General features: G+C 34.0%; 1 long non-coding RNA gene across 1 annotated transcript; it reads left to right on the top strand.

Moving 5' to 3' along the window:
• Positions 1-24,805: 24,805 nt before the first annotated feature.
• Positions 24,806-37,829, top strand: LOC124899320. The gene is made up of 2 exons (XR_007056712.1): positions 24,806-26,668; positions 37,455-37,829. It is a non-coding gene; the product is annotated as an uncharacterized LOC124899320 (long non-coding RNA).
• Positions 37,830-72,089: the final 34,260 nt, after the last annotated feature.

Raw genomic sequence — 72,089 nt, 5'->3', positions numbered from 1 at the left:
AATACACCTCTTTTTCCTATTATCAAATTAATTATACGCTAATATAATTCATCAATTTTTGTTAAGAATACCACTAAAACATTTCTATTTATTCTAATTATCACTATCTAAGTTACTCATTCAATTATAACATTTTTAATATATATATATATATATATATATATATATATATATATATATATAAACAATGTGAAAGGCCTTATAAATGTTATTTGAATTTTTTGTCCTTCATTAGAAGTTTTTACTTTAGTCAAAATCGTCTTTTCATTATTTTTTTCCTAATATTTAAGAGTTGAAAATTGATTAAATATATTTATGGTAAAATCTATTTTTATTAGAAGTCATCAGAATTAATGACAACTAATATATTTTCCATTAGTTCAATAATTCTAAATCAACTAAATTTGATTTTAAGAACATTTGAAAAATTCAGAAATAAATATAAAAGTATTAGAATAAGAAAAATTAAAGTGTCAATTTTTAAAATTTTTTAAGTATTTTAAGAATGTAATCAATGATTTTATTAAGATTTAACATTAAAAACAATAAAAGATTTTAAATATAGAAAAAAAAGAAAATAATCATATCACAGATGTGGTTCAAATTGATGAGTCTCTCTTAATCTCTGGCAGCAAGAAAAAGAGGTATTGATCACAAATGCAAAAGTTATGATCCATCAACTACTTGGAACTTCAGGTGGCAAATATGTGTGTGTGTGTTTACATTAATTTATTAAAGTCTGAAGGATTTTTGAAAAGTAATTTGAACTTTTTACACTTGATTAAAATTCCCGCAATATATAAAATGATTTAACTTTAAGCATCAAACATTACACGTGTGAGGTACATGCGGTTAGACTAATATATATATATATATATACATTTTTTTGGTTATGTGTTGAAAACTAATGTAATTTAATAGTATGAAAAGAAAAAAAGTTTTAAAGCATTTATTGTGGGATCAAACAATTGATATCATTGCTATTGTTTTTTCTTCAAATCTATTACTCCATATGGTTATTTATTAAATACTCAATTTTTACATATTTAATTTAGTGAGAAACTTCTCTCACTACAATGAAAAAAATCACAAAATAATTATATGTATCTTATTGGGGACTCCTTGGATAACTAAATTTCATTTTCATTTTTATTTTAATAATGCATTGTTTACAGCTAAAGAAACAAATAAAAATTATGCTTAAATTTTCTTTGAAATATGAATTTATTTGTTATTATTTAGTGAGGGAAATCCCTTGCTATAACAAATTTAATATTAGCTTATTTGTTATTATTTAGCAAGGAAAATTCCTTGCTATAACAAATTTAATATTAACTTTTTATTATCATCATATTTTAGTGAGGGATGTCCCTCTTTGCCTTTATGTAAAAAAACAAAATTAAAATATTTATTTGCATGAGGGACAGCGTCGCAAAGTCCCTTACAATAACAACATACAGTTTGTCCCTCGCTAATCTTGGTAGCTAATAGCCAAGTGTTTAGTAGTGTGGAACATTGCTTGCTAGCTGCACATTAATGCAAGCAGGGAGAGCCATTTCAAATGCCTAAATATTTTTTATGTGCCATCACGGTCCAGTCCCTTCCAATGCTGTTATCCACACCCTTGATTTTGTTCGTTGATTCATCACCAGTAGCATGCCTTTTACTGATGGAATTTTCAACTTCTGAATTCTTATCCATTGATTTCTTAGAGACATTCAAGCACGAATACTGCCCAAAATATTCACTTCTCGCCACAACATCGTGAATTTGCTCCATATCTGACTGTAACATCTCACCGATCATCAAATTTGGCGGTTTTAAAGATGTATTATGATCTTGTTCATCAATGTGTTGTTCAACAATTAAGTTCCTCACCTGTAGTCCATATTTAGATTGATGAAGAGGCTAAGACCTTAGAATTCTCTTGAGATTGAACCATCAACTCCCGTGCATCTACATCACCTATTTCTGTTTCAATATTCAATTTTTAAGATTTTTAGAATAATTTATGTATAGTTCATATAAAAATTACTTAGAACTTTTCTCAGAATTTTCGTGTATGAAGTCTGGATAAAATCAATATGAAATATCAATATCCCGCTCAAGGCTTACTTGTACATATTTTAGTATGTGAAATGTGCATAAAATATTGTACATATAATTAACTTACGTTTTTTTTATTTGTTACGCGTTTAAAATCTATATATAAATTTATGCATCTTTAATTTTTTTTTCCGTTTATACATGTTTGTATGTAAGAAATTTATATACTAACTGATGTAAATCATGAATATGAGATTGGTCACTGAATTTGCTATTACATTATAAAAATCATGGATATAAATAAACATGTTTTGTGTATGGATGGTGTCTAAAATATGCTAAATTTCACTAATTTAGGTGTATTTTATTTTCTGGGTTATGAATTTTGTATAAAAAATGATGTATTTTTCGACGCTGTTAGTTGCTTGGCAAGTTGTATTATTCGTTAATAAATACACATAGAAAGGTATAAAATATGATTTTCATAAAAGTTCAGATAACAATTTTGTATCAACTGTGTATGAAAACTTATTCATTGAATTTGTTATTTCCTACAAAAAAAATTTAAAAAATCAAGAATGAAAATATGAAATTCATGTTGACTAACGTATAAAAATATATGAAATTCACGTTGACTAACGTATAAAATTTGATTCACGGATAAAATTTATATTGCAAAAAAATAAGGAAAAAATAAATATTAGTGTTTGAAAAAATTAAGAATAAAATGTGGATTTCAACAATATGATCGAAGTGTATGCAATGAAAGCAATTTAAAGCAATTATTAATATCAAAGAAATTAAAGTATGAAAGAACTAAGAAACACATATGAGAGAAATTTATGAAAAGACAACATTATTAAACTTTTTGAAAGGATTAACTAATATAAAAAAATTATTTAAGGAAATGAAAGAAGGAGAAATTTAGGATTTCTTATAATCCTTTTATCGTATTTTTTTTTTATCTTTTTACTTTGTTAAGTGGAGGATTTGAGGGTATTACATAGCAAAAAAAAGTAAAAAACAGTAAGGAGAAAGTTAAGAATTTGTTATCAATCCTTTATTTAAGAAAATAGATGAGGGAGAAAGATAAATTCAAATATATATATATATATATATATATATATATATATATGTATGTATGTATATATAATAGAATTTTTTAAAATATTTTTTAAAAAACTGCTATAGCTTACAATTAAAAACTTAATTCAAAAAAAAAAAATAGCTACAGTTTACAATAAATAATTTTAAAAGTACATACAATATAATTTTATCATAAAATAATGGTAAATTGACACAATGTAACAATTTATGATCCAATTTGACATCAAATAACGATATTTAACATTTTTAGCCGAAATAAATAACCCATAAACTTTTTCTCTCTCTTTCTATGAATTGTTCTACAGTATATATGAATCATTTCCAGTTTTTTTGGAAAATCAAGTGATCTAAGAATCCAAAGGAAAAACGCACTAGTTTTTTGTTCCCCCATTAACATGCATGTATGCAGTATAGAAACAACTGCAGAAACGCGAAATGCTACCTTGGAAGGGATGCAACCCTTCAAGGAAATAACGCACTGTTTCGAGAAAAGGTATGATTGTTTGGATGGTTGTTGTTGTTCAGAAAAGACACACTATTTCAAATGGACAGTGTTAGGAATCAGGTAGAAATAAAGCAAACCACAAGAAGAAAGAAAATAAGAACACACAGATTTATGTGGAAACCCTTGTGAAAAAAACCATGGGCAGAGGCAGAGCCAGTATAATAAAAGGAGAGGAGTACAATGTGGAGAATGAGTATTTTTTGGATACCCAAAACAACCTACTAAATGAACTTATATAATATGTGCATACAAAAAAGTCCTAGGCCCAAAAAACATAAAGGTTTACGGGCCTATCGGCCCGATCTCTACGTTACCACCACAGACCCCATTGAAAATCACTAACATGGATCGCACCACGAAACTTTCTGGGCAGGATCAACAAAATTCGGGTCAAAAATCTAACAATCTCCACCTTGACACGAATTCTAATTTAGAACTCAAATCCATTTCAAGAAAAACTCTCTACTTCTTCCACAAAAGCCCCTAAGGGAATATCTTAACAGCTAACACTAACCTAAACCAAGCAATGCTCAAACTTGGAACTTGGTAGTGTCTTGGTCAACATATCAACCGGATTATCATGACTACTAATCTTGCTCACCATAATATCACCATGAGCAATAATTTCACGCATAAAATAATACCACACATCAATGTGCTTTGTCCTCTAGTGAAACATCTGATCTTTCATAAGGAAGATAGCTCTCTGACTATCGTAAAAGACCGTAGTAATCTGTAAGTCTTTGCTAAGTTCACCAAACAGACCTTTTAACCAAATAGCTTCTTTAAAAGCCTCTGTAATAGCTATATACTTTGCCTCAGCAGTTGACAAAGTAACCATAGTCTGTAAGGTATCTTTTCAACTAATAGCATAACAACCAATGGTGAAAACATAGCCTGTAAGGGATCTCTTTTTATCATGATCTCCTGTAAAATTAGAATCAACATACCTGATTACTCCATTTCTATTTTGCCCAAAATGCAAACAAACATCAGCAGATCCATATAAGTATCTGAAAATCCACTGAACTGCTTTCCAATATTCTTTTCTAGGATTTACCATGTATCTTCTAACTGCACTGGCGACATAAGATAAATCTGGTTGTGAACACACCATCGCATATATAAGAGACCCGACAGCACTAGAGTATGGAACTCGAGATGTGTAGTTACACTCATCATCTATTTTTGGAGATAAAGTGGCCGAGAGTTTGAAGTAAGCTGCCAATGGAGTACTTACAGGTTTGGCATTTTGCATATTGAACTTGTGAAACACTTTTTCAATTTATCCTTTCTGACTTCAGTATAACTTACAATTCTTTCTAGCTCTCAGAACCTCCATGCCAAGAATCTTCTTTGTTGCACTTAGATTCTTCATATCAAACTCCTTACTGATCTGGGTTTTAACTTTTATTATCTCTCTTATATCCTTTGCTGCAATCAACATATCATCAACATACAAGATAAGATACACAAATGAACCATCACTTACCTCCTTGAAGTATACACAACTATCATAGCTGTTCCTCTGAAACATATGAGAGGTCATAAAAGAGTCAAACCTCTTATACCACTGCTTGGGCGACTGCTTTAAACCATAAAGAGACTTTTTCAGCAAGCATACATAGTCAGCCTTTCCTAAGACTACAAAGCCATCTGGTTGTTACATATAGATATCCTCCTATAGTTCTCCATGTAAGAATGCAATTTTGACATCCAACTACTCAAGCTCAAGATTATGCATGGCCACAATACCAAGTAATGCTCGAATCAAACTATTATTTACAACTAGAGAAAACACATTTGTGAAGTCGATACTTGGAACCTGACTGTAACCTTTAGCAACTAGTCTTGCTTTGTACTTAGCATCTTCAACTCCCGATGGTCCTTCTTTATTTTTTAATACCCACTTGCAACGGACAACTTTCTTATCTTTAGGCAATCTCACTAGATCCCATGTGCTATTTTTATGAAGTGATTCCATCTTCTCCTGCATAGTAATTATCCATTGGCTGAAATTATCACAACTAACTACCTCTAATTAAGAAGAAGGATCTTCACTAGAATGAATACCTTCTGCTACACTCAATGCATAAGCAACCAAATTAGCTTCAACATACTTCTGAGGAGGTCTAATATCTCTTCTAGGCCTGTCTGTAGCAATAGAATATTGTGGCACCACTGGTGGTGAAGAATAAATAGTATTACTCTGTATCTTTAGGCTAGACTGAGAAGTAGGCACTGGTGTAGACTCTTCTCCAATCTGCAATTCAACATGGGTGCTTGACTTTTGCTGATTCATGTCACTAAGCTCATCTGGGGACGAAGCACTAGATTTGGAGAGAGCCTGAAGCATGGCAGTTTCATCAAACACAACATTCCTGCTAATTATAACCTTTCTGCTTTCTGGACACCAAAGCTTATAACCTTTAACACCAGGATTATAACCCATAAATAAGCACTTGACAGATCTAGGTTCCAACTTTTCATTATTAACACGAGAATACACAAGACATCTAAATATCCTCAAATCAGAATAACTAGTAGGTGTATAAGACCATACCTCTTGTGGAATCTTTTTATCAATCGTGACTGAGGGAGAGCATTTAATAAGAAGGCAAGCTGTGGAAGCAGCTTCAGCCCAAAAAAACTTGGGTAAACCAGCATTAGAGAGCATACAACGCACCTTCTCCATTATAGTCCTATTCATTCGTTTGGCCACACCATTGAACTGTCAAGTGCCTCACAATTCCTGACTTACACAAAATATTAAATTCATTAGAACAAAACTATAAACCATTATCGATCCGAAGGCATTTTACTTGCTTCTCTGTCTGCTTTTCAATCATAGTCTTCCACTCCTTGAAAGTAGGAAACACATCATTCTTTTTCTTCAAAAAGAACACCCAAGTTTTTTTGGAATAGTCATCAATAATAGTCAACAAGTAATAAGCATGTAATACCCCGCATGTTTCTAAGCTAGGAGACAAACCATTTTTACTACATATGAAATCTCCTATCCTGTGATTCATACTTGAGTACATGACTTACAATGAGTATCCTAGCGATAAGATAGCTTATGATACATTAAGCATGTTCATATGAGTCACTTAGGGTAATACAAGCTAAGAGTTTTTGAATCCATCAAGTTTTAGTGTTCGATTTTGTAAGGGTCATATTTAAACAAGTATAACTTGATGTTAATATGGTATTTATACATATTTCATCCCACAAAATTATATATAATCAAATTAGCTTTCCAACGATACCAATTTTGCCTTAATCCAATACCTGAGCGAAAACTTATGCCCATTTTTGTAAGAGACAGTAAGGGTATGCGATTGGTTAGGCGCCGCCCAACCAAACTTAGGAGATTTGTTAGGCGCCGCCCAACCTAGATTGTATGATTACTTGGGCGCCGCCCAACCAAACTTAGGAGATTTGTTAGGCGCCGCCCAACCTAGATTGTATGATTACTTGGGCGCCACCTAAGTCAGTTTCAAGTGCCAAAAACACTCCGTTATAAGTTATTTTGAGGGTAATTAAGTCTTTTAACACTCCTTACACGTCCCTAAGCTTAACCCTATGAAATATATAGCTCCTAATTACATTACAACCCTACTAACCTCTTAAGTTCATCATCCAAGAGCACTAAAAGAGATAAACAACTAGGGTTGCGTAATAAAGCTTGAAGATCCAATTTCAAGGGAATTCCTCCGTCAATCATCAAGAATCTTCCTTCTAAGGTATGTGTGAGTTGATTCATGGACTCCTTTCATCCATGAAGCTCAAGAACCATCTTCTAAATTATGTATTATGATGTTTATGTTGTTGATGGTTGATGATCATGTTTTTGGAGTTTGATGATGCCCAAGATGGGATTTTTACATGTTTATGTGAAGCTATGGTGGTATATGATGTACGAATATGTGAAATTTATGGTCGACTATTTGTAATATTGATGAATCCACCTATGCACAAGATGTGCATGTAAGGTGTTTGTGAAAAACCCTAAAGGAATAGAAATAGTGCTTTTATGACATAATAGGTTCTAAATGACTATTCCATGTTCTAAGTTTATGTTCAACGTGATTTCCATGCTATTGTCTTGAATTGAAGATGTTATATGAGATGCCCATGATATTGTTATGATATGGAATGACCACGATATTGAAACCATGCAGGTATATGTATGTTGTATGCGTTCCCATCCATGTGATAGATTGTTGAGAACCCTGTTTAGTATGAAATCCCTACTTATGATATTGTGAATTATGGACTCTACTCTTATGATTAAGTCAGTCTTGTGTGTCAGTTTCCTTCCATCGAGTCCTGGGGGTACTTGTACCCGAAAACTATAGCTGTGTGCCTAGAGCTGGTGTCATGTTTCAAAACATCCTCAGTCAAGCTATGTTCCATAAATTGCAGCTAGTTATGTGACTCAGGAAAGACTCAGAACTCTTATGAAAACTCAGTACTCAGTAAGATCGACAATCTCATAACTTAGCTAGATATCAGATGTTAGTAGTGTTCTATCAGTCTAAGGAACTCAGTAAACTCAGAATCAGTTCATTTTAGTTAGTCAGTTCAGCTCAGTTAATCTATTCAGTGTCTTTTAGTTGGGAGTTGGAACTAGCACCGAGAGAGTATGGGGATGGCGATTTCCCTATCAGAGAGGCAGAACTGTTAGCAGAAATCCCTATAGTCCAGAACTGCGTAGCCAGAGCAGGATAGAAGTCACCTATCAGATTAAGGCTATACTTGACTATTATATTGCCTTAGGCTTGATTTTCTATTTAGGATCACCCGTTAGAGAGGCTTGACCATAGCAGAGGTCTCTACCCGTGGAACGGTATTGACACTCTTCCAATCAGGGTAAATATTGGACCCCACCAGTTCAGTATCGGGGTATGTCGGTTAGGTGACTACTTCCCATAGTTACAGTCTCAGTTACAGAAATCAAGACTGTCAGATATAGTCAACTCAGCTCAGTAGTACAGACTCAGAACTGTTAGACACGATCAATTTTTATCAGTTTTATTAGATCTAGAGATCACCCATTAGGTAGGACTAATCTTAGACTAAGCTAAGTCATTCCTTTTTATCAGTGTATTCAGAGATCACTCGTTAGATAGGACTGATCTTAGATCACTCGTTAGCTAGGACTGATCTTAGATTTAGATACTCAGATACAGTAAGGAACTTTAATAATTCCATTGATTCAGGGACCATCCCGTCAGATAGGCTTGGTCTCATATTCAGATGCTTATTATTAGATATAGAGATCACCCGGTAGATAGGCTTGATCTCAATCTCAGATTCAGTTGAGTATTCTCATTATCAATTTTAGAGATCACCCGTTAGCTAGGACTAATCTCAGAATAAGATATTTAAATATAGTTTGGAACTCAGATAGTTCCCTAGAATTAGGACTGTTAGATACAGTCATCCATGTTATCAATCATTCAATATCTCAATATCACGAAACTCATGTTGTCAGAGTTCAAACTTAGTAGTCAGTATCTCCACGTGTTTTAATAGTAGTTATATATGTATGTATGTACTCTCACGTTCATATTAGTCAGCATGTTCATGCATATAAACCCCGTGCATTTAGCCTACCCCCACGTATACTCAGTACTTTAGTTGTACTGATGCATTTGCACTATGGTGCTTTCTTTTTATGTTACACCATAGGTTCGGAGGCGCAGATTCCAGATCAGCAGTAGCAGTTCAGTTAGCAGCGAGTCCTTATCTTTTGAGGACATGATCATTATATTTATTATTCCAGTGTTTTAGTTTACTTTTAGTATAGGGAGTTAGTTGGAGACATGTTCCTTCAACTCCTTATTCAGACAGTTTAGAGGCTTTCAGACGATTATAGAGTTTTTAGATTTAGACTTTAGTATTTTTAGTTTTGTTTTTGTACTGTGATACCACCTTATTTCAGATACTTTATAATTCAAGATTGAACCTTATACCCTCTTTGTTGATGTTTCTGTATTTTATATGTATATTATGCAGTTACAGGTATAGATATTAGTCATGGGTTAGCTTGTGATCCTTTGGGATCATGAGCACCGTGTAGCATTTCGGTTCTGAAAAGTAGGGCGTTACAAACTTGGTATCAGAGCCTAAGGTTCAATAGAGTCCTAGGAAGTCTGCAAGCCGCATATAGTAGAGTCTTGTACATGGGTGTGTTGCGTGCCACATTTATGTATGAGAGGCTATAAGATGTTTTAGAAACAGTTTCCCTTCCTTCATGTCTCAGATCGTGCTATAGAAAAGATCTCTAAGAAACTTATGTAGATTCTCATCATGTTTCATTCATGTCAGCTTTACCTTACTCTTAAGGTAGTAAAAGTAGTAAGGCCCAGAGTCCTATAGATAGAGCTTTATCAGACCATCCCAATAAATAGTTTAGGATAGTGTTATAAAAGTTGGGTAGAGTATGTTTCATGGGGTTAGTTGTATAAAGGGTGGATCAATAGGCTTGACATTTTATATGCAAGAGTTTAAGTATGGTAATTCGAAGTTATATGTGTTGTTGATGGAGGCATAGAGGTAGTTCTCATGGTGTGGATGTAAGTTAAAAGATGTGATATTAGCAGCCCCTAACAGTAGCGGGTGTTCTATTGATGTACAAGTGGCTAGACATGTTTTAGAGATTTCAGTAGGCTTGAATAGTGCATACAAGAATTTAAGTTTGTTGAATTCAGAGACTAAATAAATTTAAGAGTTGTACCCCAAGAGATACTAGTAGCAGTGAGCTTTAGACTTTCAGGTGCAGTCTTTCAGGACAAGTTATCATTTAGGTACATTGTTGTGCCGCAGACCCTAGAGTAAATTGATTGTAGTTCAGTTCAGAGTTTAGTGAAGTATTCCCAGATTTATGATGATGACTTGAGGCTAAGGTGGAAGGATTATTTGAGATAATGAAGAAGTAGTGCTTCAGTTAAGCTCAAGTTCTCAGAAAATCCAACAGTTCATTTTAGCTGTCAGACAATCAGATTTGAATAGTTTATTTTCACATCTTTCCATCTAGTCATACTATCAGAATTCTCAGTAAGGTAACTATTCCAGACATAGTACCTTAGTATTTGCAAGATAACTCAGTTCGTGCATCATGCATTAGTTTTAGCTCTTCAATATTCAGTTATAATCTAGTTAGTAGATGCCCCGTGTATCACCCTAGTGGTAAACATTCCTAGAGGAACATAGTGTCCCAAGGGGGAGATACCCCACCTTTTCTCGATACTCTCATGTTCCCATTGTAAATTGGGTATCAAGTGCCATTGCATAATCGGTCAAGCTTTCAAGAGTCAGTTCAGTCAGATATTCAGGCATTAGATATGCGTGTTCAGTAGAGAAAGTTTATTTTATCAGTATTTTCAGTCATATAATTACATATCATGTCAGTCATGTAATCATGCATTAGATATGCATGGATTCAGCCTTTCAGTTGTGCATCATATATGCATTCTCATTTTTAAAAAACTTAGTTTATTAGAATCCTCAGTCCTACATTCATGAATCAGTTACCCATGCATCAGATATGCATGTTCAGAAGGTTGTGCTCAGCTTTCAGTTATGTCAATCATGAACCCATGTCTCAGTAGCATGTGTCTTATGCACCCTCTCAGTTAATTTCCATTTGAGGACGAATGTTCCCAAGGGGGAGATATTGTAATACCCCGCATGTTTCTAAGCTAGGAGACGAACCATTTTTCCTACATATGAAATCTCCTATCCTGTGGTTCATACTTGAGTACATGACTTACAATGAGTATCCTAGTGATAAGATAGCTTATGATACGTTAAACATGTTCATATGAGTCACTTAGGGTAATACAAGCTAAGAGTTTTTGAATCCATCAAGTTTTAGTGTTCGATTTCATAAGGTTCATATTTGAATGAGTATAAATTGATGTTAATGTGGTATTTCTGCACATTTATACCCACCAAATTATAGAGAATTGAATTAGCTTCCCAACGATACCAATTTTGCCTTAATCCAATACCTGAGCAAAAACTTATGCCCATTTTTGTGTGAGACAGTAAGGGTATGCGATTGGTTAGGCGCCACCCAACCAAACTTAGGAGATTTGTTAGGCGCCGCCCAACCTAGATTGTATGATTACTTGGACGCCGCCTAAGTCAGTTTCAAGTGCCAAAAACACTCCGTTATGAGTTATTTTGAGGGTAATTAAGTCTTTTAACACTCCTTACACGTCCCTAAGCTTAACCCTATGAAATATATAGCTCCTAATTACATTACAACCCTACTAACATCTCAAGTTCATCATCCAAGAGCACTAAAAGAGAAAAACAACTAGGGTTGCATAATTAAGCTTGAAGATCCAATTTCAAGGAAATTCCTCCATCAATCATCAAGAATCTTCCTTCTAAGGTATGTGTGAGTTGATTCATGGACTCCTTTCATCCATGAAGCTCAAGAACCATCTTCTAAATTATGTATTATGATGTTTATGTTGTTGATGGTTGATGATCATGTTGTTGGAGTTTTATGATGCCCAAGATGGGATTTTTACATGTTTATGTGAAGCTATGGTGGTATGTGATGTATGAATATGTGAAATTTATGGTCGACTATTTGTAATCTTGATGAATCCACCTATGCCCAAGATATGCATGTAAGGTGTTTGCGAAAAAAACCTAACGGAATAGAAATCATGCTTTTATGACATAATGGGTTCTAAATGACTATTCCATGTTCTAAGTTTATGTTCAACGTGATTTCCATGCTATTGTCTTGAATTGAAGATTGTATATGAGATGCCCATGATATTGTTGTGATATGGAATAACCACGATATTGAAACCATGCAAGTATATACATGTTGTATGCGTTCCCATCCATGTGATAGACTGTTGAGAACCATGCTTAGAATGAAATCCCTACTTATGATATTGTGAATTATGGACTCTACTCTTATGGTCAAGTCAGTCTTGTGTGTCAGTTTCCTTCCATCGAGTCCTGGGGGTACTTGTACTCGAAAACTATAGCTGTGTGCCTAGAGCTAGTGTCATGTTTCAAGACATCCTCAGTCAAGCTATGTTCCATAAATTGCAGCTAGTCATGTGACTCAGGAAAGACTCAGAAATCTCATGAAAACTCAAAAGTCAGTAAGATCGGCAATCTCATGACTTAGCTAGATATCAGATGTTAGTAGTGTTCCATCAGTCCAAGGAACTTAGTAAACTTAGAATCAGTTAAGTTTAGTTAGTCAGTTCAGCTTAGTTAATCTGTTCAGTGTCTTTCAGTTGGGAGTTGGAACTAGCACTGAGCGAGTATGGGGATGGCGGTTTCCCCGTCAGAGAGGCAAAACCATTAGCAGAAATCCCTATACTCTAGAACTGCGTAGCCAGTGCAGGACAGGAGTCACCCGTCAGATTAAGGCTATACTTGACTATTATATTGCCTTAGGCTTGATTTCCTGTTCAGGGTCACCTGTCAGAGAGGCTTGACCATAGCATAGGTCTCTATCCGTGGCACGGTATTGACACCCTTCCAATCAGGGCAAAGATTGGACCTTACCAGTTCAGTATCGGGGTATGTCGGTTAGGTGACTACTTCCCAAAGTTACAATCTCAGTTACAGAAATTAGGACTGTCAGATACTGTCAACTCAGCTCAGTAGTACAGACTCAGAACCGTTAGACACGGTCAATTCTTATCAGTATTATCAGATCTAGAGTTCACCCATTAGGTAGGACTGATCTCAGACTAAGCTAAGTCATTCTTATTTATCAGTGTATTCATAGATCACTCGTTAGCTAGGACTGATCTTAGATTCAGATACTGTGAGAAACTTTAATAGTTCTATTGATTCAGGGACCATTCCGTCAGATAGGCTTGGTCTTATATTCAGATGCTTATTATTAGATATAGAGATCACCCGGCAGATAGGCTTGATCTCAATCTCAGATTCAGTTGAGTATTCTCATTATTAGTTTTAGAAATCATCCGTTAGCTAGGATTGATCTCAGAATCAGATATTCCAATATAGTTTGGAACTCAGATAGTTCCCCAGAATTAGGACTGTTAGATACAGTCATCCATGTTATCAGTCATTCAGTATCTCAGTATCACAAAACTCATGTTGTTAGAGTTCAAACTCAGTAGTCAGTATCTCCTTGAGTTTCAGTAGTAGTTATGTATGTATGTATATACAATCACGTTTATATTAGTTAGCATGTTCATGCATATAAACCCCATGCATTTAGTCTACCCCCACGTATACTCAGTACTTTAGTTGTACTGACACATTTGCACTATGGTGCTTTCTTTTTATGTTACACCATAGGTTCTGAGGCGCAGATTCCAGATCAACAGTAACAGTTCAGTTAGCAGTGATTCCTTATCTTTCGAGGACATGATCATTATATTTATTATTCCTGTATTTTAGTTTATTTTTAGTATAGGTAGTTAGTTGGAGACATGTTCCTTCAACTCCTTATTCAGACAGTTTAGAGTCTTTCAGACGATTATAGAATTTTCAGATTTAGACTTTAGTATTTTCAGTTTTTTTTTGGTACTGTGATACCACCTTATTTCAGATACTTTATTATTCAAGATTGAACCTTACACCCTCTTTGTTCATGTTTCGCGTTTTATATGTATATTATGCAGTTACAGGTACAGATATTAGTCATGGGTTAGCTTGTGGTCCTTCGAGGTCATGAGCACCATGTAGCATTCCGGTTCAGAAAATTGGGGCGCTACATAGCACCTCCTCTAGAGGTACTCTAGTAGGACCCCAGAGATTAGAATGAATATAATCAAGTGTGGCCTTAGTAAAGTGGATGCCTTTAGTGAATCTGACTTTCTTCTGCTTTTTGAAAACATAGTGCTCACAAAAATCTAATTTGGTAATACTCTTCCCACCAGGAAGTCCTCTCCTGATTAGTTCAGCCATCCCGTTTTCACTCATATGCCCCAGACACATATGCCAAAGTTTAGCAACATCACTTTTTGATAGAGAGGAGGTAGAAATAGCTGCATCACCTATAACAGTAGAGCCTTGCAGGACATGTAAATTTGATACTTTCTCTGTCCCTTCATCACAACAAGATCACCTTTAGTAACCTTCAGGAATCCACCTTCACCAGTGTACCTATAACCGTTCGAATCAAGGGTACTCAAGGAAATAAGATTTCTCTTTAGGTCTGGGACATACCGCACATCACCAAGTGTCCTCACAACCCTATCAAATATCTTGATCCTGATTGTTCTAATTCCAGCTATCTTACAAGGTGTGTTAATTATTTCCCATCAACGCAGCACCTTTAGAGACTGTTTCATATGTTGTAAACTAATCTGATTACGACACATCTGAAACGTGTAATTTGAATCAAGAATCCAATTCTCACAGGGTTTGGAGTTACCAGCAGAAACTACCAAGAGTTTTCCATCACTACCGTCATCTTTTACAAAACTGGCTTCACCGGACTTCTCTGGTTGGTTTCCCTCCAGTTTTGGAGCTTCTCTTTTCTCTTTATTTTGTAGCTTCCAACACTCAGATTTGACAAGACCCTTCTTCTTGGAGTAATTACAGGTTTTATTTCTATTACTAGATTTTGACCTATTCCTGTTATCACCCCCATAATTCCTCTCATGAGTCCTTCCTCCTCGTATAATGAGACTATCTCTTTGAGTCTCCGACCCATTCACAAGATGCTTCATTTTCTCCTTAGAGAACAACGCATCATAGACTTCATCAATTATTAGGGTATCATGACTATATAAAATCATATCCCTAAAGGTCGTGTATGATGCAGGCATTAAACACAACAAAATCAATCCTAGATCTTCCTCATTGTACTTAACCTTCAGAGTTTCTAAATCAGAGATGATTTTCTTAAATATAGATAGGTGATCCTCCAAGGACGCACTCTCAGACATGCAATGGGAATAAATTCATTTCTTGAAATATAACTTATTTGTTAGACTCTTCATCATACACAGTGATTCCAGTTTCAATCACAACGCATCGACTGTGGTCTCCTTCAAAACATCCTACAGAATTTGATTGGACAAATGAAGGTGGATTTGAGATAGAGACTTCTGATCCTTATGTCATTTTTCCTTATTCATCTATGAAGAGGGCATCCTCTCAAAACCTAATAAAGCACCGTCCAAATCCATCTGTGGGAGCACAACCTGCATCTTTACCCGCCATAACAAAAATCTGGTGTTGCGATCCAACAACGGAATATCATACTTCATGGTTGTCATCCCTAAGAAAAAAATCGAATAGGCTCTGATACCAGTTTGTTAGGAATCAGGCAGAAATAAAGAAAACCACAAGCATAAAAAAAATAAGAACATACAGATTTATGTGAAAACCCTTGAGGGAAAAACCACGGGCAGAGGCAGAGGATATTTCACTATAATGAAAGGAGAGGAGTACAATATGGAGAATAAGAATTTTCTGAATACCCAAAACAACTCACTAAATACACTTATATAATATATGCATACAAAAAAGTCCTAGGCCCAAAAAATATAAAGGTCCACGGGCCTATCGGCCCGATCCCTATGCTACCACCACAGACCCCATTGAAAATCACAAACATGGGTTGCACCGTGAAACTTTCTGGGTCGGATCAACAAGATTTGGGTTGTAACTCTAATAGATAGACATGACTATTCAGAAAAGATACATCTTTTGATTAACCATTGCCTCCTTTCCGAAGAGGCACTTCATGGCTATATACCTGCATTTTTCCATAGGTTTAGCACAGAAATTTTCTTCATTAGAACACTTCTTGTCTTCTTAAAAACTCCGTGTGATCATCTCCCGTCTAGTGAGTTCAATAAAAACCAAAACGTTTGAGGTACTGCTACTTTTTGGTTGTGAAGACATTTTATCCTGGGAGGAAAATTCTGCAACCTCAGGTACTTGAGAGAAATTATTTCCTTAAGGACACTTCGTGAATTCGAAGGACTTGGCTTATTCTGTTTCATCTTATTTGTTAGTAATATAACACACTTCTTTGATAGTTCATAGTGAACTTGTGTTAAAGGTGTTGGAAAACTTCATAAGTGTTCTTGAAATGTCTTGAACTTGTGTTGAAGTTTAGTGAACTAACATACAAATTTTGTTTACTCGAAACAACAATCTTAAGAAAATAATCTGTAATTTATATTGTTTGGTTTCTGGAGATTATAGCTTTACACTTTCTACTCCGTTTGAACTTAACAAGTGATTTGAAGACATAAAAATTTCAGCACAAGTTAAAGGCTCATTCGGTACACGATTTGGAGTCATAGAAACATCATCGTTAAACTAGAAACAAGGTGTGTTTAAAGTTGCTACAAGTAGTATTTCAATATACTAAAGTTGACTGTCTTTTTGTGATAGGAAAATGACTACTAAAAATTATGTGAATGATGTTGGGATGAGTGTGGTAGAAACTAATATTGTCACAACAAGTCGTACGAGTGCTCCGCAGGCAATGACACCAACGAAGAAACCCAAAAAATTCATGGGTATTAATTTTAAAAGGTGGAAACAGAAGATGTTCTTCTATCTTACAACCTTATGTCTTCAAAGATTTATATTTGAGGAAGCTACAGAGTTGCCTGAGGAAACTTTGGAACAGGAGAGATTTGTCGTTATAGAGGCGTGGAAATATTTTGATTTCCTATACAAGAATTACATTCTAAGTGGCCTTCAAGATGACCTATACAACGTGTGTAGTGGAATAAAGACGTCAAAAGAGTTGTGGGGTATGCTAGAAAGAAAATACAAGACTGAGGATCTGGAACCAAGAAGTTCTTTGTTGCAAGATTCCTAGAATATAAAATGATTGGCAATAAGTCGGTTGTATCTCTAGTACAGTAACTACAAGTTATCATCCACGATCTCCTTGCGGAAGGTATGAGTTTGGTAAATACCTTAGTTGAACATGTTAAAAATGTTCTTAATATTCATATAAACTTTATTGTTGGTTTAGTTGTGAACGAGGCATTTCAAGTCATGACAATAATAGAGAAGTTGCCACCTATGTGGAAGGACCTCAAGGACTACTTGAAATATAAATAAAAGGAGATGACAGTCGAAGATGTCATAGTTAGACTGCTTATTGAAGAATACAACAAAGTCATGGAAAGAAGGTCAAAAGAAAATTCTGCAATGAATAGTGCAAACATTGTAGAAGACGAATACAACAACTCAAAAAAACGAAAGACTGCTGGACAAGAAAGAAAGAAATCTTAGAAGAAATTCAAAGGCAAATGCTTTAATTGTGGAAAGATTGGCCACAAGTCAACAGATTGTCGTGTCCAAAGAAAGGACAAAAGAAGGACCAAGAAAATATGGTTAAATCCAAGAACGAAATGGGTGATTTGTGTGTCATGCTGTCAAAATGCAACTTGGTGGGAAATCCTCGAGAATGATGGATGGATTTCGGTGATACCCGCCACGTTTGTGCAAATAAGGAGTTGTTTGATGAATTTTCTCCTGCTCAAGGTGAAGAGAAGATCTATATGGCAAACTTCGCAACTGCAAAAGTTGAAGGAATAAGAAAGGTTTGCCTGAAAATGACATAAGAAAAAGTGTTTACTTTGAACAATGTCCTATATGTACTGGAGTTATGGAAGAACTTGATTTTTGTATCATTTCTTGACATAAATGGATTCAAATGTGTATTTATTTTTGGAAAAATTATACTTAGTAAAGGAGAAGTGTACATAGGAAAAGGCTACCTCACTGAGGGCCTATTTAAGATGAATGTAATGAATGTTGAAATAAATAAAAGTTCTATTTCTTCTTACTTGCTTATGTCTAATGATTTGTGGCATGAATGATTAGGACATGTCAATTACAAAACATTGTGAAAACTGATTAACTTAAAAGTTTTACCAAACTTTGAGTGCAATAAATCAAAATATCAAACGTACGTGGAGTCAAAGTATGTTAAGCATCCGTATAAGTCCATTTAAAGGAATTTCAATTCCTTAGACTTAATACACACTTACATTTGTGATATGAAGTCAACACCATCTCGTGGTGGAAAAAAGTATTTTATAACTTTTATGGATGATTGCACTAGATATTGTTATGTCGATTTGCTAAATAGTAAGGATGAATAATAGATGTGTTTAGGCAATATAAAATAGAAGTTAAAAACCAGTTAAAGAAAAAGATCAAAATGAGAAGAAGTGATAGGGGTGGAGAATATGAATCTCCATTTGCGGAAATATGTGTAGAGAATGTAATTGTCCATCAAACTACAACCCCATATTTACCTCAATCTAATGGAATTACGGAATGAAAACACCAAATCTTAAAGAAAATGATGAATGCCTTACTTATAAGTTTAGGTTTACTGCAAAACTTGTGGGGAAAAACTATTCTTACGGCTAATCGAATACTCAATAGAGTGCTCCATAGTAAGACACAAGTAGTTCCATATGAAAAATGGAAAGGAAGGAAACCCAACTTGAAATATTTCAAGGTGTGGGGGTGTCTAGAGAAAGTCCAAGTTCCTATGCCTAAAAGGGAGAAGACAGAACCTAAGACAGTGAACTGCATGTTCATAGAATATGCTAAAAGTAGTAAAACATGTCAGTTTTTGGTTCATAAATCTAAAAATCCGGATATCACTGAAAATACGATAATTGAATCAGATAATGCTGAATTCTTTCAACACATTTATCTGTATAAAACTAGACACAAACAATCTAGTAGGGGCCTAAACGACCTCGAGATGAACCAAGTAAGGATGTAATTAATGATGAAAATCCAAGACATATTAGACACCAAAGAACGTCAACTTCATTTGGATAAGATTTTGTAACATTTCTCTTAGAAAATGAGCCTCAAATATTTAAAGAAGCGCTAACATCTTCAGACTCATCCTTTTGGAAAGAGGCAGTCAATAGTGAGATTGATTCACTCTTAAGCAACCATACGTGGGAGTTGGTTGATCATCCTCCAAGAAATAAACCTTTAGGTTCTAAATAAATCTTTAAAAAAAATGAAAGTGGATGATACTATTGACAAATACAAGGCAAGATTTGTAGTAAAAGGATTTAAACAAAAGGAAGGCCTTGATTACTTTGATGCATACTCTCCTGTAATGAGAATAACGTCAATTCAGATATTAATTGCCTTGGTGGCGGTATATGGTCTTGAAATCTATCAAATGGATATGAAAACAGTATTCCCAAATGAAAAATTGGAGGACGAAATTTACATGGAACAATCTGAGGGTTTTGTGGTTCTAGGTAAAAAAATAAGGTGTGTAAAATTGTTAAGTCACTGTGTGGACTAAAACAAACACCTAAACAGTGTCATCTGAAGTTTAACTAAACCATGTTGGCAAACGGGTTTAAGATAAACGAATGTGATAAATGTGTTTATATTAAAGACACTCCAAATCACATGGTGATTGTTTGTTTGTATGTGTATGATATGTTGATCATCAATAGAGATATTTCTGATATAAATGCTACAAAATGAATGCTTGAGAACAAGTTTGATATAAAAGACCTTGGAGTGGCGGATGCTATTTTAGGAATAAGAATCTATAGAACTCCACAAGGATTGACATTGTCACAATCTCATTATATCAAAATGGTAATTGACAAGTTTAAGTATTTGGAATTTGGTATTGCCAAAACTCCATTGGACATGAGCTTTGTAATTCAAAAGAATGAAGGTGAAAGTGACTCACAGTTGGACTATGAAAAAGTGTTAGAATGTTTGATGTATATCATGAATTGTACACGACCAGATATAGCATGAGCTATTAGTAAGTTGAGTCTGTACACGAGTAATCCCAGTAAAACTCATTGGATGGCAATGAAAAGAGTTTTGGGGTATCTTAAATACACTCAAGACTATGTTTTTCATTATATTAAATATCCCACAGTAATTGAAGGATATAGTGATGCAAATTGAATAACCGGATCAAATAAAGTAAAATCAACGAGTAGATATGTATTTACTAGAGGTGGAAGAGCAATATCTTGGAGTCGTCCAAACAGACATATATTGCTTTCTCCATTATGAAATCTGAGTTTATTGCATTGGATAAAGCCGGTGAAGAAGAAGAATGACTCTAAATTTCTTGAAAGATATTTCTTATTGGACCAAACCAGTGGCACCAGTATGTATACACTGTGATAGCCAAACGGCAATACATAGGGCAGGGAGCATGATGTATAACGGTAAATCTCATCATATAAAATAGATATATAATATCGTTAAAGAACTTCTCTCTAGTGGAATTATCACTGTTGACTATGTGAAGTCAAAGGATAATGTGTCGGATCCACTTACAAAAGACCTATCTAGAGAGGGAGTTGAGAGGACATCTAAGAGAATAGGTTTACGACCTAAGACAAGTCAGCATGGAGGTAACTCTACCTAGCAGACTGGAGATCTCAAGAGCTAGGTTTAAGAAGATCAAATAAAGTTGTGTCTGATAGGTTCAATATTGTCAATATACCCAACCTATTCTCATGATGTAGACAATGTTTAGTAAACAAGGATAGGACATGGTGTGAAGTCTTTTAATGATTACCTAAATTTGACAGATTTGACCAAATAGTTTAATCTATCGGATTGAAAAACTTAGAAATCACCTATGTGAGGGTAAAGTGGAAGTCGCTTCAAGAAAAATATTAGTAAAGTCCTATTCTCTAAGCTCTCATAAATTTATGGCTGAACCAAACAAAATTCTGAGAACCATAAATGGTAAAAGACTGGTTATGTGATGTGTGTTGTCTAGGTGTACATTAAAGCTCGATGGTTCAAAGATATCAAATCTACAGATTGACCGAGTACATCCGATGCATGTTCACTACAGAAAGTTCAAAGGAAAATCCACTTATCCAGATGCAATCAGTCTTTGCTTGATGATCATATACATGTTCGTAAGGTTTTACAAAGAATATCCATTCCCCATTAATGTGGGGGATTGTTGGGTTTAAGATTAAAAGTGTGAATAGAAAATGGAGGGAATTAAGTGGAGAAAAAATTGAGATAACACTTAAAAAGGAAAGTGTACTAAAAAATAAGGAAAGTCTACTACTTCTCCCACATTGGTAGGAGACTGAAACATTCATATGTTAATATTAAGAAACACAAACTCCACATGGTAAGTGAGACAAGAACCAAGAGACACCTTGCACCGCCATCGTCGTCGCTCGCTCGGCTCGACTTCGACTTCAGCTTTGAATTTGTCAAATGATCGATGAGATTAATTTTTTAGATAAAGTTTATTTGTTAAATCAAGTGATCCAAGAATCCAAAGGAAAAATGCACTAGTTTTTTGTTCCTCTATTAACGTGCATGCATACAGTGCAGAAACAACTGCAGAAACGTGAAATGCTGCCTTAAAAGGGATACAACCTTAAAAATGACACAATGTTTTGGGAAAAGGTATGACTATTTGGATGGTTGTGGTTGTTCGAAAAAGACACACTGTTTCGAATGGATAGACATGACTATTTAGAAAAGATACACCCTTCGATGAACCATTGCCTCCTTTCCGAAGAGGCACTTCATGACTATATAAACCTGCATTTTTCTGTAGGATTATTACGGAAATTATCTGCATTAAAATACTTCTTTTCTTCTTAAAAACTCTGTGTGATCATCAGTTCGAACAAAACCAGAACTTTTGAGGTACCGCTACTTTCTGGTTATAAAGCCATTTTATCCTAGGAGGAAAATTCCGCAACCTCGGTTACTTGAAGGGAATTATTTTTTTAAGGAAACTTTATGAATGCGAAGGACTTGACTTATTCCATTTCATCTTATTTCTTAATAATATCACACACTTCTTTGATAGTTCATAGTGAACTTGTGTTGAAGGTGTTGGAAAACTTCATAAGTATTCTTGAAACTTCTTGAACTTGTGTTGAAGTTTAGGGAACTAACATACAGATTGTGTACCCGAAACAACATACTGTGCCATTATCCTGACATTTTTTTGGTTGTTCTAATTTGCTTGATTTCGGGTTGGGTTGAAGTATGGTGAATATGCAATAGTTATATAGATTATACCAGTTAAATTTTTGATTAAGTGGTTATTTCAGCTTGTAGTATGAATTCAGATGCCTATGAAGTCTTGCATTTTTTGATTACTACAAAAATTAAAAGAAAAATAGCCTTGTATATTTATGCCTACGATGTGCAAAGTGATCTATGTTGCATAGACAATGGTCATAGAAATTGAACTTGATAAAAAAGAAATTGCTCTCTGATCTATGTGAAGTGTGTTTTTGGAGTTATAGGTGAAGTAACTTTAGGCTTCAGGGACGTATAGGGATCTTATTAACCTAAATTTGCTAGAGTGGAGCACAGATAGAGTACTAATTTATGTTTTACTGAGTCCTTCCAATGCATGATTTAAGATTATTTTTCCTTTTTGTTGTATATATTTCTGGATTTATAAATTTACGACTGAGTTTCTATGAACAAACCTTCTCCTCACCCACTCTAACTTCCTTTTTTTTTGAAACTCACGTTACTTTTGTGTTCTATGTTTCGCGTTCTATCCCTATCGAAAGGGTTGATTTGAGGAATTAAGTTAAAAAAAAGTATAAAACAATAAGGAGAAAATTAAGAATTTATTATCAATCCTTTATTTAAGGAAACAGACGAGGGGGAAAGATAAATGCAAATATTTAAGGGAGATTTTAATTGATATATATATATATATATATATATATATATTTATTTATTTATCTATATATTTATAATATATAAATTTTTAAAAAATATTTTTAAATATTTTTTTAAAAATTGCTACAACTTACAATTAAAAACTTAATTCAATAAATATAAAAAAATAGAATCGCAATTTACAATAAATAATTTAAAAAGTACATACAAAATAATCTTTACATAAAATAATGGTAAATTGACACAATGTAATAATTTATGATCCAATTTGACATCAAATAACGATATTTAACCTTTCTAGCCAAAATAAATATCACATAAATATTTTCTCTCTTTTTATGAATTGTTCTACAGTATTTATATCATTTTCTAGTGATTGCTTGCTTTGTTTTTACTAAGGTTTCCCCTAGTTATAGATAAAATTCATTTTACTTTACAGATATCCATACACTTGGCTGAACCAATATTTAGATAGTATTTTTCGACCTTCAATTCAAATATAAGGACTAGGATCCCCTCCAGAATGTTTCCTCCCGTTGTCCTAGTACCAGCGTATGAGTATTAGTAGATGAAATCATCTTAATAAGCTATCTATTCTGATTTTCAGTGAGCCCATGCATCTATTATTTGTATGTATTGTCAAACCAAACTGTGCGGATTTAGTGTTCTAAGTGTGGGATCAAAATAATTAAAATAAATTGAAAAATAATAAGAAAAATTAGTGTTGCAACATGTCTAATGTGGAAACATGAATTTGGAAGTTGGTTTTGCAACATGATCAAGTTGGAAATTGGTGTCACAACATAAAAAGTTTGGGACATTCATCTATAAATAGATGATTTCTATTTAAGTTTTAGGTACACCAAAATTGAGAGAGCAATAGAGAATAATCCATAGATATTCTTTATTATGTGAGATAATAGTGTAGGAGTAATGTTGCAGTGAGTTGTGAGAAAAAAAAGAGTGTTGTTTCATTTATAAAGAGTAGCAGTCTTTTGACAATGTCAAGTTGTAATCACTATTATTGTATTCCTCCATTGGACATTTTATTTACCCCATCATAATATTTGGTGTCGTTTTACTCTCTTGTTATTGCTATTTTGTGTGGATACTATCCTGGGTGAAAATATTTATTTTTTTTACCAACAACGTGGTGTCAGATCCATGACAAATAATAGTCCAAAGTCTTTTCAGTACTCTCTCCTTACAAAAGAAAATTATGAAAAATGGTGCCTACGAATGAAAGCCATTCTTGGTTCTCAAGATATTTGGGACATTGTAGACAAAGGGTATACAAAATCCACCAATGAGGAGAATCTGTCTCAAAATGAAAAAGATGTCTTGATTAAGAAAAGGAAGAAAGATCAATAGGCCCTCACTCTCATCCACCAATGTCTAGATGATGGTATGTTTGAGAAGGTGGCTGATACAACCACCTCGAAGGAAGCTTGGGAGATTTAACAAAATTCTCTCCAAATAGCTGATAAGGTGAAGAAGATAAAACTTCAAACTCTAAGGGCTGATTTTGGAATTTTAAAAATGAAAGAATCCGTATCCATTTTGGATTTTTGTTCAAGAGTGATGGGTGTTGTGAATCAACTAAGAAGGTACGGAGAGGAAGTAGATGATGTGAATGTGGTAGAAAAGATCCTTCACTCTTTAACACCCAAATTTAATTATGTGGTGTGTGCTATGAGGAGTCTAAAGATTTAGAATCTATGACAATAGAGCAATTGGAAAGTTCTTTACAAGACCACTAAGACAAAATGAAAAGAAGAAAAGAAGAGCCATTGGAGAAACTTCTTAAAACTCAAGCATCCTTCAAAAGATTTTGGAGGTGAAAAAAGTTACAGAGAAAATGGACAATGACGACGCTGTGGCCACCGTGGAAGAGGGAGGTGTTATATCAACAAATTCAACAATGAGGATAAAAACCACTTAACATTTAGAGTCCGTGGTCGTAGACAACGGGGAGAAAGAGGACGTGGATCTTATCAAGGCACCAATGAAATAAGGTATAACAAATCTGAAATTGAGTGCTACAATTGTCATAAATTTGGACATTACTCTTGGGAATGTCGTAGTAATATTGAAGAAAAAGCTAACCTTATTGATTGTAGACATCTAATTTCGTCCCTCCCCGAAAATATTTTTACCATTTTACCTCCGTCTTACTGCGTGCCCTCACCCATGTGATTATATCCCACAAAAATACAAAAATAACAACTCCTAACTAATTTTATCTTATTCTAACAACCCCTCCCTATTAAATATTAACATCTCACATATCCCACCTCACCACCTACCCCACATTCCTCCCTTCCATTTATATTTTAATTATCATTTAACAGAGAGGGGATGAAAAAAATTCTTTCATTTTGGGATAGACACTTTCAAGGGCCCATAAAATAATTAAAAAATAAAACAATTCTCACTCACAGGGGGACTGACAATTCATAGACCCACCCTCATTTTCATACTCACGCGCTACACACAGTACCCACTACATCATGAATCGATATTCTCCATTGATGAAAAAAGCATGGAACACGGTCCATCTTTTTTTTTCTTCTAAACACACCGCCATTAATGGGAGGAGATCAACATACTCCTCACATACACAAACAGAAATACAGAGAGACCCCAACCTTCCTTTTCTTCTCATAGGAGATACACATAGAGCTACTATATACACTTGTTGAATGCACGCACAGCAGGGGATATAGATACTGAGAGATTCATGACAGAGAGAGATTCGAAGTCGAGATCTGAAATAGAGAAGAAAACTACGTTGATTTTGGGTTACTCGAAAATGGGTTTTAGTGGGTTTGGTCACTGTTCCGGTGACTATTTTGCCGGAATCTTATCGTTCTCTGTTGATTTCTGGACAAGTCCGATAGGAAAATGAGAATATCGCCAGAAAAGTCCATTTTCAAAAGTTTTCGAGCGACCCCATTTAGAAAATATTCAAACTCTCCGGAATCCGATCTACTTTCATTTGTTTTGGGAACTGTTAGCTCACCGGAGTTCAAGTCGTGCAGGTACTTAGTTTTCTATCAGATTTTTGCAGCTTGGGTTCATCTATTTTGGTGATTCAAAATTAAAACTAGATTTTGAGTTTCATCAGTTGTCGTTTTGGGTTCGGATCTTGGTTTTCATATCGTGGTATTTATTTTTGGGTTTGAAATCTGTCTGACTATTGATCCTGGGTATTCACTGTCATTGGTGGAGTTCCATTCGATTTGGATTTGAGTTGGTAGGCCATGGTTGAAGTTCAATTCGAGGTTCCCAGCTGGACTCTGTCTCGTTTAATTGAATAACACTGCATTGAAATCGATAATTGAGGTCCAATTCTCTTCTCCCTCTCTTTTTATTTCACTCTTTATGATATTTGGTGTTATGGATTGAACGTTTACGTGTTTTTTGATCTTTGTTGATGGTGAATAATTACTTGGTGTTGGTTCACTATTTATGTGTTGTGCGATGAAATGATATCTTGTTTGAGAATTAAAATCGATAATTTGAGAATAAAAGTGGGGTGAGAATTGAAAGTTGATAAAAATTAATATTGTCGTTTTGATTCATTTATGTTATTGATTGTAATAGTGCCATGATTGGTCGTGCTGGGTAAGCAAACAGTAGGCACAGATAGGAAAATTTAGAACTTGTGGATTGTGGAATGTTTGGATTTTGTGTTGAAAGGTTTTGTTTACCGCATTTGGATCGACTGTATTCATTTAGCCAGGGAATGCCTCGAGGGATTTGTATTGATTTATCTAGGGAATGCCCCAAAGTATCTTGTACCTGGAGGACGTTCGTGATGAAGGCCCGAGGCATCGGATGAGGCATTGGAGCTTAGTCTAGGATTAGTTTAGATTATGATTTACATTTCCGTATTTTTCTATTTCGGGATTGTATGACTCGGACTGGACACTATATTTTGGATTCGTTTTGTTTTGTTTGTTTGTTTGATTGTTTTACATGTTTCTATGTGGTTTGTACATCGTAATTCCAAATTAGCTGATTCATTCTACCAAGAAATCGTGGTCGAACCACGGGATCGAGGGGTGCCTAATATCTTCCCCTCGGTCAACAGAATTCCTTAACCGGAATCTCTGTTCGCAAACCAGTTTCAAGAGTCAAATCATTTTGAAAAGGATTTTTCAAAGGTGAATTGGCACACCAGTCTATCCCAATTGGCGACTCTGAGTTTAAAAGTAAATAATCCATTTTCGAAACAAATTTTCATCTGTTGTCACTTAATAATAAAACCCTTTCAGACTTGAAATGAATCTTTTTGGAGTGAAAAAAAGGGTGTGACAGCTCTGGCGACTCTGCTGGAGACTTTTCAAAATTCGAGCTTATTTTTTGGAGTTGTATCGGCTTAGTTTGGTATTATAGGTGTATAGACATTTTGTTTGTGCTGTTTTGTGTTATTATTTATTGTTTTTGAGTGCCTACGTGCTCTTTATTTATAGTTTTTATCATATGTGTTACTGCTTTATATCTGGCATCATGTGCATAACCCGAGTCATTCTTTCTGCAACAAGTCCTGGAGTACACGTCGTGCACACAAACTCTAGTTGAGTCACCTTTATTTTAGGAGGGGGAGCCTTCGGACGTATGGAGTGGGTGGAAAGCAAAATAGCCACTATCGGCCATATGATCCCCCGAACAGCCTTGTTAGTAAACCTCAACGTAGGTCAGCCTTTAGGTTATGCTTATCTGCATCATATTGAGACCTAACGGGACCCACATGGCCCTTTGTAGAAGACTCACCTCTAAAGCATCTCTACGTGCTAAATGTTGCATCTTTAAGGGTAATATGGTCATTTGATGGATTAATTTGGGGGAAAACGTATGCTAGAATTAAAGAAAGTGTATAGGCATGGAAAAATTGAAATTTTTTTTGAGTGTGTAGGCAAGGAAAAATTGAAAAAAAAGAGAGGAAAAAGAAAGAAAAAGTGAGTCGAAAAAAAAAGTAGGTTTCGTAGTTTTTAGAGTTTTTTATGGCTTTTGTTTTCCACAATCCAAAAATTCAAAATGATTTTTTTACCTTTCGCACTCATTTTTCTCAAAAACATAAAAAAGATTTTCCTTTTGTTCCTTTACCATACATTCATAATTCGAAAATTTCAAAATTTTTTTTTTTTTAATTGGAGTATTTTTATAAAGAAAAAAATGCTAAAAATATAGTAGAAGTTTCGCACATTTTATATAAAGAAAACACCAAAAAGATTTTCTTTCATAGCTGTTGGTGTCATTTTTTATGTGAAGTGTCAAATTGAAAACTCAAAAAAAAAAAAGATTTTGGTATGTTGTTTATCGTGTGTCTTTGGTCGTGTCTCAAGTCAGGGTGCAATCTGTGATTTAATCATTAATTGTCCAATTTGGATGAACTACTCAACCTTGATTTTCCTCTCTCGGGAGTGAGATATTTAGGCAGCCTATTGTTGGTTCGGGGACCTTATTTGAAAAATTAAAAAAAAAAAGATTTTCTTCACTCTTTATTAGAGTAGGTGTCATATATTTCTTTAAAAGAAAAATGCAAAAAGATTTTTCTTTAATAGTTTCAATTTTCATTTTCATATGAAATTCGAAATTGAAAACCCAAAAAGATTTTCTCTGGTAATCATAGGTTTTATTTTTTATAGGAATATGCAAAAAAAATCCAAAAAGGATTTGCTTCACTCTTCATTTAGAGTAGGTGTGTCATATACATCTTCGAAAAGAAAACCACAAAAAAAATTTCCTTTAATAGTTTCAAGTTTCATTTTCATATGAAATTTAGAATCGAAAATTTCAAAAAGAGATTTTTCTTTGGTTGTCATAGGTTTCATTTTGTCTAGGGAATTTAAATCTGAAAAACACAAAACAGATTTTCCCCAATTCTTTTGGTAATTTGTTATTTTCTTTTCTTCTTAAAGTTCCAAGAAAAAAGAAAAGAAAAAGAGTTTAATTGACTATTTTGGTTAGACTTCATGAACTATGCCCACCCGATTCTCCCCTCTCGGGGGTGAGATACGTAGGCGCCCTTATTGGGTTTGGTGATCTTTTCAAAAAAATAAGATAAAAAAAAGAGAGGTTTTGATAAATGTTGAACTCTAACATATTTGTTGCCTCTTGTTCAGTTAGTTTAAGGTGGTTGGTTTGTGGCTTCCTGGCTAGTCCTCCATATCACACCAAATCCAAGGAAGGTTTAGTTGTGCCCAACAAGGATATAGAGAGTGGCACAATGGATGAAACAAAGAGTCAGGAAATTGAGAGTTTAAAGGAAGAGAATTTGAGACTGAGACAACAAATGATGGAAATGTACTGAGCTTGGGCCAGTGAGCTGCCTCCACCTCAGTTCCCCATTTTTGACCTTGCAAATACCTTGAGTCTTCCACCAAAATCACAAAGTTAGTTTCCTACTATAGTTGATGCACCACAGTATGCCGCAGAATCTATTCCACATCAAATGCACCTTAATATTTCCACCACTCTTTCTTTATCTCCTTAGTATAAGTCTACCATATTCACATCACCACATATTATTTGTGCTTTTGTTGATCAAGCTTCACTAATGCTTCCACTTTGTCTATCAATCCAACAATTATGCTTCCCTAGTTCATTAGTGAATCCATGTTCAATACTCTTGATGATCATTGTTATACTCTTGGGCCTACAGTTAAGTTAAGTGGACCACCAAAATTTCTTACTAAGAAGCCTAGCATGCTAGAAGACCCAGAGAAAATGGTTGGGAATGTTAAGAGTGTGAAAAATGATATGAAAAGTTCCTTGGGACTTGTGGGCTATGAAGATGTTTCATATTAAAACTGGGGCATGTTTTCAAGTGTTAACCTTCCTCCAAGCTTTAAGACATCAAAATTTGAGGAGCTTGGTGGACAGAATAATTCTGTGAAACATTTGGGACAATCTTGCAATCATTCAAGGGAAACTAAAGGAAAAAAAAAGAAAACGCATCTGTTGTCATGTCTGGGCCAAAGCAGAGTTTAAGAGGTCCAACTCAGCCTTAATCCCGAGCTTACATATCAAATCCACTTATTCATCTGCAATAAGGTTTCTCTTTTCAAATTACAAGGAGGTCCATTCCACTTCCTCAATGTCCTTTGAACAATGCACAATTGTGTACCCATCTGTCTCTTATCCACAATGGCATGCACCTGTCCCTCAACATCATCCTCGACCCCCATTAATTTACCAAGGAACCTCTAAATTTAAGTTTCATCCGAGGCCAGAGTTCACAAAGAGGAGGAAGGAAAAGGATAATTTCACTCCTATTGGGGAGTCCTATGCCAGTTTATTCCAGAGATTGAGACATAGGAGCATGATTACTTCTTTCCTTGGGTATATACCTAACCCACATACAATAAATTTTGATCCTAATGTATGGTGTGCATATCATTCTGATGTTTAGGGTTATAGTACTGAAGATTGTCGTACTTTGAAAAGAGAAATAGAAAAGATGATTCAAGATAAATTGATTATGGTGCAAAACATTGGCCCCTCGACCATCCCACAGAGTTCTTCACCGGCATGCGGTACTGTACAATATGTGGGAGGCAATGAGTTAAGCATGGAGATCTAGAACTTATTTGTTGAAGGAAATATTTCTAACAGTGGTGGAAGCTCTTGTCATGATAATATGCAAATCAGTGGCTAATATGTCAGGCTGAGCAATTGAGAAGTCACCCCTCTCCCTACTAGGAAGAGGTCTGATAGTTTTTTTTTTTTTTTTCTGTTATCCAAATTATTTCAGGGTGGTAGTTCAGGATCTATCTTGTTTTGTCTCTTTTGTCGTTTATGTTCAAACCTTTTCTATATTTTATTTCAACTAAATAAAGTGTCCCTTTTTCCTTTGTGTTTAAATATATGTTATTTGTTTGTTTTCTTTACATAGTACATTTTATGTTGGCTTTAGTGATATGACATGTTGGCGGAATTCTTCGCTAGATCTTAAAATCCAATTTGACCATGAACTTTGAATCACAGGGCTAAAGTTAGAAAAAGCATGTGATAAATAGGTAGCGTGTTAAGACATTTGGTGACCATGTTGAAACCTTCTTTCAAAATTTAGGTAATTGCTTTAAGAATCTCCAGAATAACTTGGTCATCAATTGTAAGGCATGCCTCAATTAGGTCAAACAGTGGATGCGTGATCCTATATCAAGAGGAACAGAAAGAAAATCATCTCCATGAAATCATGAGTCATTCAATGTAAGAAATGTACAACAAAAGTGGAGTTGTATGCTAGAAAAGTGCAGAAGAAGTAGTGACGCACAGACTCAGTCAAAGTTAATATTGTAAAAGATGTCGCACATGATCTTCATCTACAACTTTCAAATTGCATGTTATGTGCTTGCATTTTCAAGGATTGATATGACGAAGGCATTTCATTATGCTATCCAAACATCGTGTCATCCTTTGTTTACCCTATTTGAGATTTAGTCCTATTTTCTTTCATACCCCTCTTTTAGAATCAAGATAGAGTCAGCAAAGCTCAAAAGCAAAGTGTCGAGCAAAACAATAGAGTCAGAAAGTTTCAAAAAGAAATGAGAGAAAAAATGTGTCCAAAAGAAGAAAAAAAAAGTACGTCAAGAAAAAAATAGAGTCAGAAGGTCCCAAAAAGAAAAAAAAAGTCAATAAAAGAAAAAAAAAATCAGAATCAAGCAAAAGAACAATCTGCCAGAACTATGCATGACCTGATTCTCCTCTCTTGGGGGTGAGATACATAGGCTGCCCTACTCCGGGCTCGGTCTAACCAAATAAATAATTTAGAGTCACCCAGTCAAAAGAAACTGGAGCATGAGTTAATTCTCATTGTTTGAGTCGATTTGAAAAGTTGTAAGTCCTACCCTACTTCAAGTGTCGTTTGGGCCCCATGCCATCCTTTCTTTCTAACCCTATCCAAAAGCCAAGTTACAACCAAAGAAAGACCTTTAGATCAATCTTTGAGGATGTTAAGGCTAAGCATGCAAGGGATATAATGATGCATTTGGGAACTACTTGTCTTCTTCGACATAAGAAATCAGGAGAGAAATAAAAATGAGAGAGTCTTATTGGTGAAAACCCTCACGGGCACCGTAAGATGATAGTAAGTTGAGAGAGATAAAAATAAGAGAGTCTTATTAGTGAAAACTCTCACGGGCACCATAAGACGACTGTGAGTTAAGGGAAACGAAGATAAGAGAGTCTCATTAGTGGAAAACCCTTATAGACACCATAAGGAAATAGTGAGCTGAGGAAAAAAAAATGAGAAAAGCTTGTAGGTGAAAACCCTTCAAGGCACCACTAGCCGAATGGGGTCTTAAATACAATTGACTTAAGGAAGAAACTCAGTTTCAAGGCCATTAGCTCAACAACAATTGGTTGAAAGTTTGGATGAAAAAATCAGGCTACTTAATTCAAAATGCATGGAATAATAATTAGAGTAGACTGTCATTTTTCGATTAATTTTTTGTTTCTTTGTTTCAAATACGGATATTCATTGTCTTTCCTTTCTTTTCTTTATTTTTGTTTTATTTTCTTTAGTCAGTTATCCAAATAAAAATCATTGTCATTTTTTCTCTTGTCATTGAGTCAAGTCCATGTCAAAACAAGTCAAAAAAGATTTCAAAACTGGCTACCAGCTTCTTCAATTGTGCAAAGAAATACAAAAGGACAACATATGAAAGAGACATAATTGTGAGCCAAAATAAGGCATGCAAGATTTTTGTCAATCGACAAGTCTGGGAACTCATGAAAATACCAAGGTTCAAAGGATTTATCTGAGAAGCATTACAAAGAAAAGATATTGTATTTGTTTCAAAGTCACTCTTAATAATCTGAGTTCGGGTCAATGATGCAGCAAGTCAGTGGCACATGCTAATGGTTGAAAGCAAGATTAAATGTGACAGGGGCAGGAGCGATTTCTATGAAAGCTAAAGCCACAAACCATCCACCATGTTTTAAACTCACAAGTTTTCTTTGATGAAATAGGAAACATATTACCTTCAAAGTAAGGACTTCAGAGCATAAATATCAAGGGTTGCAATGCCTTACTTTTACAAATGCAGGAAGCAATGTTGCTGCACAGGTTTGAGAGTCAAATCATGGTAAATTTAATCATCTTATATCCCTCGGAGACACACTTTCTTTTCCAGGGATTTCAGTTTTCATTTGCTGGGTGATAAACTTCTTAAATTAAAACTTTACTCCTAGAAGACGTACCTTTTAGTCGAGTCGTTCCTTTGACTCCTATAAGACGTACCTTTTAGTCGAGTAATTCCCCTTGACCCCTAGAAGACATACCTTTTAGTCGATTCATTCCCTTTGATTTCTATAAGACGTACCTTTTAGTCGAGTCATTCCTTTGATTCCTATAAGACGTTCCTTTTAGTTGAGTCATTCCCCTTCACCCCTAGAAGACGTACCTTTTATTTGAGTCATTCCCTTTGATTCCTATAAGACATACCTTTTAGTCGAGTCATTTCCTTTGATTCCTATAAGACATACCTTTTAGTTTAGTCATCTCCCTTGATTCCTATAAGACGTACCTTTTAGTCAAGTCATCTTCCTTGACCCTAGAAGACGTACCTTTTAGTTGAATCATTCCCTTAGATTCCTATAAGACGTACCTTTTAGTCGAGTCATTACCCTTGACACCTAGAAGACGTACCTTTTAGTCGATTCATCCCCTTTGATTCCTATAAGATTTACCTTTTAGTTGAGTCATTCCCTTTGATTCCTATAAGACGTACCTTTTAGTCGAGTCATTCTCTTTGATTTCTACAATATGTACCTTTAGTCGAGTTATTTCTCTTGATTCCTATAAGATGTACCTTTTAGTCGAGTCATCCCCTTGACCCTTAGAAGACATACCTTTTAGTCAAGTCATTCTCTTTGATTCTTATAAGACGTACCTTTTAGTTGAGTCATTCCCCTTCGATTCCTAGAAGACGTACCTTTTGGTCAAGTCATTTCCTTTGATCTTGATAAGATGTACCTTTTAGTCGAGTCATCCCCTTTGATTCCTATAAGACGTACCGTTTAGTCGAGTCATCTCCTTTGATTCCTATAAGACGTACCTTTTGGTCAAGTCATTCCCTTTGATTCCTATAAGATGTACCTTTTCGTCAAGTCATTCCCTTTGGCTTTTAAAAGACGTACCTTTTAATCGAGTCATTCCCTTTGATTCCTATAAGACGTACCTTTTAGTCGAGTCATCTCCCTTGATTCCTAGTAAGACATACCTTTTAGTCGAGTCATCTCCCTTCCTATAAGAAGTACCTTTTAGTCGAGTCATTCTTCTTTGATTTCTATAAGATGTACCTTTTAGTCGAGACATTTTCCTTGTTTACTATGAGAAGTACCTTTTAGTCAAGTCAATCCCTCTGATCCCTAGAAGACGTGCCTTTTAGTTGAGTCTTCCCCTTTGATTCCTATAATACATACCTTTTAGATGAGTCATCCCCTTTGATTCCTATAATACGTACCTTTTAGTCGAGTCATCCCCCTTGATTCCTATAAGACATACCTTTTAGTTGAGTCATAGCCCTTGATTCCTATAAGACGTACCTTTTAGTCGAGTTATTTCCCTTGATTACTATAAGACGTACCTTTTAGTCGAGTCATTCTCTCTGATCCCAAGAAGAGGTACCTTTTAGTCGAGTCATTCCCTTTGATTCCTATAAGACGTACCTTTTAGTCGAGTCATTCCCTTTGACCCCTAGAAGATGTACCTTTTAGTCGAATCATTCCCCTTGATTCCTATAAGACGTACCTTTTAGTCGAGTCATCCACCTTGATTCTTATAAGATGTACCTTTTAGTTGAGTCATTCCCCTTGACCCCTAGAAGACGTACCTTTTAGTCGAGTCATTCCCCTTGACCCCTAGAAGATGTACATTTTAGTTGAGTTATTCCCTGTGATTCGTGTAAGACTTATCTTTTAGTCGAGTCATTCCCCTTGACTCCTATAAGACATACCTTTTAGTCGAATCATTCCAATTAACTCATAAAAGATGCATTTCTTTGTGTGGGATAAGTTTCTTTTTAGTTTTGATGTGATTTCAAGAGCCCACCTAAAAAACAGGGCTAATAAATGAAAAGTCAAGCAACAAGGTGAGGAAGTTAAAAGTCAAGCAACAAGGTGAAGAAATTGAAATTCAACAAATTAAAAAATTGCAAGTCAGGAGCCCACCTGAACAGGGTGAGGAAATTGAAAGTCAAGCAACAAGTTGAAGAAATTGCAAGTCAGGAGCCCGCCTGAAGAATAGGGTGATGAAACTCAATCCAAGAGTCCAAAAAAGCTGCATAGATAGGATTTTGTAATTTTATTTATTTTTCAACTTGTAATTTTCGTTTTGATGTATTGATAGAGCAGCGGACCGAAACCTCGATGGAACCTCACTCGACTCTCCAACTTAGCATAGTCCTTCTCTTTCCAACCCTTTGAGGTGCGTGTCAATTGATTCCTTCATAAATTGGGTAGGTAGAATGTCCTAAGTCAAGATCTAGTATCTCTTCTTCTTTCTGTTTCTCTCCTTAAATATGGGTCGGGTCAAAATTTGGTCTTGTTGTCTACTTCTTTACCTGAAAACACTTTGTTTTTACATTCAAATGGGGCATGATGTAAACATCTAATTTTGTCTCTCCCCAAAAATATTTTTACCATTTTACCTCCGTCTTACTGCGTGCCCTCAGCCATGTGATTATATCCCACAAAAATACAAAAATAACAACCCCTAACTAATTTTATCTTATTCTAACAACCCCTCCCTATTAAATTTTAAAACCTCACATACCCCACCTAACCACTTACCCCATGTGCCCCCTTCCCTTTATATTTTAATTATCATTTAACAGAGAGGGGATAAAAAAAATTCTTCCATTTTTGGATAGAGACTTTCAAGGGCCCATAGAATAATTAAAAAAGAAAACAATTCTCACTCACAGGGGGGCTGACAATTCACAGACCCACCGTCATTTTCATGCTCACGCGCTACACACAGTACCCACTACATCATGAATCAATATTTTCAATTGATGAAAAAAGAATGGAACACGGTCCATCTCTTTTTTTCTTCTAAACACACCATTATTAATAAAAGGAGATCATCATCATCCTCACATACATAAATAGAAATACAGAGAGACCCCAACTTTCCTTTTCTTCTCCACATAGGAGATACACATAGAGCTACTATATACACCTGTTGAACACATGCACAACAGGGGATATACACACTGAGAGATTCACGAGAGAGAGAGAGATATTCGAAGTCGAGATCTGAAATGGAGAAGAAAACTGTGTTGATTACATGTTACTCAAAAATAGGTTTCAGTGGGTTTGATCATTGTTCTGGCAACTATTTTCCTGGAATCTCATCATTCTCTATTAATTTATGGATGAGTCCGATAGGGAAACAAGAATATCACAAGAATAGTTCATTTTCAAAAGTTTTCGAGAGACCCCATTTAGAAAATATTCAAACTCTCCAAAATCCGACCTACTTTTGTCTATTTTGGGCACTGTTAGCTCACCGAAGTTCAAGTCATGCGGGTGCTTAGTTTTTTATCAGATTTTTGTAGCTTGGGTTCGTCTATTTTGGTGATTCAAAATTGAAACTGGATTTTGAGTTTCATCAGTCGTCGTTTTGGGTTCGGATCTTGGTTTTCATATCGAGGTCATTATTTTTGGGTTTGAAATCTGTCTGGCTGTTGGTCCTGGGTATTCACTGTCGTTGGTGGAATTCTATTTGGTTTGGATTTGAGTTGGTGGGTCGTGGTTGAAGTTCAATTTCGAGGTTCCCAGCCGGACTCTGTCTCATTTAATTGAATAACACTATATTGAAATCAATAATGGAGATCCAATTCTCTTCTCCCTCTCTTTTTATTTTACTCTTTATGATATTCGGTGTTATGGATTGAACATTTGTGTGCTGTTTGATCCTTGTTGATGGTGAATAATTACTTGGTGTTGATTCATTGTTTATGTGTTGTGCAATGAAATGATATCTTGTTTGAGGATTAAAATCGATAATTTGAGAATAAAAGTGGGGTGGGAATTGAAAGTTGATAAAAATAAATATTGTCATTTTGATTCATTGATGTCGTTGATTGTAATAGTGCCATGATTGGTCATGCAGGGTAAGCAAACAGTAGGCTCAGATAGGCAAATTTAGAACTTGTGGATTGTGGAATGTTTGGATTATGTGTTGAAAGGTTTTGTTTACTGCATTTGGATCGACTGTATTCATTTAACCGGGGAATGCCTCAAGGGATTTGTATTGATTTATCCGGGAAATTCCCCAAAGTATCTTGTACTTGGAGGAAGTTCGTGATGAAGGCCCGAGGCATCGGATGAGGCATTGGAGCTTAGTCTAAGATTAGTTTAGGATATGATTTACATTTCTGTATTTTTCTATTTCGGGGTTGTATAACTCGGACTAGACACTATATTTTGGATTGGTTTTGTTTTGTTTGTTTGTTTGATTGTTTTACATATTTTTATGTGGTTTGTACATCATAGTGCCAAATTAGCCGATTCACTCTACCAAGCGACCGTGGTCGATCCACGGGATCGAGGGGTGCCTAACACCTTGCCCTCGGTCAATAGAATTCCTTAACCGAAATCTCTGTTCGCAAACCAGTTTCAAGAGTCAAATCATTTTGAAAAGGATTTTTCGAAGGTGACTTGGCACACCAGTCTATGCCAAGTGGTGACTCTGAGTTTAAATGTAAATAATCCATTTTCGAAACAAATTTTCATCTTTTGTCGCTTAATAATAAAACCCTTTCAGACTTAAAATGAATGTTTTCGAAGTGAAAAAAAAGGGTGTGACATTGACAACCACAAAGAGGAAGATGAGTCAACATTGTTAATGTCTCTCACAGAAGATGATACAGATAATTACAGTTCATAGTATCTTGATAATGGGGAAATTAATCATATGAGTGGATACGAAGACAAGTTTGTGGAGATCAAGAAGACGAAGAGAGATAATGTGTGTTTTGGAGATACCCTAGAGATTCAAATTGAAGGAATAGGTACGATTTTGATATCCTGTAAAAATGGTGATCACAAATTGATCAATGAGGTTTACTATGTGCCAAAACTAAAAAAATAATATTTTGAGTTTTGGCCAATTTCTTGAAAAAGGATATGATATTCATATAAAAAAATATACATCTTTGGCTTAGAGATTCAAGTAATAATTTAATTGCCAAAGTGCATATGGAAAAAAATAGATTATTTCCTTTGAATCTTAAGACCATTAATGCAAAAATGTTTGAAGGCTAATGTGCAAGATGAGTCTTGGTGTTGGCACATGCGATTTGGACATTTGAACTTTGAAGCTCTTAAATCAATGGGTGACAAGAACATGGTTGATGGAATTCCATCAATCAATCATCCCAATCAGCTATGTGAAGCTTGTCTTCTTGGAAAATATGAAAGGAGGGGTTTTCCGAAGTAAACCATGTCAAGAGCAGTTAATCCACTTTAGCTTGTTCACACCGATTTGTGTGGTCCAATCGATCCACCTTCTTTTGGTAAAAGTAAATACTTCTTACTCTTTATTGATGATTTCTGTAGAAAGACTTGAGTATATTTCTTGAAGTAAAAATTAGAAGCTTTTGTTGCCTTTAAAAATTTCAAAGCACTTGCAAAAAAAGAGAGTGGTTATGAAATAAAAGCCTTAAGGTCCGATAGAGGAGGCGAATTCACTTTAAGAGAATTTAGTGACTTTTGTTAGTCTCATAGAATTCGTCGCCCTATAACGGTACCTTACTCGCCCCAACAAAATAGAGTTGTATAAATAAAGAATAGAACAATTCTTAATATGGCAAGATGTATGTTGAAAGCTAAAAATATGCCAAAAGAATTTTGGGCTGAGGCTTTTTCATGTGCAATTTATTTAAGCAACAGGTATCCAACAAGAAATGTGAAAGATCAAACACCTCAAGAAGCATGGAGCGGAAAAATCCAAGTTTCAAGCACTTGAGAATTTTTGGAAGCATAGACTATGCTCATATTCCACATTAAGGGAGAGCTAAACTTGATGATCGAAGCGTCAGGTATATATTTATTGGCTATGACACTAGTTCAAAAAGCTACAAGCTATACAATCCAAGCAACAACAAAGTAGTGGTCAGTCGTGATGTTGAATTTGATGAAGAAGCATCATGAAATTGGGAAGGCCAGGAGGCTCAGAAAGAAAGAACATATGATTTTCTTCCAGACTTTGGAGATGAAGAAGAGCAAGATACCATGGCACCTACAAAGGATGCAACCCTACCAGAAAATGTTGCATTTGCTTTTTCTCAAGATCAGAGTTCAAGTGAAAGGCTACAGAGGATGAAGAGCATCCAAGAACCCTATGATGACACAGAAGAAGTTACTAATTTTGACTTTTTGTGTTGTCTCTATGTTGATAGTGGACCAATGAATTTTAATGAAGCTATTACAGACAAAAGATGGAGACAATCCATGGAGAAAGAAATTCAATCGATAAAAAAAACAACATTTGGGAGTTAACAACTCTTCCTAAAGATCATCAAGAAATTGGAGTCAAGGGTTATACAAGGAAAAAAAGAATGCTCATGGAAAAGTAGAGAGATACAAGGCAAGACTTGTAGCTAAAGGCTACAATCAAAGACATGGCATTGACTATGAAGAAGTCTATCACCTATTGCCCGCATGGAGATGATATGTCTGCTGATCTATTTGGCTTCACAAATAAAGTGAAAAATTCATCAACTAGAAGTAAAGTCTTTGAATGAAGAAGAAAAATCAAAATTAAGGGAGAGATTTGTGGGATCAAAATAATTAAAATAAATTAAAAATAACAAGAAAAATTAGTGTTGCAACATGTCTAATGTGGTAAAATAAATTTGGAAGTTGGTGTTGCAACATGATCAAGTAGGAAATTGGTGCCGCAACATAAAAAGTTTGGGACATTCATCTATAAATAGATGATTTCGATTTCAGTTTTAGGTACTACAAAATTGAGAGAGCCATAGAGAGGAAAGAGAGTAATCCACAGATATTCTATAGTCTGTAAGATAATAGTGTGGGAGTAATACTGTAGTGAGTTTTGAGAAATAAACATGTGTTGTTTAGTTTATAAAGAGTAGTAGTATTTTGACACTGTCAAGTTATAATCACTATTATTGTATTCCTCCATTGAGTATTTTATTCACCCCGTTATAATATTTGGTGTCGTTGTTACTCTCTTTTTATTGCTATTTTGTGTGGATATTATCCTGGGTGGGAAAATTTTCCCAGCACTAAGAATATGGAGGTGGAGTAGAATAGATTATTTGTGCACACTCTATGATGGAACCACTATGGTTTTGTTCATATTAAAGAGGAACTTGGTTCTAATAAATCTGGGTCAGTGGATGTGTTCTGAAATGAACCATGGCATGTGGTATATAGAGTTTGCAATGATGGCAATAGTAGTGCTGGGTTTGGTACTTGGTTTAGTAGGAGGAGTGTCGTAGAGAGAGGCTTTGTGCGTGTATATTGATTAAGAGAGGTAGCTGATTTGACCAGTGAGATTTAACAAGTGACTCGTGTCAAAATTCAACAAGGTTATTGGCGTCGCAGGAGGAAACAGAACTGGAGGGGATCCTAATCACAACTACTCCCGCTGTCTCAATTTTTGTAAAGGTGTTTGACTGGTCACGAGGAATGAAAAAAATACTTTTCAAACTTATTGTTTGAAATAAGCGGTTGATATTTGTGTGGCCATAAATTCACTATTTAAGGGTAAAATGAAATGTTTGAAGTTAAATTATCACTAAAGATAGAAATGTGTCTTCTTCGGTCCCAACTAAAAAAGGAAAGAGGCATAAACAAATGGGATCGACGGGAGTATTTAATAATTTTGTTACACTTTATCTTCCACCTTGTATGAGTGAGTATGGTTGGTGACTTTTTACCCAACCGAATGCTGTAAATAGTTCTAGAAAATAAATTTTCAAGATAAAACTGTTTTCAAAAAATATTTTGCATGAAAATTGTGAGTGATTGTGAAAGATGCACATCTATAATTCAGAGTGATCTTTCCTGTTTTAGGTTGACTAAGATTTTGGTTTAGACATTGACATTTGATGATCAATAATATCTGGTCATAACTTGTTTAAGATAATAATACACTTTTTACTATTGTTTGTCCAGATACTGAAGCAGCTCCAAGGAGGAAGGCAACAACTTCTACTTGAGGTCTTTGAGACATTTACTTGAGAGCTGAGAGGTTATTAGAGTATCTTTATTTTGATATTTCAAGTGTTAAGATAAATTTTGGGGAACCTTCTATCTTGGTTTTATTGCCCTTTGAAAGATTAATGTGCTTAAAATTCTTGAAGTATATATTCTAACTTGACATTTTTATAAAGAAAGGATCTTGAGACTTCCATTACTTATTGGATTTGAGCTGCCTATCCAGTTATTATGTTTACAGGTTGTTCAAATTACTCATCTCTAATGTGTTGCCATGTCAAATGATTTCATTTATTTTGTTGTTTCCTGGAGGTTGTACAAATTCTTATTTCAAATTTATTGTTGTATTGGATGAGAAGTGATGAATCATCTGATTGCAATTCCTTTGCATTTCTTCTTGTTGCTTGGTGTTTCTCTTTTCCCATTTGTGAATGTTTGAGTTTGTGACCCAAATTCTGTTGATCCGGCCCTAAAAAGGTTGCGGTTCAGCCTATGTTTGTGATTTTTTGTGGGGTCTGTGGTGCTAATAAAGGGATCGGGCGGATTTGGGACTAGGATTTATTTGTACGCACGCATTATATAAGTACAATTTAGTGGGTCATTTTGGACATTTTTAATACATCATTCTCCTCATTGTATTCTCCATCCTTCATAGTGAATTTCCTTTGCCTGTGCCCGTGGTTTTTCCCACAAGGTTTTCCACATAAATTTATGTGTCTTCTTCTTATTTTCTTTGTTTTGTGGTATTGCTTATTCTGCCCGATTATAACAAATTGGTATCAAAGATAGGTTATTTTCTCAGGGATGGCAATTATGAAATATGATATTCCATTATTGTACCCCAACACCAGATTTTCGTTATGGCAGGTTAAGATATGGGTTGTGCTCTCACAGATGGATTTGGATGATGCTCTATTAGGGTTTGATAAGATGCCCTCATTGTGGACAAAAGAGGATAAATGGCGTAAGGATCGAAAGGCTCTATCTCAGATCTACCTTCATCTATCCAATCAAATTTTACAAGATGTTTTGAAGGAGACCACTGCCGCTGCGTTATGGTTGAAACTGGAATCATTATATATAACAAAGAGCCTAACTAGTAAGTTGCATCTCAAACAACTACTTTATTCCTATCACATGTCTGGAGGTGTGTCTTTGAATGATCACCTAACTTTATTTAAGGAAATCATTTCTGATTTAGAGACTTTGGAGGTTAAGTACAATGAGGAATATCTAGGGTTACTTTTGGTATGTTCGCTTCCTACATCATATTTGACCTTTAGGGATACGATTTTATATAATTGTGATACCCTAACCCTAGATGAAGTCTATGATATATTGTTCTCTAAGGAGAAGATAAAGCATTTTGTGAATGGGTCAGTGACTCAAAGAGATGGTCTCATTGTTCGAGGAAGGACTCATGAGAGGAACTCTGGAGGTGATGACAAGAATAGGTCAAAATCTAGAAATAGAAAAAAAACCTATAATTACTACCAGAAGAAGGGTCATATCAAATTTGAATATTATAAGTTACAGAATAGAAATAAACGGGAAGCTGAAAACCAAAAAGGAAAACAAATAAAGAAGTCCCGTAAAGCCAATTTTGTTAAAGATGACAGTAGTGATGAAGAACTATTTGTAGTTTCTAATGGTAACTCCAAACCCTGTGAGAATTGGATTCTTGATTCAGCTTGCACATTTCATATGTGTCACAATCGGGATTGGTTTACAATATATGAAATGGTCTCTAAAGGTGCTATGTTGATGTAAAATAACACACACCTTATAATATAGCTGGTATTGGAACAATTAGGATCAAGATGTTTGATGGGGTTGTAAGGACACTTGTTATTGTGCGGTATGTCCCAGACCTGAGGAAAAATCTTATTTCCTTGAGTACCCTTGATTCGAATGGATATGAATACACTGGTGAAGGTGAAGTCCTGAAGGTTAGTAAAGGTGATCTTGTTGTGATGAAGGGAGAGAGAAAAATTGCTAATTGGTATGTCTTACAAGGCTTTACGATTACAGGTGATGTTGTTTCTACTTTCTCTCTATCAGATAGTGATGTTTCTAAGCTTTGGCATATATGTCTGGGACATATGAGTGAAAACAGGATGGCTGAACTAAGTATGAGAGGCCTTCTTGATGGCTAGAGTATTACCAAATTAGAGTTCTGTGAGCACTGCATTTTTGGGAAGCAGAAGAGAGTCAGATTCACTAAAGGCATCCACTCTACTAAAAGCACACTTAATTACATTCATTCTGTTTCTGGGGTCCTTCTAGAGTACCTTCTAGAGGATGTGCTAATTATATATTGACTATTATTGATGACTATTCCAGAAAATTTTGGGTGTTCTTCCAGAAGAAAAAGAATTATGTATTGCCTATTTTCAAGGAGTGGAAGACTATAATTGAAAAACAAATAGGGAAGCAGGGAAAACATCTTCGGAATGATAATGGTTTAGAGCTCTATTCTAATGAATTTAATGTTCTGTACAAGTCAGAAGGAATTGTGAGGCACTTAACAGTTCGTCATACTCCACAGTAGAATGGTGTGGCCAAATAAATGAATAGGACTATAATAAAGAAGGTATGTTGTATGCTCTCTAATGCTGGTTTACCTAAGTCTTTTTGGGCCGAAGCTGCTTCCAGAACTTGTCTTCTTATTAACTGCTATCCTCCAGTTAAGATTAATAAAAAGACTCCACAAGAGGTATGGTTTAGTAGTCCTGCCAGTTACTCTGATTTGAAGATATTTGGATGTCCTTCTTATGCTCATGTTGATAATGGAAAGTTAGAACCTAGATCTGTCAAGTGCTTATTTATGGGTTATAAGTCTGGTGTTAAATGATATAAGCTTTGGTGTCCAGAAAATAGAAAGATTATAATTAGCAGGGATGTTGTGTTCGATGAAACGACCATGCTTTGGGATTCACCCCAGATGAGCCTAGTAACATGAATCAGGAAAAGTCAAGCACACACGTTGAGTTACAAATTGGAGCCATACCAGTGCCTACTTCTCAGTCTAGCCTGGAGATATAGAGTGATACTATTTCTTCTTCACTACCAGTGGCACCACAATATTCTATTGCTAAAGACAGACCTAGGAGAGATATTACACCTCTTCAGAAGTATGGTGAAGTTGAATCGGTTGCTTACGCATTGAATATAGCAGAAGGTATCGATTCTAGTGAAGGACCTTCTTCTTACTCAGAGACATTTAGTTGTGATGATTCTAGCCGATGGATAATTGCTATGCAGGAGGAAATGGAATCACTTCATAAGAATGACAGGTAGGATTTGTTGAGATTGCCTAAAGATAAGAAATATGTCCGTTGCAACTGGATATTTAAAAAAAAAAAGAACATCGGGAGTTGAAGATGCTAGGTACAAAGCAAGACTAGTTACTAAAGGTTACAGACAAGTTCTAGGTGTTGAATTCATAGATGTGTTTTCTCCAGTTGTAAAGCATAGTTCGATTCGAGCCTTGCTTGATATCGTGGCCATGCACAATCTTGACTTGAGCAGTTGGATGTCAAAACTGCATGCATACATGGAGAACTTGAAGAGGACATCTATATGTAATAACCAAAGGGTTTTGTAGTCTCAGGAAAGTAGGATGATGTATGCTTGCTAAAAAAGTCCCTTTTATCTTAAGAAACAGTCGCCCAGACAGTGGTATAAGAGGTTTGACTCTTTTATGACTTCTCATATGTTTAGGAGGAGTAGTTATGATAGTTGTGTCTATTTCAAGGAGGTAAGTGATGATTCGTTTGTGTATCTTCTCTTGTATGTTGATGATATGTTGATTGCAGCGAAGGATATGAGAGAGATAAGAAAAGTCAAAGCCCAGCTCAGTAAGGAGTTTGAGATGAAGGATTTAGGAGCAACAAAGAAGATCCTTGGAATGGAAATTTTGAGGGATAGAGAGAAGTGTAAGTTTACTTGAGTCAGAAAAGGCATATTGAGAAAGCGCTTCACAGGTTCAATATGCAAAATGCCAAACCTGTTAGTACTCTATTGGCAACTCATTTCAAATTCTCAGCCATATTATCTCCAAAGATAGATGATGAGCGTGACTATATATCTCAAGTTCTATAGTGTTGTTGGGTCTCTTATATATGCGATAGTGTGTTCACAACCATCTTTATTGTATGCAGTCAGTGCAGTTAGCAGATACATACAAATCCTAGAAAAGAACATTGGAAAATAGTTCAGTGTATTTTTAGATACTTGCATGGATCTGCTGATGTTTGTTTGCAGTTTGGACGAAATAGAGATGGAGTGATCGGGTATGTTGATTCTAATTTTGTAGGAGACCTTGATAAAAGGAGGTCCCTTATAGGCTATGTTTTCACTATTGGTGGTTGTACTATTAGTTGGAAAGCTACTTTACAGACTACAGTTGCTTTGTCAACTACTGAGGCAGGGTACATTGCTATTACAGATGCTTACAAGGAAGCTATTTGGTTAAAGGGTCTGTTGGGTAAACTTAGCAAAGACTTACAGATTACTACCAGGGGAGGCTCAAGCGTATTGGTGGCCTAAGGCAAAAATCTAATAGAGACCTTAAACTTTTTTTAAAAATATGATATTTTTTTGCTAACTCTATTTTCAAAATTATATAATCGATTTTTTCTAATTATTCTTTTTTAAGTAACAATATAATTAATGCATTTAATCTTTCTTGAGAAATAATACTCTAGATATATAAACTTCTAATAATTCTTTTTTTTATACATAAAAAAATAATTTTTCTATAGATAATATTTATTTTTTTTAAAAAAATCTATAATATATTATCGTGAAAAATAAGGCTGTAACGCCCCGAAATCGGGTCCCAAGATGTCACATGGTGCTTAAGGTCACAAGTGACCCCAAGCTAACCCTTCTACTGGCATAACTCATAAGCAACTGAATAAAAATACAAATCCATACAAATCAGCAGAAATTAACTCTTTTCTGAATCTGATTGATACAAAATGGAATTTTACAGGATTACAATTCTGCCTTTACAACCAAAATTGAAACAAAATACATCAACTTCTACTAACTTTCTCTGAAGCCTCTACTAGTACTGACTGTAGGTAGCCGGGTCATGACTCCCGACTACCCCAACTTAATATGACTGAATAAAGAAAATACAACACTATAAACTCTGCATAACTAACCCAAGTCCTTGAATCAAAAGGACTCATCACCTACTAACTGGATACCACGAACTGACTGGATCTAAAGGTACAACTATACCTTGTACCTACATTCGGAGGATATGTAGCCCACATACGAATATGTGGGTCAGTACCATGGAAAAATACCGAGCATATGGGGGTGCAATGCATATATAAAATAATATTTTAATATCATCACAGTTTATAAAATTATGCATGCTGATATAGATGACTCACTTAGCTCGAATTAAATCATAAAAATCATGGATGAATAATACATGTAAAGTAAAACAAGTGAGTCATTACAATACATTCTCAATTCAGTTTCATCTCAATTTCAAATCATCAAAACAATCAAATCTCATGTCAATTCTCATTAGAATATATTCCTTAAATCTTTTAAGAATAATGACTTTCTCAAACTCAGCCTTTTAAGCAAATATGTTTTCATCTCAGATAGAAGAGTACACACACATTGGGAGATCCTATAACCGACATAAACCATGTGAGCTACATGGAGTCCAACGTACAACCCACGTTGGCGAGAGCCATCCTATCCTTGCCATCGGAGTAGGACTTCCATTATCAATTCAAAAACACTAGTGATCACTATATAAATCAGCCTCAGGCTCACATCCTACGGGGGCACGTAGTTATAGGGAAGTAAGGTCACTTTATACCTCCCACTCGGTGCTAAAGATTACTCCCAAACATAGCTCAGAAATTTAAATCAGCCTCAGGCTCACATTAAAGCAAATCCATAATAAACACTCTAATAATTTTCATCGGGAGACAATTTGCTACCCCTTTATCATAATTAATAAAAACGTGGATTTATTTCACAGTCCAGTTCAAAATAACTCATTCACGACCAACAAGTCAAATCATTCAAAATATCTCAAATATTCAACATCAACATACTTATAACACACACTTTCTAAAGAAACACAATTTCAAATGGGGTTCGCGACCTAAATATCAAAATCATGATAAATATCATTCAAGATTCATACTTTATATCACCACACATGTAAATTCATCTTTCAAAATCATAAACATCAAGATTTCATAATAATCATCATAAGATATGGTTTCATGCTTCAAATTCATAAAAATCAAATAAAAATCATGCCTTTGTAAGGAAAATTACTTTTGGGCACAGGAATGAAAGAGAGTTCTTGTTGAAAAACCCCACATACCTTAAATGATGAACTTTAGATCGATACTCATTTTTGAGATGTTAATCGTGCCTTTGAATGATGGTTCTTGGATTTCTTGAACTAGGAACTTGGAATCTTGAATAAATTTGCAAAATTAATGGTGAACTTTGGAGGTTCTTGAACTAGGAACTTGGAATCTTGAATAAATTTGCAGAATTAATGGTGAACTTTGGAGGTTCTTGAAGTTGGATGTAGGAGCTTAGGGTTTTCTTTTTGAGGGAATTTGATGAAATATAACATATAATGCTTCTAATAGGCTTTAATATAGAGTTTGGACAGATTTTGGGTGAGGGGAAATGACTAAAACGCCCCTAAAAATTAAATAATTCTTGAATCTGTCCTTTGGTGGATTGTTTTGATAATCTGAAGTAGATCAACCATAACGTTTTACTCTGATATCCAAATTGGAGGAAACCAATTTAATTAGAAAGAGGACTCTTATATCTTTTCGTTGATATATAGTATCTCACCTAGATCATTGTGTACGAGTTATGATCATTTGAAGTTGACCCAAAAATTCACTTTTGATAGGCTGAAGTAGATCGACCATAGCGTTTTGCTCCGATAGACAAATTGGATGAAACCAATTTCATTGGAAAGAGGACTCACAGAGCTTTCCGTTGATATATAGTAGATCACCCAAATCATTATGTACAAGGAGTTATGATCATTTAAAGTTGGAGCAAAAATATGCCAGGCCTCAGTACTTTTTTTCTGCACGTTTTACTGTTCACAGTTCGATCGGAATGGTCGTAGTTCGATTGGAATGGTCGTAACTCATCGCTCGAGTGTCCGTTTTTGATGATCGACATATCGTTTGAAATCTTATTCGATACTCTACGCAATGGTAGGTCAACTTCTTAGAAATACTACATAGAAAATTTATGGATCGCTTTAAAGCGTAGAACTCAATACGTTTCTCATGAAATCTTTACGAAGAAAATTTTTTGGGGTATTACAAAGGCGACCACTTATTTTTTTCTAAGGTAGAGACGTCCCTAATTACTATGATCTTTTGTGATATTTAGAGTGCTATCTTTCTTACAAAAAATAGATGTTTCACGAGAGGACAAAGCACATTAATGTTCGGTATCATTTTGGGCGTGAAATTATTGCTCGTGGTGTTATTGTGTTAAGCAACCTTAGTACCCATGATAACCCTATTGATATGATGACCAAGACACTACCAAGTGCAAAGTTTGAGCATTGCTTGGACTTGGTTGGTGTCAGCAGTTAAGATGTGCCCTTAGGGGTTTTTGTAGAAGAGGTGGAGAGTTTTCTTAAAATGGATTTGAGTTATGAATTAGAATTCGTGTCAAGGTGGAGATGCTTAGAGTTTGTGACCCAAATTCTATTGATCCAACCCTGAAAAGTTCGCGGTGCGACCCATGTTTGTATATTTTTGGGCCTAGGATTTATTTGTATGCACGTATTATATAAGTGCAATCTAGTGGGTCGTTTTGGATGTTTTTAATAATTCATTCTCCTCATTGTATTCTCCATCCTTCATAGTGAATTTCCTCTACCTTTGCCCGTGGTTTTTCCTGCAAGGGTTTCCATATAAATCTGTGTGTCTTCTTATTATTTTATTTTGTTTTGTGGTATTACTTATTCTGCCTGATTATAATAGTGAAGCTGCCGAAGGTATTGCCTACTGTTGCTCTAATTTGCTTGATTTTGGGTTTAAGTATGGTGAAAATGCAATTGTTATATAGATTGTACTGTTATTTTGTTTGTACTTTGGGTACACAAAATCTGTATATTACAACACCAACTTCAACTTGAGTTCAAGTATAAACAATAACATAATGAAGTTTATCAAATACCCTCAATACAAGATCAAAATGACCTTTCCAAGAGGTGTATTTTATTTTGCAGAAATTAAGATGAAACAGAAAATAGCCAAGTCATCCAAATTCACGGATTTTTCTTAAGGAAATAATCCCCCTCACTGTACCCGAGGTTATGGAATTTTTCCTCCTAGGAGAAAATGGTTAACGGACCAACAGTAACGGTACCTCAAATGGTTGGAATATCTTCGAACTCACAAAACATTTTAAGTGACCACACATAATATTTTTCAGAAAAGAAGAGTGTTTTTAATCAAAAAATTTCGTACTAAACCTGTTGAAGAAACCAGGTTTATATAGCCACAACATGCCTCTTCTGAAAAGAGGAAAAGATTCATCTAAAAGGTATAACCTTTTCTGAAAATTCATGTCCATTCATCCAAATAATGTGACTGTTCTGAACAGGCATGCCATTTCATGAATAAGTGTGTCAGTTTATCGAAACAATGCATCAGTTCTGAAGCAGTGCATCAATTTACTAAAACAGTGCATCAGTTCACCGAAACAGTGCCTCAGTTCATTGAAACATTGGCCCCAGTTTGATGAAGTATTTCATCAGTTCGAACTTCTGCATGCATGTATAAAAGGAGGTCCGAAATTGCAGAAAAATTTTTACTGCATTTTTCCTTGGCATTCTTTAGAATTCAAATAAAGTTTGTCGAAAAAGATAGATCTCATCGATCGATCATTTGCCAAATCCAAATCCAAATCCAAATCCGATGCTGAAGCCGAGCCGAGCGAGCGACGACGACGACGACGCGAGGCATTTATTTTTTCTTGCCTCACTTGCCATGTGGAGTAAGTGTTATTAATTATAAACACTTTCAAGTTCTCTTTTTCCACCAATGTGGGAGAAAGAGTAAACTTTCTAATTTGGGAGTACACTTTCCATTTTAGTGTCTCCTTCCCCTCCACCATTTTATTCTCCTCTTTTCCATTCACACTTCTTTCATATACTATGAACCCAACAATGCTCCACATGAATGGGGAATGTCTATTTTTCATAAAATTTTTACGGACAAGTATGTGATCATCAAGCATAGACTGATTGCATCTGGATAAGTGGGTTTTGCTTTGAAAAGTGAACATGCATCGGATACACTCGGCCAATCGGTAGATTTGATATCTTTGAACCGTTGAACTTTAATGTACACCTAGACAATACATGTCACACAACCAGCCTTTTAACATTTATGGTTCTCATGGTTTTGTTCTTTTCGTCCATGAACACGTCCTGGTTTCATGAGAGCTTAGAGAATAGGCCTTTACTAACATTCTATTTGAAGTGGCTTCCACTTCACCCTCGCATAGGTAATTTCTAAACGTTTAATACTGTAGATTAAACTATTTGGTCAAATCTGCTAAATTTAGATAATCATTAAAAGACTTTTCACCTTAAGTCTTATCCTAGTTTACTATACATTGTCTACATCATGAGAATAGGTTGGGTAATTGACAATGTTGAACCTGTAAGACACAACTTTATTTGATCTCCTTGAACCTAGCTCTTGGGATCTCCAGTCTTCTAGGTAGAGTTACCACCATGCTGACTCATCCCAGGCCTTAAACCTATTCCTTTGGATATTTTTTCCACTCCTTCTTTAGATAGGCCTTTTGTAAGTGGATCCAACACGTTATCCTTTGACTTTACATAGTCAATAGTGATAATTCCACTAAAGAGAAGTTCCCTAACGGTATTATGTCTCCATCGTATATGACAAGATTTACCATTGTACATCATGCTTCCTGCCCTGCCTATTGCCGTTCGGCTATCACAATGTATACATACTGGTGCCACTGGCTTAGACCAACACGGAATATCTTCTAAGAAATTTCAGAGCCATTCTGCTTCTTCACTGACTTTATCTAATGCGATAAATTCAGATTCCATTGTAGAGCGACCGATATAAGTCTGTTTGGATGATTTCCAAGAAACTGTTCCTCCACCGATAGTAAATACGTATCCACTTGTGGATTTTACTTCATTCAATCCGGTGATCCAATTTGCATCACTATATCCTTCAAGTACCGCAGGATATTTATTATAATGCAAAGCATAGTTTTGAGTGTATTTAAGATACCCCAAAACTCTTTTCATTGCCATCCAATGAGCTTTCTTAGGATTACTCGTGTACCAACTCAATTTACTAATTGCACATGCTATGTCTGGTCGTGTACAGTTCATTATATATATATATTAAATATCCCAATACTCTTGCATACTCCAATTTTGAGTCACTTTCACCTTTATTTTTTCGAAGTGCAATGTTCACATCCAATGGAGTCTTGACAATACCGAATTCCATATCCTTGAACTTGTCAAGTACTTTTTTGATACAATGAGACTGTGACAATGCTAACCCTTATGGAGTTCAATGGATTCTTATACCTAAGATCACATCTGCAACTCCAAGGTCTTTCATATCAAACTTTCTCTCGAGCATTCGTTTGGTTGCATTTATGTCACAAATATCTCTGCTGATAATCAACATATCATCCACATATAAACAAACAATGACTTGGTAATTTGGTGTGTCTTTAATAAATACGCATTTTTCACATTCATTTATCTTGAATCCGTTTGCCATCATGGTTTGGTCAAACTTTACATGTCATTGCTTAGGTGCTTGTTTTAGTCCATAAAGTGACTTAGCAAGTTTACACACCTTATTTTATTTTCCTGGCACCACAAAACCCTCAGGTTGTTTCATGTATATTTATTCCTCCAAATCTCCATTTAGGAATGTGGTCTTCACATCCATTTGATGGATTTGAAGATCATATACTGCCGCCAAGGCAATTAACATTCGAATCAAGGTTATCCTTGTTACCGGCAAGTATGTATCAAAGTAATCAACGCCTTCCTTCTGTTTGAAGCCTTTTACTACAAGTCTTGCCTTGTATTTGTCAATAGTACCATCCGCCTTCATTTTCCTTTCGAAGATCTATTTAGAACCTAATGGTTTATTTTCAGGAGGAAGGTTAACCAATTCCCATGTATGGTTTCTTAAGATTGAATCTATCTTAATATTAACTACCTCTTCCCAAAAGGATGAGTCTGATGACGACATCGCTTCTTTAAATATTTGAGGCTCATTTTCTAAGAGAAATGTTACAAAATCCAATCCAAACAAAGTTGACATTCTTTGACGTGTACTACATTTTGGATTTTTTTCATTATGTACATTCTCACTTGGTTCATTTTGAGGTTGTTTAGATCCTCCACTAGACTGTTCATGTCTAATTTTATATGGGTAAATGTTTTCAAAGAATTCAGCATTGTCTGATTCAATTACCATATTTTCATTAATATCTGGATGTTCGGATTCATGAACCAAAAATTGGCATGCTTTACTACTTTTAGCATATCCTATGAACACACAATCCATCATTTTAGGTCCTATCTTAACCCTTTTAGGTATAAGAACTTGAACCTTCGCTAGACACCCCCACACTTTGAAATATTTCAAGCTGGGTTTCCTTCCTTTTCATTTTTCATAAGGAATTGATTGTGTCTTACTATGGGAAACTCTGTTGAGTATACGATTGGCCGTAAGGATAGCTTCCCCCTATAAGTTTTGTTGTAAACCAAAACTTATAAGTAAGGCATTCATTATTTCCTTCAAAGTTCAGTTTTTCCTTTCTACAATTCCATTAGATTGAGGTGAATATGGGGCCGTAGTTTGATGGATTATTCCATTCTCTACACATATTTGTGCAAAGGGAGATTCATATTCTCCGCCCCTATCACTTCTTATCATTTTGATTTTTTTGTCTTAACTGATTTTTAACTTCAGTTTTATATTGCCTAAACACATCTATTGCTTCATCCTTACTATTTAGCAAGTAGACATAACAATATCTAGTGCAATCGTCAATAAAAGTTATGAAATACTTTTTCCCACCACGTGATGGTGTTGACTTCATATCACAAATGTCAGTGTGTATCAAGTCTAAGGGATTGGAATTCCTTTCAACGGACTTCTAAGGATGTGTTACATACTTTGATTCCAAACACGTTTGACACTTTGATTTATTGCACTCAAAGTTTGGCAAAACTTCTATGTTAATCAGTTTTCATAACGTTTTGTAATTAACATGGCCTAAAAATTCATGCCATAAATCATAAGACTCAAGCAAATAAGAAAAATTCAAACTTTTATTTATTTCAACAGTAATTACATTCATCTTATAAAGGCCTTCGGTCAGATAGCATTTTCCTACATACATTTCTTCTTTTCTAATTACAATTTTTTCAGAAATGGTTATACATTTGAATCCGTTATTATCTAGGAGTGAAAAAGAAATTAAGTTCCTACGTAACTCCGGAACATATAACACATTGTTCAGTGTCAAGACCTTGCTGGAAGTCATCTTTAAGAAAATTTTTCCTGTTCCCTCCACCTTTGCAGTAGCAGAGTTAGCCATGTAGTTCATTTCTTCTGCTTGAGCTAGAGAAAATAATGAAAACAACTCCTTATTGGCACATACATGGCGGGTGGCACCAGAATCCATCCACCATTCGTGAGGATTCCCCATCAAGTTGTATTTTGAGAACATAGCACACAGATCATTGCATTCTTTGTTGGATTTAATCATATTTGCTTGATCCTTATTTTTGCCTTTCTTTGGGGCATGACAATCTGTGGACTTGTGTCCAATCTTGCCACAGTTGAAGCATTTTCTCTTAAACTTTTTCTTGGGTTGATTGCTTCCTTGTTCAGCTTTCTTCCTTTTCTTGGAATTGTTTTGGTCATCTTCTACAATATGTGCTCCATTAATTGTAGAATTCCCCTTTGATCTTCTTTCGACAGCTTTATTGTCCTCTTCAATACGAAGTCGGATAATAAGAGCTTTAACAGTCATCTCCTTGTGTTTATGCTTTAAGTAGAGGTTGTCTTGGAGACCACTCAGAATATAATTTCTGCAAAGGAAGTCCGAATGTTTCCAAGCTTCTACAATAATGAAGCGGTCTTTGTCCGAGGTTCCCTCGGGTACCTAGGAGCATTTTTGCTAGTGAACCGTTGCAGACATAAAGTGGTGAGGTAAAAGAACATCTTTTGCTGCCACCGCTTGAAGTTAATGCCCAAAAATTTTTTGGGCTTCTCCGATGTGCCATTATTGGCAGAGCATTTGTGCGACATGATGTGACAATATTAGTTGCCCCCATAGACATTGTCGCATCCATCATTTGACTTTCAGTTGCCATTTTTCTATCACCACAAGACAAAAAATACTTAGTATTTTCAGAATATTACTTATAAAAATTAAGCAACTTTAATTTTTTTTCTTCTTGTTTCTAGTTAACAATGAAGTTCTTATCACTTCCAATTGTCAACCGAATGATCTTTAACTTATGATAAAAGTTTTATGTCTCCTAATCCCTAGTTAAATTCAAGCGGAGTAGAAAGCTTAAAGCTTTAATCTCCAAAAACAAGTTATACAAATTCTGTAAAATTATTTCCTTAAGATTGTTATTTCGTTTGTACTTTAGGTACAGAGAATCTATATATTACAACAAAAACTTTAACTTGATTTCAAGTATAAACAAGAACAAAAATGAAGTATATCAAATACCCTCAACACAAGGTCAAAATGACCTTTCCAAGAGGTGTATCATATTTTGCAAAAATTAAGATGAAATAGAAAATAGCCAAGTCATCCGAATTCACGGATTTCTTTTAAGGAAATAATCCCCCTCACTGTACCCGAGGTTGTGGAATTTTTCCTCCCAGGAGAAAATGGCTAATAGACCAACAGTAGCGGTACCTCAAACGGATAGAATATCTTCGAACTCACAGAAAATTTTGAGTGATCACACAAAATATTATTTAGACAAGAAGAGAGTTTTTAATCTAAAAATTTCATACTAAACCTGTGGAAGAAACAAGGTTTTATAGCCACAACATGCCTCTTCTGAAAAGAGGCAAAGGTTCATCTAAAAGGTATAACCTTTTCTGAAAATTCATGTCCATTCGTCCAAACAATGTGACTGCTCTGAACAGGCATGCCATTTCATGAATAAGTGTGTATGTTCATTGAAACAATGCATCAGTTCTGAAGCAGTGCATCAGTTTACTGAAACTGTGCATCAGTTCACCGAAATAGTGCCTTAGTTCACCGAAACATTGACACCAGTTTGATGAAGTATTGCATCGGTTTAAACTTCTGCATGCATGTATAAATAGAGGTCCGAAACTGCAGAAAAAAATTTACTGCATTTTTCCTAGGCATTTTTCAAAATTCAAATAAAGTTTGTCCAAAAAATAGATCTCATCGATCGATCATTTGCCAAATCCAAATCCAAATCCAAATCCTAAGCCGAGCGAGTGACAACGATAATGGAGTGAGTCATCTATTATTTCTTGCCTCACTTGCCATATGGAGTAAGTGTTCTTGATTATAAATACTTTCAAGTTCTCTTCTGCCACCAATATCAGAGAAAGAGTAAACTTTCTAATTTGGGAGTACACTTTCCATTTTAGTGTCTCCTTCCCCTCCACTATTTTATTCTCCTTTTTTTCGTTCACACTTCTTTTATATGCTATGAAACCAACATGTCCCAGTTAAATTTCTGCCCTTTCTGACTCCTCAAGTAGGATTCGAGGTTTTTTTGCTGATTTTTTCAACTGGACTGGTTCAACTACTGCTTTAACTTAGAAGTGTCTCCACACCTCAAAATGTGGTAGGTAGAACTAAGGGAACAAAAAAAGGCTTTTTCAGTGGATGAAGCGTCCTGCATTTAGTAGGGTCTGGGGAAGGGCCATACCTTAAGAGAGTGATGATTAAATCCGTGATCTATAGGCTATAGGGGTACAATTTTACCGTTGCTTCAAGACTTTTACCAATTTTTGGTAAATTAAGCATATCAACCGTGGCACAAAAATACTATTGTAATAACTAATAGCAGGGACAACCTTTTTTCAATACTATCCCCATTTCTCCCTTGCTCCAGCCAGTCTCTCTGTTAATGATTTCGAAGTTTAGAACATTGCATATTAATGCATTTAAATCATAAGAAAATTGAGGTTAGCTTGCTGAAAGTATCACTCTTTACTGCTGGAGTTGTTCACCTTCCGGTTATTAAGCAATTTAAATAGTTCAATTACTTTAAAAGTAACAAAAACTAGTTATGTGATTTACTATTATAGTGGGTAACTTTCGGTAATTTTGATGTGACAAGATAATTTTGTCACTTCAATATGAAATATGTGAAATTAACACGAATTAGATGTATGCTACTAATGAAGTTTATATGTGTTTCAGGAAATGGAATTGGGGTGGAGACGGAGTAATTGTTGGATCCATAATTGGATTCTTCCTCTTAATGAATAAGAGGAATGTGGGGAGACGAATGACTTTTAAGTTACATGAGTTATAAAACATAAAAATGGTAGAACTATTAGTGAATAATTAGTGAGATGTAACAAAAGAAAAACGCCAGGTGCATTCTTCCACAATTAAACATGGAAGGGGAGCCATCAAAAGACTATTTTTACCACAATGAAACGTGGGAGATAAAGATCAAAAGATACTCCAGTATGCAGCACTTCATTGCACGTTAACATGCAACATTTCAATAGCAAATTTAATATTAAAATGGTTTAAAAACCCAACAATTTATATATATAAAAAAACAATCATTCAACTAGATCAAAACTTGAAAATAGTCAAGTAGGAGAAATAGAACATTGTCCCAAATTTTCTAATACTAATTTACTACAAATCACTCTGGCTGATCATTGCGCTTTTTCAGAGCTTTCCAATTGAAGTTACTAAGAAATTTCTGAAAGATGTTAGAAGGAAAAAAAGAGAGTCAGACCATGAATATATTTAATTATCATATGGACTATAGAGTTATTTTTAATGAAAAATATTTTATTTTTTATGATTTCTAAACGATAACATTCTTTTGAAACAATATGAATTAAAGAATGAAAACAATGGTATTTCATTGAATTGTCACTAAAAAAATATAGAAATTAGAATGATTAATTAACTTTTATCATTTAATAAAGTCTTCTCTAATCCTTTTAATTACTGAGTGTTTTGATTAGGCTTTCCAAAATTAAAGGTTGAATAATGTCGAAATATTTATTGGTGAAAGTGATATGTCAAAATATTTATTGGTGAAAGTGATATAACATTGATTTTTCTTTTTTGCTATAAATATAAAATTATAAAATTAAATAGTTGTAGAAAAAACTTCAGAGACAAGTGTTTGATGAAAAATTGTATCAAACAAAACATTTTGTAATAAAAATTTGAGAAACTAACTTTTAGAAAATAATTTCTTTTTGCCAGAATAACTGCACAAACGCATTCAAAAGTTAAATAATTTATCACTTTAAATTTTTTAAAGACGTACCTATAAATTACTTGCAATTTGCATCCTTGTAAGACCAAGCACAATCATCATTTCCAGAATATCCTTTGGGTAACATTCTACACATGGTCCATAAGTATGCTATTAATTTAATAACTATAATATTTTTAAATCAAGCCAAGATACATGTAAATATCAGCCGATATTAGATACAAGTATAAATTCTAGTTTTTCATGCAGATCTTTTAAAATAAATTGTAAAGAAATTAATTAATAGTAAAATCAACTTCCTTCCTTCACCAAGTTCTTGCAAACTTTTCTTGAATTTGGCATGAAGATCCACAGTCCACTTTATGTCGTCCTTTTGCTTAACATCCTTGTTATTTTTGAGGTAGAGATGAGCTCCATCTTTCATAGCTTGCTTTTCTAAGAGCTCATTGTGTTTATCACATACAAGTGTGTAATTATTTTAAGAAGATATCAATTAAAATTGAATTATATCATATATTATATAAATAGTTAACTTCACACATATTTAAGAAATTTGTTTAATTATAAAAATAACATTACAAAACATACTAAAAATATGAGTTAGTGATGGATAGTTTATGTCGCTAAACAATAAAAAAAATATTACTAATTCTATTTAATGATGGATTATGTTAAATTCTTTTAGCTCCGAACTATTTAACGATATATAATGGTGACTTTTAGAGTAAAATTATTTTATTGTGTATTTATAAAAATAATTGATTTTATCCACAATAGATATCTTTTTTTTTTTTTGGGTAATTCACAATAGTTATCATAACTAAAAGAGTATGAAAAAAATTACTTAGGGAATTATATCGAAAGCCACAACTCAAGCCAAAAGTTTAAAAAAATATAGGTTCAGCGAGTGGATATTTATTATCATCATATTGATTTTTGTAGTTTCTTTCGAAAGCATTAGCATTGCTGTCGAACACGTATCAACCATGACAACTGTATTAATACATTTTGAAAGTCAGTAAAATAAATTATAAGCAAAATTACTATGAAAAGTTATTTTTCATATATAATTTTGATATTAATTTTGAGGGTTTATTGCTACTCTTTAGTTCATGCAATTGCACATATTAATAAACTTATATTACAATCAATATGTACAATTTTATACATATTTACATTAAAATTAATTAACGTATAATTTAGAGTGAATAATTGAATCTATTATATAGAATACGAAAAGCATATTAATGTCACACATAATTATCATAAAATTTCAAGTTTGAAAATTACTTAAAACAAAAATTTTGGAAACAAGGTCGATTCAGTTTTTGATATCAACAAAGTGAATCCAAATCAAATTAAAATATCCTATCATAATGAAATCATACTTTCCCAATATTTGATTATTTAAGTAAACATAAACATGAATATGTATTTTGAATTATTATTGTTATTAGGTTTAAATGGAAAAGTAAAAATAATTTGAATTCTATTGATTAAAATGTCATGTTTATAATATAAAATTAAAAAATAAAATCAAAATATTCAAAATTAAAATTAAAAAAAATAACAATATCGCTTCCTTTATTGTGTATGTGTATTACTTTTCTTTTTCTTTTTATTTCCTATCTAGTGTTTGGCATCTATATTGGAATCCGGTTAATCTAGATTGGTGTGCGTGAGGTCCATTCGGAGGAAGCACTCCCTATCAAGAATTTTTTCATACCCAAGAATCAAATCTGAGACCTTTAGTTAAGAAAGGAGCAATCCCATCCATTGCACCACATTCTTTAGTGGTTGTATTATCTTCATTAAAGGATCAACTTATCTATTCATTCGAGACAATCTAACAGTGAATATTTGAGTAAAATTGGATATACTTATTTTTACCAAAGGTAAAATATTAAATAAAAATTAATGAAAATATTAGAGTTTATCGAAATTTTAATATAAAAGAAAAAAAAAAGAATAAAGTCAAAACATTATAGAAGTAAAGATGGATGAGATGTCAAAATGATAAAATAATATGTTAAATTATAGAGGAGGAAAAAACTCCTCAAAATTAAGAGGGAAATTTCAATTAAAAAGAATTTTTTTTTCATGAAAATTGAAAATCATATTTTCTTGCTTTTATTTTCTGCGTCTAATATAAGATTGAAAAAGAAAATTATCTCACGATCAATAGTAAAAATAATCAAATCAGTGTTTCTCTTGGTCTTTCACTTCCCGCTCTATTTCCTAATCTTGTGTCGCTTGTACTATCCAAACGATTATTTTAAAATGATAGATAGATTGTAAAAGTCAAAAGATCTGCACCTTCAAAAATTATTCTTAAGAGATTTAATTTAATTTCTCCTCCGATTCTATATCACTTTGATCTATTGACAAAAATTATTTATTCTTCCCTTTTTCTACAAAAAGATCAAGTGTAAAATAATTTTAATTTGATTAAATAATTAATAAAATGGTGTCCCTTCAAGGAGATTTGATAAAATTGAAAGGATACAAATTTTAAGATAAAACTATCGTCCTCCTCTGAAAAGTCATATACTCGCTATGGGGAAAGCTAATTGAGTAAGTGGAATGCTTATAGTAAGGATAAAAAATAAAGTATCTAATTCAATTCTTTATAAACACATAAAACTCATTTTAACTAGTAAAACAACCTAACAAACATAGAAATGATGTTATGACAACTAGGAAAAGAGAAATTTAAAATTTATAACATAAAAATAAAATTTTAAAAGAGATCGATGTTAAAATTGCAAATGAGAAAATTATCAACATATCAATTAAATCTCTTTTAGAAAGAAAATAACATATAATTTATTTATATAAAAGAATCAAAGATTATAAGTTCAATATAGAATTTTAGGGATGTTACCTTTACAGTCCTTACACTTTAGCAAATCAACAATCTCGATAGCAATATTATCGATCTGACTAACTAGCATCACGCGAACTTCATCTATCACTCCAAAATAAGTTGTTGTCACTGGATTATCATTATCAGACACGTCTTCGATGAAATTGTTTTGATGATATGCAATAATCCTAATGAGCAGAGGGAGGATTAATTTATAGAGATTGAGACTTAATCTGGTACGTCTATCAAATTGATGGTGGACAAACAAGATCTATTCTTTATTAAATATTAGTTGTAGATTATATATTAAATGAGCTACAAATAAGAAAAAGGAGAAAAAATCAAAATATACCATAAATATATCAAAAGACATTGGTTACCAAAATATATCAACCACCCTTTTTTTAAAAAAATAAAATTAAACCACAAAAGAGAAAAGGGTTAGACCTTACCTTACCATTCTTAATGAAGTAACAAAACCTAGACTAATCAACAAACGTGCAAAAAATAAAAACTAGAGAGAACTAGATATTCTAGGATCATCATAAGTACTGAAAAATATAAAAAGAGATAATACATAAATATGACCCTAAACTTGATACCAAATTATAACTTTGATAGTGCACAAATATGACCTTTAACTATTCAAAACTGCACAAATATGACCTCCAATCTTACGTGGCAAAACGTCTGTTCAACATGGAAAACTGGGCGCGTCCAACTTAAAATCTAAGGGCATAATACATAAATATGACCCTAAACTTGACACCAAATTATAACTTTGACCTTAAACTTTGACAGTGCACGAATATGACCTTTAACTATACAAAACTGCATAAATATTACCTTTAAATGACTTTTCACTATTAATTTTTTATTATTTTTGGCTCAAAGATTAAAATGACATCTAATTTCTTTTGTCATTGCAGAAAAAGAGCAATATTGAAGATTTATTAATTAGGTGGGTCAGCCTCATACGAAAAAATCGCGCGGATATGTATATATATTATAAAGTAAAGGGTGAATTTAAATTATATAATTTATCTAAATATAATTTATTTAAATATTAAATTAAAGATGAAACTATACTAATAATTAAAGAAAATATAGTTTTAATAAAATGTTATTAAATTAACATTATTAAGGATAGTAGTAGTAGTATATTAAATTAACGTTATCAAATTAACGTTATTAAAATGTTATTAAATTAATGTTATTAAAACATTATTAAATTAACGCAGGGGCGGACCTACGTGGTTGCCATGGGGTTCACCCGAACCCCCTCGGTAAAAAAATTACGTTATATATATAAGGTAGAAAATCTATATTTATATACGTATATTAATGTTGAACCACATGAAACAAGGCACTTAGATAGCCTAGTGATGTTATTTACTCTTTTTGGGCGCTTCCTTCAGCCTACTGCGCGGGTTCGATCCCTAAATAAATAAAATAATAATAATAATAATAATAATAATAATAATAAAAATGACGCCGTCTTAACACAAAAAATAAAACTTTGACAGTGTAAAAATATGACCTTTAACTATTCAAAACTGCACAAATACAACCTCCTTCTAAGTCAGCCCATTTAACGACGTGGCACAGTGTGATTGGATTACCTTTACACATAGACGGGAGTGAAACTCACGCATGGGGGTTGCCAAATCGAAGGTCATATTTGTTCAGGTTTTGAATAGTTAAAGGTTCTATTTGTGCATTATCAAAGTTTAAGGTTAAAGTTATAATTTGGTGTCAAGTTTAGGATTATATTTATGTATTGTCTCATATAAAAATGAATGAGAAGTTTGTTTTATCAATCACGAACTTCTTTTTACAAATGTATGATCTAAAAAGGAATGTTGGCCCATCTAAAGTACATTGATATATTCGATCCCTGCCTTCTTCTTCGAACCTGTTCAGGACCACTTGAAAATTCATCACTTCTTGAATTTGTAGGGTCTTCCTAAAAGTTGTTGACACTATCACATGATTTTGCTTTGCTAGTGGTGCCTTGGAACAAAATCCTCTGTCACCTTATCCTCCCTACTTTGATTCCTATCGTGATATATTTTAATTTTTCTATTTCTTTGGTGTCCATGAGAGAAACCAGCATCCCTAGCTACACTTGTAAAGCATATCCAATATGTCTTCATCCTCACTTTCCACAAATGTCATATTATTTGGAGTTTTTCAAAACTCTTTGGAGATAACTTCCCACCAATTGTTTGGCAGTATGACTTGGAGAAAGGAAATTTCATACACCACCTGAAGTTTGCTTGCAACTTGATGAATAATTATGAATTTCTGACTTATTTGAGACAAAAATTGGAGCTTGAGCATTAGGTTTACTACTAATATTATCCGCCTGATGTTCATCTTCTTTATTTACCAAATCTGCCATCCAGGGGCGGACATGCATATAATTTCGAGGTGCTCTGGCACCAAGTAAACTCAACGCGAAATAGGTATAATTAAATAAAAAATATACGAAAATAGGTATAAAAAATAGAAATGCACCCATTGAAATAAAAGTTGGTTGGGTGCATTGGCATTTAAGCTAGTCTTAAGCTTCTCCACTAAAGGGATGTCCTGAGTTCAAACCTTGTTGATGTGATTTCTTATTTTTTTTTAGCTTTTTAATTTTTTAAGCACCCACAAGTCTTAAATTCTAGATCCGCCACTGCTGCCATCAATGAAAGCCAATATCACCTTATTGCTCCACATGAATAGACGATATAAATTGCTGCATAGATTCACTATGTTGCTTCCCAAAATCAAGTTGTTGATTTTTCTTTAATACTTTATCCACCTCTAAATTTGATACAGGAATTGTAGGATTATTTGAATTAATTTGGCATAATACATAAATATGACCCCAAGACATCAAATTATAACTTTGGCCTTAAACTTTGATAGTACACAAATAGGACCTTTAACTATTCAAAATCTGAACAAATATGACCTCCGATATTGCAATCCCATGCGTGAGTTTCACTCGCGCCTATGTGGAAAGCTCATCCAATCACATAGTGCCACGTCGTTAAAAGGGCTGACTTGGAGGGAGGTCATATTTGTGCAGTTTTGAATAGTTAGAGGTCATATTTGTGCACTGTCAAAGTTTTTCTTTTTGTGTTAAAATGACATCATTTTTATTACTTATTATTATTATTATTATTATTATTATTATTATTATTTATTTCTATAGCAGCAGAAAAAAAAGCCACTAGCAGGGATCGAACCCGCACAGTAGGCTGAAGGAAGCGTCCAAGAAGAGCAAATAACACCACTGGACTATCTAAGTGTCTTATTTAATGTGGTTCAACATTAATATACATATATAAATATACATTTTCTATCTTATATATACAATGTAATTTTTTTACCAAGAGGGTTCGGGTAAACCCCATGACAACCACGTAGGTCCGTCCCTGCTTTAATTTAATAATGTTTTGATAATGTTAATTTAATACTAACATTTTAATAACATTAATTTGATAACTTTAATTTAATATACTAATACTATGATCCTTAATAATGTTAATTTAATAACGTTTTATTAAAACAATAATTTTTACTATATATATTTTTTATTATTAGTATAGTTTCATCTTTAATTTAATATTTAAATAAATTATATTTAGATATATTACATGACATAAATTTTCCCTTTTCTTTATAATATATATACATACCCACGTGATTTTTTCGTATGAGGCTGACCCACCTAATTAATAAATCTTTAATATTGCTCTTTTTCCGCAATGGCAAAAGAAATTAGATGTCATTTTCATCTTTGAGCCAAAAATAATGAAAAAATAATAGTGAAAAGTTATTTAAAGGTCATATTTGTGCAGTTTTAAATAGTTAAACGTCATATTTGTGCACTGTCAAAGTTTAAGGTCATATTTATGTATTATGCCCTTAGATTTTAAGCTGGACGCGCCTAGTTTTGCGTGTGGAACATGCATTTTGCCACGTAGGATCGGAGGTCATATTTGTGCAGTTTTGAATAGTTAAAGGTCATATTTGTGCACTGTCAAAGTTTAAGGTCAAAGTTAAAATTTGATGTCAAGTTTAGGGTCATATTTATGTATTATGCCTATTTTTTATGTGCCATCACAGTCCAGTCTTTACCAATACTGTTATCCATATCGTTGATTTTGTTTGTTGATTCATCAACAATAGCATGCTTTTTACTGATGGAATGTTCAAACTGAGTTGAATTAGAAGAGAACTGCAAATTATCAACATCTGAATTTTTATCCAACAATTTCTTAGAGATATTTAAGCACGAATACTGCACAGAATTTTTACTTCTCGCCATAACATCGAGAATATGGTGCATATTTGACTGTGACGTCTTACCGGCCATCAAATTTGGAGGTTTTAAAGATGTATTATGATCTTGTTCATCAATGTGTTGTTCAACAATTAAGTTCCTTGCTTGTAGTGCATATTTAGCTTTTGATGAAGAGACTAAGATCTTAGAATTCTCTTAAGATTGAACCATCAACTCACATGCATCCACGTCACCTTTTGCTATTGTTTGCAACAGTTTGTTGGTGCTGAGAATCAACATTCAACGCAGCAAACTTTGTTGGGATCAAAATCGTGGCCATCATGCAGAAGCTTAAAGTTTACAAACCATAGAGATGATGAATCAGATAACACAAAAATATACTAAAATATATTATTGAATATGATTTGGCCAATTGGCCTACATATTTAAAACTAAATTAAAATAAACTTAAATTCTATTGGGAAAAAATCTCCCCCTAAACAAGACTCTTTAAATGACTACATTATGAATGCTATTATGTTATGGCATGAGAAAGGGGTGTTTCATTGATAGATGTCCAAAATATTTCCTCTTAGAAAGAGGTTAGGCAAATATGAAAAAGTTTTATATTTTCAGGAAAAGTAAAAGTAATTATGGTTACTTTTATTTTCCTTCCAAGAAAAATTAAAACTTAATTTTGGTAAGAAAATCAGACCAAAAACCCTAACAAATCTCTCCTTTTTTGCTTGATTTTCACTTGATCTGCCTTCTTCACATCTTTGATCTTTATTCATCACATAGTGTTGACATGCTAAAAAATGGAGCTTTTGGGTTAAAAGTATATGAGCCATTTTCGGGTTAAAAATATTGGAGCCCTTTGTAGGGTTAAAAGTAAGCTTTATTTTTAAATATATGATAATATGAGTGAAATATCATCTCCACATGTAGTTGGAAAAAGACATCATTATCGTCAAATTGGTTGCAACTTGATTTGAAACCGCTTTGAACCTGTTTAATCTCGTTTCATCAAATCATTAGATCTTTAAGCCGTAGGCTCTGATACCACTTGTTGGGATCGAAATCGAGAGGGCGTCATGCGGAAGCTTAAAGTTTGCAAACCACAGAGATGAGTAATCAGATGACACAAAAATATACTAAAAACATATTATTGAATATGATTTGGCCAATTGGTCTACATATTTAAAACTAAATCAAAATAAACTTAAAATCTATTGGGAGAAAATCTCCCCTAAACAAGACTCTTCTATTTATAGATGTCCAAAACCTTTACTGTTAGAAAGAGATTAGCCAAATATGGAAAAGTTTTATATTTTCCTTTCAGAAAAAGTAAAAGTAATTATGGTTACTTTTATTTTCCTTCCAAGAAAAAGTAAAACTTAATTTTGGTAAGAAAATCAGGGCAAAAACCCTAACAAACTTAGAAACATTGTTATGGACCTCAACATTTGGACGGGAACTTGCCAACAAGTCTGGTTGTTGGTCCTTTCTATGAGTTCTTCGATCACCATTTTCCCACCCTTTACTCTCATTCAAAAATACTTTCAAATTTTCTTGAATTTTTTCTCTAGTAGTTTCTTCTTCACAACCTTTGCCACTTGCATTCTGGATAGTATCTAGTTTTTTTTTTCAATATGAAACGACATGTACCTTCATTATGTCCTTAGTGTTTGCGAAAATTACAATACAAAGTTAGATTATCATAACCAATTTCCTGAAAATTCTCTAAACACTTACCAATTTTATTGCCTGGTCAAATATTGAAATATTATTCGCTTCGAAGGTTTTTCCAGTAGGTCTGGTATCACCTTAATCTTGGCGGTGTTTGGTATGGACTTAACTTTTATTACTTTGTCTATAGCTATTGGTTTTTCGATTGTTGTTGCTATAGACAATAATGACCTCCTGGCAAATAGATCTGGAGCCAAGTTCGGTAAAGAAATCCACATCGCCGCCTTAGTCATTTCTTATTTGTGGTTAAAATCTATAGACTATGGGGATATCCTATATTGGTGCTCATTTCCATTGTAAGGAAAATATTTCACTCATCTTGCAAATGCAGTCACATAATCATCATATTGATCGCACCTTAGCAAGAGTTGTCATGGTGCCAATGAACCAATTAGACAATGAACCTTGATTCCAAGATGTTTCAGTAGCAGTGTTCTTAGGTCCTTCAAATTTGGTGCACCTGAAGAGATTCTAATCACAATTAGTCGATGCAACCCTTCCTCGTTAGCAAACACTTCTCTTTCCTTCATTGTAAACTTGAGTGTAGGTTCACCATGAATATATTCAATTGATTTTAGCTGAGTTCTCGTCATATTTTGGGCAGCTTGTCTTGGATTTGGTAATACAAAATATGATGTTTGTGGATTAGAAGTAGGGTTTGGTTTTCCCACATCATAGACTAGGAGAGATAGGCGCAACCATGGCTTCCCTAAGTTTATATCAGAGTTGGCTGGAGAGAGGAGAGAGAGAGAGTCGCTTACCAAATATTATTATCAACCATTCCTAATTTCTCTCTTAGATGATTTTTTTTCTTATTTCAAATGATATTAACTATTCAAAATAAAAATGTTTCCATATTTTTAATGATTTTCAATATATATTTCAATATTCAATTTTTAAAATTTTAAGAATAGTTCATATTAATTACTTAGAATTTTCAAAATTTTTAAGAATATTTTTAATGATTTTCAATATATATTTTCAATATTCAGTATTCAAAATAGTTCATATACAAATTACTTAGAATTTTTCTCAGAATATTCGTGTATGAAGTCTTGATAAAATCAATATAAAATATCAATATTTTTCTCAAGGCTTACTTGTACATATTTTAGTATATGAAATGTGTATAAAATATGGTACATATAATTAGCTTACGTTTTTTTTTTATTTGTTACATGTTTAAAATCTATATATAAATTTATTTATCTTTAATTTTTTTTTTTCATTTATACATGTTTGTATTTAAGAAGTTTATATACAAACTAATGTGAATCATGAATACGAGATTGTTCACTAAATTTGCTATTACATTAAAAAAAATCATGGATATAAATAAACATGTTTTATGTATGGATTGTGTCTAAAATATGCTAAATTTTACTAATTTAGGTTTATTTTATTTTCTGGGTTATGAATTTTGTAAGTAAATTGATGTATCTTTCGACGTTGTTAGTTGCTAGCAAGTTATATTATTCGTTAATAAATACACATACAAAGGTATAAAATATGATTTTCATAAAACTTTAGATAACGATTATATATCAACTGTGTATGAAAAGTTATTCATTGAATTTGTTATTCCTACAAAAAGAATTTAAAAAATCATGAATGAAAACATGAAATTCACATTGACTAATGTATAAAATTTGATTCACGGTTAAAATTTATATTGCAAAAAAAAAAAAGGAAAAAATAAATAATAGTGTATGAAAAAATTAAGAATAAAATGTGAATTTCAACAATCTGAGAAATTTACGCAGTGAAAGCAATTTAAAATAATTATTAATATTAAAGAAAAGAAAGTATGAAAGAACTAACAAAAGCATATGAGAGAAATTTATGAAAAGGCAACACTATTAAAAAATTTGAAAGTATTAACTAATATAAAAAGAAATTATTTAAGGAAATGAAAGAAGAAGAAATTTAGGATTACTTATAATCCTTTTACCGTATTTTCTTTTTTTCTTTTCACTTTGTTAATTGGTGGATTTGAAGGGATTACATAGTAAAAAAGGTATAAAACATTAAGGAGAAAATAAAAAAAAATTCTATAAATGTATTTACATCATAGTGAATGTCTATCATGATCTAATAAGATCTATCAAAATTTAGTTGATATCTATCAGGATTTGAATTATTTGTCTTTTAGTTAGAAGCTAGGAGTATTTTTATTTTGTTCATTGTATTATCAATCTTATAATCTCTCATCCCTCAACAAAAGTAAAGAAGTCTTCTTTCTCTATTTATTCTTGTTGTTCTTTATTTATATTTCATAACACGTTATCAGCACGAATCTCTACCATTACCATTAATTTAGTTTTGAAAGGAAAATTGAATCGAAAGATGGAGAAGATAAAATTGCAAGGTAATGTGGTCATCACAATTTGGTAGACACATTTCTTATAATTTTTCTTATAATCACGGTGTCACACCCCTTTTCTAAGCGAAAAAAAGATTCATTTTAAGTTTCGAAAAGGTTTTTATGATTAAAATGACAAAATGATTGAAAATTTATTTCGTAGAAGGATTATTTACATTTTTTATTTAGAGTCGCCACTTGGCATAATCCGGTGTTCCAAGTCACCTTTGAAAAATCCTTTTCAAAATGTTTTGACTCTAAAACTGATCTGCGAACAGAGATTCCGACTAAGGAATTCTATTGATCATCCTGACAACTTAGCCACTGGTTTGCATATTAGCATGACTAGAGCTTTCCTCACTTTCAATGTTCTACATCATAATTGATCCATCTTGAATCATCTTTTCAATTTCTCTTTTCAAATCTCGACAATCTCCAATACTATGACCTTAGCATCACAATGATACGCACATCGTAGTTAGGATCAAAATTTCTTGAACGCCGATTAAGAGTGTGACTAAAGAGAGGAGTAATCATGCCCTACTATACAAATCTCTGAAATAAACTGGCATACGACTCTCCAATTGGTGTGAAGCTATCTCTCGACTTTTGCCTTATTTCATCATTTGGCTTGAATTGAAAATCTGGCTTAGAAGGGTTTTGGTATGTTTGTGGAGTTAGAGGACGAATCTGAGGAGTTAGTGTGTTCCACTATAGATAAGATGGGGGTTGAACATGTAGTTGTGTGTTATATACTGGATATAGAGGAGGAGAAGCAGAGTATAATGGATTTTGGGAGTGATTATGTAGAGCTTGGGCATGAACTTGGGTTTGAGCCTGAGAGCGACGACGACGTGGTCTCCATGACCTTTCCTGCTGTCCAACTAAAATAGCAGATGCACCTTCCTCATTCTTTTTCTCCCCAACACTTCCTGAACTCTTTTGAATTGCTTGAGTAGTCGCTTTCAATGTTGCAAAACTCACAATACGACCAGTATTAATTCCCTCTACTGTCATCTCCCCTAGGTAACAAGTTTTGATAATATATTTCATCCTGCGCTTGAATAAATACCTCAACTATCTTACTTTCTTTTATTGACGGTTTCACCCTAGCCGCTTGTTCACGCCATCTAATCGCATATTCTCTGAAACTTTTGGAGTTCTTCTTTTTTATACTAGTTCGGGACTTTTTGTCAGGGATCAACTCCACATTGTGTTGAAATTGTTGCACAAATTCATTAGCTAGGTTATCCCAACTAATCCACTTGTCAATGTCTTGGTCAACAAATTATTTCAAAGCTAGGCCTGAAATACTCTCCCCAAAATAAGCCATGACTAGTTCTTCCTTCCCTTCAGCGCCCCTTAATTGGTTACAATAGCGCCTCAACTATGCCACTGGGTCCCCATGTCCGTCATATTTCTCAAACTTTGGCATTTTAAAACCCAGAGGAAGGTTGACACCTGAAAAAATGCATGTCTTTATATGAGACACTTTTGTAACCCCCATGTCCTTGCAAGTTCTTCATGGCCAATTCCAAACTTCTCAATTTTCTGGTTATTTTATCTTGTTCTTCTGTCATAATAGGCTACTCAGTGTTACGAGGACATTTAGGCGGGGGAGTATCACTATAAAGACCAGTCAACTTGAATGTAGGCTTGAAAGTGTAACGCTGATCACCAGTAATATTCAATACAGGCTCTCTTGTAGAGTAGAGGGACACAACTTGTGGATGAACATAAAAAATAGAAGCTTCAGTTGGGGGTGGTGCCACAAAATCATGAACAATAGGTGGAGCCGAACATGCGGTAGTCTTGGATTGGGGAATGAGGAAATGAACATTGGAAGTGGTTGGATATTGTTTCCCCGGAGTTGATCCTGATGCATGTTGTGGCATATCAATAAAAATAGGAAATTGGGTAGGTGACATGGGAGGTAAGCTAGAAAGATATTCCAGATTATCAGTAGGAATTGGGGGAGGCAGAAACCCATTAGCCCAAGCTCAATGCCTTTCTATCATTTGCTGCCTTAATTTCTGAATCTCTTCATTAGATCCTAAATTCTCATTTACCAATCTCCTTATCTGATTACTGACAACAAACTCGGTATCCTTGTTGGCCATAGCTTTCTCTGTGACTTGGTGCAATATGGAGGACCATCCAAAATGCCACAAACCAACCACCTCGAACTAACTCAACAAGCGATAGCAAATGCGTTAGAGTTCAACAGTTTCTCAAAATCTTTTTTTTAAAGGACACTGAACCCAAGAAGGGCGCCTAGTAGGGAGAGAGGTGACTTCTTAATTGCTCAGGGGTATGTAGTTCATCTATATATGATAATTAAGGATTAAATAATCGACTGAACCCTGACTTGAGAGACGCGACCATAAACATAAGATGAAAAACAATAAAATCATTTTGATTTTTTTTTGACACTTCACATAAGACTGACACCAACAACTCTAAAAGAGAATCTTTTTGGTATTTTCGTTATATGAAATGTACAAAACTTCTGCCATCTTTTTTTTGAATTTTCCTTTTATAAAAATCTCTTAAAAATATTTTTGAAATTTTTGGAATTATGAATGCATGCTAAAGGAGATAAAATGAAAATCTTTTTGAGGATTTTTTTGTTTTTGAATAAATGCTTGAAAAAGGTAAGAAAATCTTTTTGAATTGTTAAAAAAAATAAAAGCCATAAAGTAACTCTAAAAAACTATGAAACTCTCTTTTTTCACT

Source organism: Capsicum annuum, chromosome 6, assembly GCF_002878395.1.
Source record: "Capsicum annuum cultivar UCD-10X-F1 chromosome 6, UCD10Xv1.1, whole genome shotgun sequence".
NCBI lineage: Eukaryota > Viridiplantae > Streptophyta > Magnoliopsida > Solanales > Solanaceae > Capsicum > Capsicum annuum.
The sequence above is the reverse complement of the archived record's forward strand: the minus strand, read 5'-3'. Positions and strand labels throughout refer to the sequence as shown.